General features: G+C 41.2%; 1 protein-coding gene and 1 long non-coding RNA gene across 2 annotated transcripts; one reads left to right on the top strand and one right to left on the bottom strand.

The window, feature by feature from the left end:
- The first annotated feature begins 35,287 nt into the window (after nucleotides 1–35,287).
- LOC149393304 (protein SIEVE ELEMENT OCCLUSION B-like) lies at nucleotides 35,288–41,217 on the top strand. The gene is made up of 7 exons (XM_089617024.1): nucleotides 35,288–35,589; nucleotides 35,782–35,877; nucleotides 36,152–36,588; nucleotides 36,698–36,792; nucleotides 37,001–37,131; nucleotides 37,290–37,778; nucleotides 40,318–41,217. Exons 1-7 carry the CDS (start codon nucleotides 35,377–35,379, stop codon nucleotides 41,002–41,004), a joined length of 2,148 nt encoding a protein of 715 aa, XP_089473150.1. The 5' UTR covers nucleotides 35,288–35,376; the 3' UTR covers nucleotides 41,005–41,217.
- Nucleotides 41,218–45,631: 4,414 nt separating this feature from the next.
- On the bottom strand, nucleotides 45,632–46,173 carry LOC149393305 (uncharacterized). Its single transcript, XR_016299733.1, has 3 exons — nucleotides 46,030–46,173; nucleotides 45,825–45,935; nucleotides 45,632–45,759 (listed from the first exon to the last, which is right to left on the bottom strand). It is a non-coding gene; the product is annotated as an uncharacterized LOC149393305 (long non-coding RNA).
- Nucleotides 46,174–72,089: the final 25,916 nt, after the last annotated feature.

Consider the following 72,089-nt stretch of genomic DNA (forward strand, 5'->3'; position numbering starts at 1 on the left):
TCCATGTTTCTGTATTGTTTAGGAGCATTTCAAGCTTTGATGTAGGTTGATTGGCCGTTACTTTGGGCGTCTTGGTGATCAAGATTGAAATCCATAAGAATCCTATAACACGCAAAACACAAGAAAATAAACATTATAATGACGAAAAATAGTTCAAAAAAATATCCGGAGTTGGAAAAAATGGTTACAAGAAGAGCACAACTGTGCGTTTCAGAAGTGGCTTGGAAAACGGTTGTTTCAAGAGTTGGGATATTCAGCAACATTGAGTAAAATATCCGGAGGTCCTTACTCATTGGTTACTAGGGAAAGAGACAATAGTCAGGATATTCAGCAACATTGAGTAAAACATTGGTTTGTTAATGATTTTACATTTTACACAAGAGAAAGAGACATAAGCATCCCGTTCAAAATAGTGGCGTGACATTATTTGCTGAAGCATTACATGTTTCGTCGACTAATGATAAAATCCAAAACAAAGTTTTATGAACTACTAAGGATACATTGAAGACATCTAGGAACTTGATTACTCCGGATTGCGAGTTGCCCTATTCAAGTGCAAATGAGCGGACAACAATCATGTTACGGGAATAATTCATTTATTTTGGTCTCTCAAGCCAGTCAAGTATTTTATGTCTCAAATCCAGTCAACCCAGAGTTATCATTAGTGGTTCATATGAAACCGATAAATTTTGACGAATTAGAAGATGAAGACATGTGCTGTATTCCGCCGTTCACATCCGGACTACCGCCTATTGATCAAGAGATCGATGACTTCGATGATGATGATGTTTCTCATTTACTTCATTTGGATAAATATCTAATTTTTGTATGAAAACAAGGATAATGTATTTTTTATGTACTCTTATGTTTTATTTTATTTTATTTAGTTTGAATGTTTATTTCCAGAAAATAAAGGATTTGTGTTCTCACCGCAGCAAGAAGAAATTCATTGCTCTCGGTAACTTCATCGCCGCGGCGAAAACTACTTCTCTCCGCAACGATATAGCCATGTCGCGGTGACAAACCTTAGACGCCGTGGCAAGATTATCTTCTCCAACAAGGGATGCTATTGCCGCGGCTATGTTATATACTCGCAGCGGCAAGAAATTCCAGAAAATAAAGGATCGTATCCTCGTCCTGGCGAGAAGAAATTCATTGCTCTCGGTATCTTTGTCGCCACGGCGAAGACGACTTCTCGCCGCGGTGAAAAACCATACCGGGGCGAGAAAACTAAGCCGTTGCGGTAAGATTATCTTCTCCAAAAAAGGGGTTCTCTCACCGCGACTATGTATTATACTCACCGCGGCGAGAAATTCTAGAAAACAAAGGATTGTATCCTCACCGCGATTATAAGTGGTAAATAGGCTAGGCATACATGTTTGTGTGGCCATCAACGCGATTAGACCATGTATTATCGTGCGCGATCTGTTCTGCCCGCAAAGATTTTAAAACAAGTTGTGAAACATGATGTGTGTTACAATAAAATCATCCAATATCAATGTAATGACATGGTCCTTGATCACTTCATCAAAGAAAGAGAGATGTTCTTAATGTTATGTTGTGAATGTTACAAAAACAGATCATAAAAGCTATGCATATATGAATATATTTTTAAAAACAAAAAATTAGTCAAATAAGCCTGTAAATTTTATGTAAATAGTCAGCTCAACTTATTTACAACACTCAGAAAGAAAAAAAAAATATTCCCGTCTATTTTGAGTTTTTTGTCTTTTTGAGTGTCGTAAATAAGTTGTGATGGTTATTTACAGAAAATTTATAAAATATTGACTACTATATAAAACGCTATAAGTCAAATGGATATATAGCTAAAAGTTCTTTTAAAAAAATCTGCAATCTAACTTTGTTAAATATTCGTAGTTACACATTTTCCTAAAAAAGATTATCTATGAAACCGTACGATATAGACTTATGAAGAATACGGTATATTTTATAGGGTTATTAAGCTATATAGCCACACGGATATAGTGGATTGAGATATAGCCCACATTTAGTTAATTTCTTGTAAATAGCCAAGTAAACTTATTAACAGATTAATAAAAGACTTATTTAACACAGCCAAACATATATTTTAGGTAGTTAATAGGCTGCCACATATGCAAGTTGGCTATTTACAAAGTATTTACCAAAGGTTGGCTAATTTACAATTCCTATAATTTAGGTGGCTTATGTAGCCAATTTTTTGTATTTTATATTTAAACTTTTAAAGTAACCCAATGGCAATACTTTCTCTTTACATTAGTCAAATTTCCACCTTGCAGAAATTCTGTCTGTTTATCCCATAATTGCTTCGTACCATAGTTATCAAAGTTTCGTGAAAAACGTTGAAGACTTTATATGCTTTATGTACATATACATATATATGTATATGCTTTATATGTTTGTACGTATATATACAAGGTCGGCTTAAAATATTACGGTGTCTTAGGCAAATTTGAGGGCCTTTATTTTAAAAACATATAAAATATAATATAAATAAATTAGGTTTTATACATAATAATTTATTTTTCATATCATTTTTTATTAAATTGGGGTTTTTTTAGATTTATTTTTCCATTAAAAATTTGAGGCCTTAGGTCATGGCTTAAATGGCGAAAAGGTATGATTGGTCTGTATATATACATAAATATAATAGTGGAAATTTTTTAGTTAATAGTTTAATTATACCTGTATAATTATGTGATCACTACAGTAAAAAAAATGCAAAATATGTATTGCTTCCAAACTATATCTTGTATATTATAATGCGCATCTCCAAATGATCTACTAACATTTCAAAGTAAAACATGTCTATAAAAAAAATGACTTTCGGCTTCTGTAGTTCCTAATTATATGGGGTAATAAGTTGACATTTTGTTTTATACTACAAAAACTAATAAATAATTTAGGGTCCATTAAGAAAATAGTCAATTTAAACGTTAACATTATTAAATAGTCAACGTTTGGTCAATTTTAAATAAATAGTCACTTTCATATATTTATAGACGTAAATCTTAAATAGATAATCACTTTCATATATTAAGTCACATCATCATTTATAGCTATTTAGCTAAAATTTACCAAATGTTGATTATTTAGCGAAGTCAAACGTGAAAAGGTAAACGCTGACGGTTTATATTTTTTTTCTTCTTAGTTGGCTTGAATGATACTTAGATGTTTACTGACATATGTACGGTGTGAACAACTTTAACAAAAGATTTACTAAGCTTGATTGATAATTATTGAGACATTCAGTCCTCTTTACCGTTGTCTTATCATCTTTATTTTTTTTATAATTAGTTTGGTACAATGTGAATCACATTAGTTCTCAAGTCTCAGATATGGCTATAGATAGCTCATACAGCTAAGGTTTATAAGGTACAATAACAGCCAATAACTAATTAAAAATATATAGCAATGTTGTCGATTATTGGAAATTGTGTGCAACAACTATAAACCTTGGTAGATATGGACAGGACATATGGTTTCTCAGAAGAAGCCTGACCCCTTCAAAAATGAGCGACGATGAGATCAAGAACATTATCCATGCATTATTCATGCTACACGTGGCACTCCTGGCATTTCATTCGACGCTGATTCTCTCTTCATCATCGTTGACAACATCTTTACGCGTTCAACCCAGATTGATGAAGATCTTATACATGTATTATAAATATATATAATATAATAAGCCATAATGATAAATTATTATTCATATATTATTCTTTTTCATTTTCATCCAATAAAATCACGACACGTCAGATTTCACATAGGCTCTGTTTTATTACACTCGCACGTAATTGATCTTGTTTTACACGCATTTAATAGGGTTTTCTTTATAGGATATTACATATTTGTTTTACCCGCATTTATGCCTAACGTATCAGAACAGATCTCTTCCTCGTCCTTTATCATACGGATTAGGGATTAATTTTGAATTGCTTGTTTGATATCTGTTTCATGTTCTCCATTTAGGCAGAATTTCATGTATGGAATTTAAGAATTTGGTTTGGATAAATCGGGGCTTTTACATGTGTTTAAGAGTTATGAGGTTGAAATATGAATTAAAACTCGTTTTATGTCGGTTCGATTTTGTGATTTGGGTTTGACAATTTTAAGTGTGGTAAACGATCGTGGTCTTTCGGAACTTGGTGGCGATTGGTGCCGCTTTATTCCACGCGAGGGGAATTGAGTTAACTCTAAATTTCATTGGATTCTGGAATTGCCTTCTTGTATGAAAGATAACTATATTTGTGGATTCCCCGCTTGAGTAATGAGAAGATCCATTCCTGTTGTAAATTTACTCCTTGTGTTAATGTTCATGTTAATGGTCGTTTTATTTTCTAGGTTTACATTTGGTGGTAATAATACATGACAGTTACGTGTTATTCAAAGATTCAAGCTCAACTACAATTGTATTTTCTAAATAAACCTTTATTGATTCGTGTAGCTATGGTGTAGCACATGTTGAACTTTGATTTTAAATCAATGGGGGGGATCATTTTATTGGCTATAGTGTAGCACGTGTTGAACTTCTATTTCAAATCAATGGGGATATAGTTCGGAGCTATACCATAATGACCATGAATTGTCATAAAAAATTTCCCACAAGGATTGCAAGCTTTTGTTTTAATTTATATTAATTTTTTGCTTTATCAAGTCTAAATTTTCGCTTAAATTTTGATTTCTTGTTTAATATAAAAATAAAAAAACAAGGTAGCTTATCTCATTCAAGCACTAAGCACATAATTGATTAAACAAAGCAATATAGAATGAATAAATACTTCAATATAATATAATCGAATCTATAACCATGTTCAAGACTTGCTACAACATAGTCTTTAATGGGGTTTAATTCATGGCATAGTGAAAAAACAACGAAAGAGAAGAAAAACTAGAATTCAATCAAACAAAAGCCATAATAATAATCATAAACAAAACGGAAGTTCAAGAGATTAAAAACTGTGATTGTTTATGATGGCGTCGATGAGGATGTATGGCTCTCAATAATCTCTATCTCTCACAAGCTTTCTCAAACAAAAAGTAAACTGGAACTAAAAAGAAACTAAAGTATGTTTTTACATTACAAGGGCTCTATTTATAGTTTGGGTGATTTTCGGAGTCATCTGAGCCTTTAAATAAAATTCAATGGCTCAGATCTGTCCAAAAAATGGAAATTAACAAGTCTGGAAAACGTATCAACGCATCGCGCCAGGTTCCACCGCGTCGCGCTCAAAATCCATCGCGCCGAGCTCCAACAATGTCCCGACACTCGATTATGCACTCAAAACCTAAAATTCTCATTAAAACCTCGAAATAACCATCAAATACACTTAAGCGCAAGCTAGATTCAAGCCGAAAGAGAGCAGATTCTTATGTAAGAAACACACTCATTAGTGTAGGAGTGGCCAAGATGGCAGTCAGAGGCTGGTTCATGCTGTCTGTGGCCGCAGATGAGCTCACGATGAAGGTCAAGTGGGGCGAGAGTAATAAGGCGCTCTACGCAACTTTTGTGAAGACTCACGAGAGGGTTTCGTGCGAACACGTGCTGCAGATGCAGTTCAGCCAGATTTTTTTGTAGTAGAAAGGCTTCCGGAGATCATCGGTTGCTCGGTTAGCCAGGCCCACATGGAGGTCGTCAGTAGCTACATCAGTTGCCACGCTTCAGGTGATCATCATCACTAAGGCCTCGGGTCTTAACATATATATATACTATATATATATATACACTTGGTATGGCTTGGCTTTGTTTGGTTTGGTTTGTGTGTGTTTTGTGATCTTGTTTGTTTATATTTTGTTTCCATGAAAACTAAAGGCGTTCTAGTGTTTCGTGTGACGCTTATTGTCTCTATGTTTGATTGTGTTGTTTGCTGTGTGGATCGTACTTTTAATAAAACTAGTTTTTTGGGTCATGTCCATGCAATGGCCCATGTGTACTTGATTAAGCCACTACTACAAAACGGGGATCCTACAACACTTAAAAACAGTTTTAGAATGATTCTACAATGCTTAATAATATGAGTTTTGTATGAGTTTTGCATGATGCACTTCCTAGTCTCTCGCGAAATCTAGTAACTCGGATTCAAAAAGACATATGATCTTATTTATCCATGAAGATCGGAACTAAATAGAATATTTAGTTTCTTTTTCGTGCGGGAGAAAAATGACTTAAATCACTACTATAAAACTGGGATCCTACAACGCATAAAAAAAGTTGTAGAATCCAGCGTTGTAGAAGTTTCTACAACGCTTAGATAACCGTTGTAGAAGCTTGGCTTCTAAAATGCTTATGCATCCGTTATAGAAGCTTCTACAACACTTATGGATCCGTTATAGAAGCTTCTACAACGCTTATGGATCCGTTATAGAAGCTTCTACAATGGTATGGTTCCATTAATGTACAATTTTCAAAAATTTCAAAATTTATCGCCGCGGCAAAAAATATACATAGCCGCGGCAAATTATTTATGTTTTATGGGTTAATTCTCGCCACGGCGATGTATATATCTCGCCGCAGGGAGGTATTTTACAATGAATATTTTATCCATTGTAAAACGTGCTCGCTGCGGTGAGAAATATACATTGCCGCGGTGAATTTTTGGGTTAAATCCTGTCGCAGCGATGCATATTTCTCGCCACGGCGAGAGGGTTCTACAATGGATCAAAATCCGTTGTAGGAAGTTTCAAAGATTTTTTTTATAATCCCACCGCGGCGATAATTAAAAGTCGCTGCGGCGAGAATCACCTAAATTTAGAACTTGAATTTTGTTTTAAATGGTACTAAAACCTGTTGTAAAAATTGGTACCTCAAAATAAACTTCAAATCCAAAAGCAAATTTCTACATCTTCCAAAAACAGTCAAAAGCAAATATCTACATCCAAAACCTATCCAAAATTCAAAAAAATAAATAATTATCGCATTCATTAAACGTTTGTATGTAAGTTATCCATTCTTCTCTTACTCTCTCTATATATTTCGGTGTATAGGATTTCTTAGTTTCTAATTTTCATAAACCTCCTACAACTATATTGCACATATAAGATAGCAAAAAAATACTCGTATTCCATGTTTCCAGATTGTCTCGGAGCGTTGCAAGTCTTGATGTAGGTTGATTGACCGTTACTTTGGGCGTCTTGGTGCTCGAGCTTGAAATCCACAAAGACCCTGTAACACGAAAACCATAAGAGAAAAAACATTAGAATGATGAATAATAAAGATAGTTCAAAAAAACAAAACATTATCTTTTTATCAATCGAGTTAAAATCGGATGGGATTTTATTTCTCAACGGGTCGAAGGACATAGCGCTATCTCTCTAAAGGTCGAGGACAACGAGCATCCAATGCTCATTTTTATTGTATAGCATCAAAGTTAGTTGACCAACTTTGCATTGTCGTACCATGTTTCCAACGTCCTTACTCGTTTGGACAAATAACCATCGTTGAAGTTGTTTATGATGTGAGAACTTAAGTCCGGATCTACAAAACAATAGTCTTGACGCTTCTTTCCCTTTTCTAGCCTTGAGTGTAGACAACTATGACAAACAAGTATTAAATTGATCACAACACTAAATATTGAATGTTGATATTAAAAAAAGCATATATAGGAAAAACGTACTCCATATAAACCGTTATCCACCCTATGCCAATTTCCTCGTATTGCAAAAAATCGGAAACATCATCAAATGTCACTAGAATCGGGATAGCTGTGAGACTTGCACTAACCTTGACCGTAATTACATCCCCTTATGGTAACATTACTTTGTTGGCATGTTGAGCGAGCAATTGAAACTTGGCATTAATCATCTTGTATGGAATCTTCTTACCACGATCGATGCTAGCTTCACTCTCAAAATCGAGCTTTGAGAGTTGTTTGACAACCGGACCTCGACTCTCTTTTGCCGTGTCGAATTCTATCAATCTCTTTTGCCACGAGAAAAACCCCCATATGGCATCTTCAATGGCATTAGCTTCTTCGGTGGGGATTGGAAATTTGATTTTTATAATAAAAACCCCCCAAAAACGGTCATGCGTATATTTCCTTCCTCCAAATGTGAGAAGTGAACTACACCCCAATTCATGTACTCTCGCCCATTTGCAACATGAATCGTGCCTCATTTCACAACATCATCAATGAAAAGAAGACATTCGGTGCATTCATCTGAAATCAGTTACACCAGCATAGTTGGATTCAATAAGCAACTAGCACGAACACTATTGGGTTTTTCAACAATTATAGGACCGATTTTCAGACGATCACCAACAAAGACATTCATGTCAACATTGTCGTGTTCTAAATAAATCACGAACAATATCAATAACTCAATAACAAAATATTTAGCTTTATTACTAGATTAGATAAAAAAAAATGAAGATACCTAAAGAGACCGCTTCATTGACATGGTATTCAACATTAGCCATCTTAATCATTACCAACATTCTCATTGAGATTCTCTTCCACATGCTCGACACTAGACGACTCGACATTAGCATCTCCGACATTCATATTACGGTTTCCACTAAATTCTTTCATATACCAAAGATTTCAACTCATTCATTTGCGACGCATCTTAATTACTTCTTTGTTCGGGGTTTGGAGGTACATAGTACTTGAAACGCGAAGTATGCTTGGATTGACCGAAAACTCACGACGTTCTCAAAGCTTCTTGCAAGATGCATTTTCCCATTTCCGGCACCCATGTCACGTCCGTTGCTTGTTGAGATATTCCTACACATAAAATTATTTGCAAATAAAATTACAAGATTAGATGTTATAACAAAGGTAAAGAACTTACGATTTTTCTCTCATTGGTTTGTCTTTGTCATCTTTGTAGTTATTTGCGTCTTTCATTCGCAAGTCAATCCATAATTCCTCTTTTGTAGGTCATTCCCTGGTTTCGTTGTGCTAGTAAGAAGTAATTATACAATATATTAAAAAAATAATTGCGAAATATGGAGTAACTAAAAAAATAAATAAATCTAACGTTTTCTTTATCAAGTTTTCGATATCCATTGGTATCTCGCTGCGGCGATTCAATAATGGGTTCAGCTCTCAGAAAGCTGCTCTCGGAAACTTTCTTCGCCGCGGTGAGATTATTTTCTCCAAAAAAAAAATTGCTCTTGGTAACTTTCTCGCTGCGGCGAAGGCTATTTCTCACCGCGGCGAAAGAAACATGCCGCGGCGAGTAAAACAATTTCGCCGCTGCGATATTATCTTCTCCAAAAAGGGTGCTCTTAGTAACTTTTCCGCCGCGGCGAAGGCGGCAAAAGGACCGCTAATTATTATCGGTACTCTTTTTAAATAGTACTCTGATAATAGAACATCGCCAGACGGTAAGACCGTCCTATAAACTTTCCTAGTTTTGTCTACACTATTGTCTAATTTCTTAGCCAGCACTAACTAAATAAAGTAAAGTGTAGATGCAACCTACTATACAAAAGCATCAACACGAGCTATATGAAGCCGACCTCCACTACATTCGAGGTGTTGGCAAAGGCATCGACATTGGAATAGGCGTAGATGCTTTGAGGTGGCAATGTGGTCTGAGTTGTTGGTGGTGCTACTAGTCATTAGCATATCCTCTACGGTCTGAATAGTCCTTTCAGATTGGCCATCCATTTAGGGGTGAATGCGGTGCTAAACTTCAGTTGTGATCCTATCAAATTTTGCACGTACCTCCAAAAGATAGAAGTGAAACGACCGTCGCTATCTGAGATGACGGACAGAGGAACGTCATGTAGTCTCACCACATTATTAACTTATAACTCAACCAACTTCTCCACGGAGTATGTGACCTTCATCGGGATGAACCTAGCAGACTTGGTCGAATCATCCACCATTACCCACGTAGCATCATAACCCTCAACCGTCTTAGGTAACCCAAACATAAAATCCATTGTGATTTGTTCCCACTTCCATTCAGGAACTTGGATTGGATGTCATTCTCCAGCTGATCGTTGATGTTTGGCTTTCACTTTCTGGCAGATAAGACATTTATTGACGAACTTACGTGTCCTTTCATTTCGTTCCACCAGAAATGTTCTCGGATGCCTTGATACATCTTCATGGAATCTGGGTGAACTGAATACGATGTCTCATGTGCTTCGGTATGAATATGCTTTCGTAACTCATCTTCGTTGGGTACACAAATCTTTTCATCGAAAAAGAGTACATCATTATCCGAAAGGGAAAATTTTGACTCCTGACCTTCAAGTGCATCTTCTTTCAGTCTCGACATCTCAGGATCACTTCCTTGCGCTTCTTTGATTCTTTCAAAAAGATCTGACTGCAAGGTCATATTGGCTAATCCTCGTGTGACAATTTCAACTCCCAATTTTTTTTTATTTCATAAGTGAGTTGAGGAGATAATGTTTGCATCATCGATAGTCTAGCCTCATCCTTCCTACTTAATGCATCTACTACCCCGTTTACCTTTCCATGGTGGTAATGGATACCACAATCGTAGTCCTTAACGAATTCTAGACACCTTACTTGCCTCATGTTCAACTCTTTTTTAGTGAAAATGTACTTTATGCTCTTATGATCGCTAAATATCTCACACCAAACACCATACAAGTAGTGTCTCCAAATCTTGAGGGCAAAACCACTGCAGCTAACTCCAAATCATGAGTACAATAATTCCTCTTGTGATTTTTGAGTTGTCGTGATGCATAGGCTACTACTTTGCTGTTTTGCATTAACACAACACCAAGACATGTCTTTGATGCATCGCCGTAGATAGACAAAGGTGTTGGAATTGATCTAGGGTTAAGAAAAAGTTTAACGCTTCGAGCAAGCGGCGGAATTTAAAAATTTTCTTTTAAACGAGTAAAACGATTTTACTAACCTAGACAAAGAGCAAGTACATGTAAATAAAAACTATTATGAGCATTAAAAATTTACTAACCTTTTTAGAAGCTTGAACGTCGATGAGCCTTCGGAAGGTTGAAAACGTTCGTCTCCCCTCGCAGCACGTCTCTCTTCTTTCCTCGGCAACTCGAGCAACCACGAAAGTTTCTATCACTAAAATCACTCGAGAGAAAATGAATTAGTGAGTGGGCACTTTTAAACACGATGACTCGAGAACAAGTCTCAAAGTCGAAAAGCTAAAATTACTAGGTCAAATGAGGACCTAGATGCCAAAACAAAAACGAAAGAAAACTTAGAGAGAGAGAGGGATGGGGCGGCCAAGCTAGAGAGAGAAGCTCTCAATCTCTAAAACTTGGGATGAATGAAATGTGAAGAATGAGGGCTCTATTTATAGGAGAGGTTTTACCTTCAATAAGGTAGTTTCCTCTTCTATAGAATATAACATATTCGTGAGCAAAATTTTCTCTATTTCCCTTTATTCCACACAGCCAAGAGGGGGCTTCTAGAAGCCTTGAATTTGTTTCCTCTTTTGTTTAGCTTCTCTCTTGACTCACCTTGGCCGAAATTCACCTTCCTCATAGAGGAAATTTGATTCGATTTTTCTTTTGGCAAGTATCTTGATACATTTATGCACAAAATAATCTCCCTTTTTCTCCTTTGGGTTGTGTAGCCAAGAAGGCCTTCTAGAAGGCATTTCTAGATTTTCTTTACTTGTTCATGATAACATAAGAAAAACCCATTAAGAATTTTCAAGTAAAATTCTTTGAAATGAAATTAATCCACAAGGCCCATTGAACCATAATGGCCAAGTGATTTAGGTCATCATATGACCATGTCAAAAAATTTATTGACATTCATTTCATGCTATGTCCAAAAAGACAAAATTACCCTTTTGACAATTTTTGTAAAACTTGTCTCGTTCTTGTTTTGACTTAGCTTCTAGTTTAAATATTCCTACTCGATATGATTTGTGACGGTGACCTCATGGATCCAAATGAACAAAGCTTGTGCTAAATACTTGGACTCAAAAGTTCACAAACCTTTTCCAATTTTTTAGCTTAATGTCAACTGACTCCACTAAAGAGTTGACACTGAAAATCTCTCGGTTCAAATGAATTTATTTTCTACTCACGAATTCAACCTAATTGTAATGAGTGGATCCATTGAATATTATCTATGTTTACCCTTCATATCATCAGCTAGTCGAGATTTACAAAATTACCATTTTACCCTTCTAGCTGTTATTTCCTCAACTCCTTTGTCGCTTGTGAACATGTTAGAAACAATTAATGTATTGAAGAGGAGCTAACAAGTCACATTGTTTCATCCAAAAGAGTCAAGTTCAATTTGGACACTGGCCAGTTCATTTATTTACATTCCAAGGAACAAAGCATGAGGTGATATATATTGCATTTCAGCAATCTTGTATATGAATTCCATATAGAACTTCACAAAGTTACTCATGACAACTTCACAACTTAGTACTTCACCAATACGTCTCGTCTAGAATCACATAGTGAGTCTGAACTCTGACTTTCTCGAATGAGAATACGTAAGCTGTGAAATGGCATGTCTCATTTCAGGATTAAGGTAAGCATGATGCAATTCATATGTAGTGACTTCGAGACATAAGGGGTTAAATGGTTTGTTCTTATCTTGTCTCTAGAAGTGCACTGGTCAATTCAGTACCTTCGGAAGATACCTAGAAGAACCATAAAGTCTCCAACTCTCAATGTCCCATAACCAGACATCACAGATTCTCCTAACAATCGTACTAAGGTCAATAGTCCTTTGACCCTTAGAGTGCGAATATATCGTTTTAAGCAAACTACGAAGAGTTTGTTCATGCAAATATACATTTGTCACTTCGTAAGTTGTTAAGTTTGTTAACAACTTACGAAGAGACAAATGTAGATTTGCATGAACAAACTCTTCGTAGTTTGCTTAAAACGATATATTCGCAATCTAAGGGTCAAAGGGCTATTGACCTCAGTATGATTGTTAGGAGAATCTATGATGTCGGGTCATGGGGCATTGAGAGTTGGAGACTCTATAGATCTTCTAGGTATCTTCCGAAGGTAATGAATTGACCAGTGCACTTCTAGAGACAAGATAAGAACAAACCATTTAACTTCTTATGTCTCGAAGTCACTACGTATGAATTGCATCATGCTTACCTTAATCCTGAAATGAGACATGTCATTTCATAGCTTACGATTCTCATTTGAGAAAGTCAGAGTTCGAACTCACTATGTGATTCCGAACAGGACCTATTGGTGAAGTACTAAGTTATGAAGATGTCATGAGTAACTTTGTGAAGATCTCATAGATATGGAATTCATGTACAAGATTGCTGAAATGCAATGTATATCACCTCATGCTTTGTTCCTTAGAGTGTGAATAAATGAACTGGCCAGTGTCCAAATTGAGTCTTGACTCTTTTGGATGAAACAATGTGACTTGTTAGCTCCTCCTCAATACATTGTTTCTAACTTACTCACAAGCGACAAGGGGGTTGAGGAAATAACAGCTAGAAGGGTAAAATGGTAATTTTGTAAATCCTGACTAGCTGATGATATTCATGAAGGGTAAACATAGATAATATTCAGTGGATCCACTCATCGTAATTAGGTTGAATTCTTGATTAGAAAATAAATTCTTTTGAACCGAGAGATTTTCAGTGGCAACTCTTTAGTGGAGTTAGTTGACATTAAGCTAAACTTGGAAAAGGTTTGTGAACTTTTGAGTCCAAGTGTTTAGCTCAAGCTTTGTTCATTTGGATCCATGAGGTCACTATCACAAATCACATCGAGTAGGAATAGTTAAACTAGAAGCTAAGTCAAAACAAGAACGAGACAAGTTTTACGAAAATTATCAAAACGGTATTTTTGTCTTTTGAGACATAGGATGAAATGAATGTCAATAAATTTTTTGACATGGTCATTTGATGATATGTATCACTCAGCCAATATTAGTTTTATGGGGCCTTGTGGATTAATTTCATTTCATAAGAAATATATTGAAAATTCTTAATGGGCATTTTTCATGTTGTCATGAACAAATGGAAAAGTTTCTAGAAGGCCTTTCTAGAATTGTTTTAGGCGCCCACTACCTAAAGGAAAAGAAAGAATATTTTGTGCATGAATGTATCAAGATACTTGCCAAAAGAAAAATAGGAAACAAATTTCCTCTAAGAGGAATAAGGAGAAATCGGCCAAGTAGGTAAAGGGAGAAACAAATAAAAGAGGAAACAAATCCATGGCTATGCATGGAACCTCTTGGCCGCCCAAATGAAAGAAGAAATAAGGCAATATTTGCTCATGAGGTCGACCATGGCATCATGAGCTCGACCTCGGCCTCATGAGCACGACCTCGCCCACCCGAGCTCGACCTCCACTCGGCCAATAGCCGAGTGAACCTTCCAGCAGTTCACTCGGCCATTGGCCGGGTGAACCTTCAACCGGCCATGCAGCTCACTCGACCAATGGCCGAGTGAACCTCCAAAGTAGTTCACTCGGCCATTGGCCGAGTGAACCTCAGCCGGCCCCAAGCTTTTCACTCGGCCAATGGCCAGTGAACCTCACCGCCATGTTCACTCGACCATTGGCCGACCCAACCATTCAGGGGGTCAATGGCCGACTCAAGCTTGCTCACTCGGCCAAGGGGTCCTCAAACCACCCCTTGGCCGCCTATAAATACAAGGGTCCCTCCCTTGACCCAGGTAATCCAATTTTGAGTCCCGAAACGCTGTCGAATTCATAACTCACTCGTTTCACTCATCTTTGGCCTCTAAACACTCAAACCCTCTATATTCCACCTCAATCCTACTAATGTTGGGCGTCGGAGAGGTAAGCAGAGGCACCCCATCTGTTTCCCCTTTGTAGTTCACACCTCTTTTCTTACTTTTTCAGGTGCTTGGACGAGATTGACACCACCTACAGCTAAGGGACAGCTTGGGATACCAAGCCCGACACGCTCGAGTCAAGACGAGACCACTTGGTTCGGCCTTGGGTCTAACCGTCTTTGATTCCTAAATAGTTGTCCGAAAAACAGCGACAACATTTTGGCGCTAGAAGGAGGGGACCACCGACCTTAGCGCGCTCTCCCTTCCATTCCACATTTTCGCTACTTCTACAACTCTCGAGAGATGAGTCGTGTCCCCGCCACCTCCGTGGGTGCCCGAGCGACTAGCTCGAGGAACGACCTCCAAAGCTCCGCGCACCGTCTCGAAGGGCAACCTCATGATAATGAGAGCCATCCCCGAGACCCGATGAATGACCCCGAGGCCGCAGTCCGAGAGGACACGGCTCGAAGGCTTGCCGAGCTCCTAGACCGCCCCGGCGTCACCGGCACGCTCATCGCCGACCTCCTCGACTCCAACAACGTCGACGACGTCAACCACGACGAGAAAGACCCCGATTACGTGGCAGAATCGGGAACCAACGAGACCGACATCCATCACGCTTTTCACGAAAGGGGACGCACGCGCACGCTTCCAAGGGGACACCCTCGGGCGACCGCGTCTAGACGTCAACTTTCTAATGAGCACATGCACGCGCCCTCGAGGGGACACCCTCGGGCGACCACGCCAAGACGTCAAGTGTCGAGTAATACTCGGGAACGCTCGGCCTCTAGGTCCCGAAAGGGACGCTCCAAGCTCACCATCCGCGTCCAAAACCCGCGGGGAGGTGACGACGTCAATGGCCATGGCGTCTGTCGAGGACGTCACTCGAATGATGTCCCCTCGCCTAAAGTGATAGGGACGGCCAACGGAGACTTGAGAGATCGCCTCAATTCCCGAAGGGAATCTCATGGGAGCGACTTGAGAGAAAAACTCAACGCCCAACGCGGGATCGAGAGAGAAGTCGTCTTGGGACATCAACCACCCAACGTTGCCGACCGCGCATCCAACAAGAAACGCGCCGCCACACTCATGGCACCGGCCACCGGTCTCGGCTCGCGAAGGAAGAGGCGTAGAAATGGTCGAGTCCCCAATGACCATCCTTCTCCAGCCCCGAAGCAATCCTTCGTCCCACTCAACGCGACGCCCGACCGGATCCTGAGCTTACACATGGAGAAGCTAGGCTCGCCGGCCCCATTAAAGACGGACCCCGCGACGAGGGACAGAAGCAAGCAATGCGAGTATCATCGAGACCACGGGCACGCAACGACAGAATGCTACCAGCTTAGGAAGCAAATTGATTCCCTAATTCGAAGTGGGGACTTCAAGGAATTTGTCGCATACGCTAGCAAGCCGTGATTGTCGCAGCTTACGCCCTTAAACTCATGCCCGGACTCACTCGACTTTGTAATCGCTTCATTTCAATTATGTAATTTTCCTTTTCCAAAGAAGGCCAAGTGCCATGAAAACTTGTAACGACCTCCTTACTGCAATAAAGGATTATTCTACACATGTCAACACACTCTATTGTACACCTCCAACACGAGAGTTTCTTGACATTCGTCTCACAAACGCAAGAAACTCGGGGGGTTAACAGGGATCAATGCCCAATCAACTAAACAACTCAAAAAGAAAAAAAACAAAATAAAAATAGAAGCATAACAAAGTCTCAAGGGGCCGATGGTTAGGCCGGAGGTCCCAGAGAGAGGCGGTCTACACATTACTCCTCGAGTTGAGTTCACTCCTCGAGTTGAGTTTCGAGCCCACGAGTCGATCGACAACTCCTCGTGCCGACTCTACACTTCTCCTCGAGTTGAGTTCACTCCTCGAGTCAAGTACCGAGTCCACGAGTCGACAAGTTACTCCTCGTGTCGACTCTACATTACTCCTCGAGTTGAGTTCACTCCTCGAATTGAGTTTCGAGTCCACGAGTCGATCGACAACTCCTCGTGCCGACTCTAAGTTTCTCCTCGAGTTGAGTTCACTCATCGAGTCGAGTACCGAGTCCACGAGTCGACAAGCTACTCCTCGTGCCGACTCTACATGTCATCTCGAGTTGAGTCCAATCCTCGAGTCAAGTACCGAATCCGCGAGTCGACTAGCTACTCCTCGTGTCGACTCTACATGTATCCTCGGGTCGAGTTCACTCCTCGAGTCGAGTACCGGGTAAGAATGGGAGACCTGAGTACCCAAACGCGAAACGCGCACCAGGGCACCGCGCTCACAAAGGCACATGGCTCGACCCAAGAGACCCAACTCGGAAATGCGACCAGCGCACTAAGGTGCCACACTCGCCAGGGGATCAAGTCTGCACCTAACCTTGCCTGTCGCGTGATGCACGCGCCCAATGGTGCCATGTTCATGAGATGGTATGGCCACACAAATGTGACACCGCGCTCTCCGCCCAGCTCGTGAGCCGAAAGGCAGCGAGTTACAAATGGGTTTCAAAGGCTTGCGTCCGCCGGACGTATCTGGTCTAGCCAGCGTCCACGGGAAACCTGGCCACACAAATGTGGCACCGCGCTCGCCGCCCAGCTCGTGAGCCGAAAGGCGGCGAGTTACAAATGGGTTTCAAAGGCTTGCGTCCGCCGGACGTATTTGGTCTAGCCAGCGTCCACGGGAAACCTGACCACACGAATGTGGCACCGCGCTCGCCGCCCAGCTCGTGAGCCGAAACGCAGTGAGTTACAAATGGGTTTCAAAGGCTTGCGTCCGCCGGACGTATCTGGTCTAGCCAGCATCCACGGGAAACCTGACCACACGAATGTGGCACCGCGCTCACCGCCCAGCTCGTGAGCCGAAAGGCAGCGAGTTACAAATGGGTTTCAAAGGCTTGCGTCCGCCGGACGTATCTGGTCTAGCCAGCGTCCACGGGAAACCTGGCCACACAAATGTGGCACCGCGCTCGCTGCCCAGCTCGTGAGCCGAAAGGCAACGAGTTACAAATGGGTTTCTAAAGGCTTGCGTCCGCCGGACGTATCTGGTCTAGCCAGCATCCACGGGAAACCCGGCCACACAAATGTGGCACCTCGCCCGCCGCCCAGCTCGTGAGCCAAAAGGCATCGAGTCACAAATGGGTTTCAAAGGCTTGCGTCCGCAGGACGTATCTGGTCTAGCCAGCGTCTGCGGGAAACCCGGTCACACGAACGTGACACCGGGGCCCCTCGAGGCCCGAGTCGCGCAAATCGATTACGCCTCCGCTGGTAAGTCGAGAAAATAAGATGCGCATCGACAAAACCGTGCGAGTCGACTACGATAGTATGTCGAGAACATAAGACACGCATAAAGCCGTCCCTCATGACGCACAAAGGTCGTCCCCCGCGATGCATCGGAAGCCCTTCTACGACATGCTCGCGAACTCGAGAGCGTTCATCCCGCATCCGCATGAAAGCGTAGATTTTGAGTTTCCACTCGACCTACGCTCGACCGGAAACTCGGGGGGCTAATGTTGTCGGCCCGTCTAGGGCCGACGAGGACAAGGCAGCTTTTCGACCCGCGTGACTGGTGCGAGGTCTTGAACGGCGAAACCCTGACCCGACCAGGGGGCCAGCCCAAACCAATGGCCGAGCCTGGCTATCCTCGGCCCTCGGCCCAAAAGCCTCGGCCAACGGCCGAGCTTGGCTATCCTCGAGTTCGACCTCGGCCTCATGAGCCCGACCTCGGCCTCACGAGCTCGACCTCCACTCGGGCTCACGAGCTCGACCTCCACTCGGGCTCACGAGCTCGACCTCGGCCTCATGAGCTCGACCTCGGCCTCATGAGGTCGACCTCGGGCCTCATCAGCTCGACCTCGGCCTCACGAGCTCGACCTCGGCCTCACGAGCTCGACCTCTACTCGGGCTCACGAGCTTGACCTCGGCCTCATGAGCTCGACCTCGGCCTCATGAGCTCGACCTCGGCCTCATGAGCACGACCTCGCCCGCCCGAGCTCGACCTCCACTCGAGCTCACGAGCTCGACCTCGGCCTCACGAGCTCGGCCTCGGCCTCATGAGCTCGACCTCGGCCTCATGAGCACGACCTCGCCCGCCCGAGCTCGACCTCCACTCGGCCAATAGCCGAGTGAACCTTCCAGCAGTTCACTCGGCCATTGGCCGGGTGAACCTTCAACCGGCCATGCAGTTCACTCGGCCAATGGCCGAGTGAACCTCCAAAGTAGTTCACTCGGCCATTGGCCGAGTGAACCTCAGCCGGCCCCAAGCTTTTCACTCGGCCAATGGCCGAGTGAACCTCACCACCATGTTCACTCGGCCATTGGCCGACCCAACCATTCAGGGGGTCAATGGCCGACTCAAGCTTGCTCACTCGGCCAAGGGGTCCTCAAACCACCCCTTGGCCGCCTATAAATACAAGGGTCCCTCCCTTGACCCAGGTAATCCAATTTTGAGTCCCGAAACGCTGTCGAATTCATAACTCACTCGTTTCACTCATCTTTGGCCTCTAAACACTCAAACCCTCTATATTCCACCTCAATCCTACTAATGTTGAGCGTCGGAGAGGTAAGCAGAGGCACCCCATCTGTTTCCCCTTTGTAGTTCACACCTCTTTTCTTACTTTTTCAGGTGCTTGGACGAGATTGACACCACCTACAGCTAAGGGACAGCTTAGGATACCAAGCCCGACACGCTCGAGTCAAGACGAGACCACTTGGTCCGGCCTTGGGTCTAACCGTCTTTGATTCCTAAATAGTTGTCCGAAAAACAGCGACAATATTTTGGCGCTAGAAGGAGGGGACCACCGACCTTAGCGCGCTCTCCCTTCCATTCCACATTTTCGCTACTTCTACAACTCTCGAGAGATGAGTCGTGTCCCCGCCACCTCCGTGGGTGCCCGAGCGACTAGCTCGAGGAACGACCTCCAAAGCTCCGCGCACCGTCTCGAAGGGCAACCTCATGATAATGAGAGCCAGCCCCGAGACCCGACGAATGACCCCGAGGCCGCAGTCCGAGAGGACACGGCTCGAAGGCTTGCCGAGCTCCTAGACCGCCCCGGCGTCACCGGTACGCTCATCGCCGACCTCCTCGACTCCAACAACGTCGACGACGTCAACCACGACGAGAAAGACCCCGATTACGTGGCAGAATCGGGAACCAACGAGACCGACATCCATCACGCTTTTCACGAAAGGGGACGCACGCGCACGCTTCCAAGGGGACACCTTCGGGCGACCGCGTCTAGACGTCAACTTTCTAATGAGCACATGCACGCGCCCTCGAGGGGACACCCTCGGGCAACCACGCCAAGGCGTCAAGTGTCGAGTAATACTCGGGAACGCTCAGCCTCTAGGTCCCGAAAGGGATGCTCCAAGCTCACCATCCGCGTCCAAAACCCCCGGGGAGGTGACGACGTCAATGGCCATGGCGTCTGTCGAGGACGTCACTCGAATGATGTCCCCTCGCCTAAAGTGATAGGGACGGCCAACGGAGACTTGAGAGATCGCCTCAATTCCCGAAGGGAATCTCATGGGAGCGACTTGAGAGAAAAACTCAATGCCCAATGCGGGATCGAGAGAGAAGTCGTCTTGGGACATCAACCACCCAACGTTGCCGACCGCGCATCCAACAAGAAACGCGCCGCCACACTCATGGCACCGGCCATCGGTCTCAGCTCGCGAAGGAAGAGGCGTAGAAATGGTCGAGTCCCCAATGACCATCCTTCTCCAGCCCCGAAGCAATCCTTCGTCCCACTCAACGCGACGCCCGACCGGATCCTGAGCTTACACAGGGAGAAGCTAGGCTCGCCGGCCCCATTAAAGATGGACCCCGCGACGAGGGACAGAAGCAAGCAATGCGAGTATCATCGAGACCACGGGCACGCAACGACAGAATACTACCAGCTTAGGAAGCAAATTGATTCCCTAATTCGAAGTGGGGACTTCAAGGAATTTGTCGCATACGCTAGCAAGCCGTGATTGTCGCAGCTTCCGCCCTTAAACTCATTCCCGGACTCACTCGACTTTGTAATCGCTTCATTTCAATTATGTAATTTTCCTTTTCCAAAGAAGGCCAAGTGCCATGAAAACTTGTAACGACCTCCTTACTGCAATAAAGGATTATTCTACACATGTCAACACACTCTATTGTACACCTCCAACACGAGAGTTTCTTGACCTTCGTCTCACAAACGCAAGAAACTCAGGGGGGTTAACAGGGATCAATGCCCAATCAACTAAACAACTCAAAAAGAAAAAAAACAAAATAAAAATAGAAGCATAACAAAGTCTCAAGGGGCCGATGGTTAGGCCGGAGGTCCCAGAGAGAGGCGGTCTACACATTACTCCTCGAGTTGAGTTCACTCCTCGAGTTGAGTTTCGAGCCCACGAGTCGATCGACAACTCCTCGTGCCGACTCTACACTTCTCCTCGAGTTGAGTTCACTCCTCGAGTCAAGTACCGAGTCCACGAGTCGACAAGCTACTCCTCGTGCCGACTCTACATTACTCCTCGAGTTGAGTTCACTCCTCGAGTTGAGTTTCGAGTCCACGAGTCGATCGACAACTCCTCGTGCCGACTCTAAGTTTCTCCTCGAGTTGAGTTCACTCATCGAGTCGAGTACCGAGTCCACGAGTCGACAAGCTACTCCTCGTGCCGACTCTACATGTCACCTCGAGTTGAGTCCAATCCTCGAGTCAAGTACCGAATCCGCGAGTCGACTAGCTACTCCTCGTGTCGACTCTACATGTCTCCTCGGGTCGAGTTCACTCCTCGAGTCGAGTACCGGGTAAGAATGGGAGACCTGAGTACCCAAACGCGAAACGTGCACCAGGGCGCCGCGCTCACAAAGGCACAGGGCTCGACCCAAGAGACCCAACCCGGAAATGCGACCAGCGCACTAAGGTGCCACACTCTCCAGGGGATCAAGTCTGCACCTAACCTTGCCTGTCGCGTGACGCACGCGCCCAATGGTGCCATGTTCATGAGATGGTATGGCCACACAAATGTGACACCGCGCTCTCCGCCCAGCTCGTGAGCCGAAAGGCAGCGAGTTACAAATGGGTTTCAAAGGCTTGCGTCCGCCGGACGTATCTGGTCTAGCCAGCGTCCACGGGAAACCTAACCACACGAATGTGGCACCGCGCTCGCCGCCCAGCTCGTGAGCCGAAAGGCAGTGAGTTACAAATGGGTTTCAAAGGCTTGCGTCCGCCGTACGTATCTGGTCTAGCCAGCATCCACGGGAAACCTGACCACACGAATGTGGCACCGCGCTCACCGCCCAGCTCCTGAGCCGAAAGGCAGCGAGTTACAAATGGGTTTCAAAGGCTTGCGTCCGCCGGACGTATCTGGTCTAGCCAGCGTCCACGGGAAACCTGGCCACACAAATGTGGCACCGCGCTCGCCGCCCAGCTCGTGAGCCGAAAGGCAGCAAGTTACAAATGGGTTTCAAAGGCTTGCGTCCGCCGGACGTATCTGGTCTAGCCAGCGTCCACGGGAAACCTGGCCACACAAATGTGGCACCGCGCTCGCCGCCCAGCTCGTGAGCCGAAAGGCAGCGAGTTACAAATGGGTTTCAAAGGCTTGCGTCCGCTGGACGTATCTGGTCTAGCCAGCGTCCACGGGAAACCTGACCACACGAATGTGGCACCGCGCTCGCCGCCCAGCTCGTGAGCCGAAAGGCAGCGAGTTACAAATGGGTTCCAAAGGCTTGCGTCCGCCGGACGTATCTGGTCTAGCCAGCGTCCACGGAAAACCTGGCCACACAAATGTGGCACCGCGCTCGCCGCCCAGATCGCGAGCCGAAAGGCAGCGAGTTACAAATGGGTTCTAAAGGCTTGCGTCCGCCGGACGTATCTGGTCTAGCCAGCATCCACGGGAAACCCGGCCACACAAATGTGGCACCTCGCCCGCCGCCCAGCTCGTGAGCCAAAAGGCAGCGAGTCACAAATGGGTTTCAAAGGCTTGCGTCCGCCGGACGTATCTGGTCTAGCCAGCGTCCGCGGGAAACCCGGTCACACGAACGTAACACCGGGGCCCCCCGAGGCCCGAGTCGCGCAAATCGATTACGCCTCCGCTGGTAAGTCGAGAAAATAAGACGCGCATCGACAAAACCGTGCGAGTCGACTACGATAGTATGTCGAGAACATAAGACACGCATAAAGCCGTCCCTCATGACACACAAAGGCCGTCCCCCGCGATGCATCGGAAGCCCTTCTACGACATGCTCGCGAACCCGAGAGCGTTCATCCCGCATCCGCATGAAAGCGTAGATTTTGAGTTTCCACTCCACCTACGCTCGACCGGAAACTCGGGGGGCTAATGTTGTCGGCCCGTCTAGGGCCGACGAGGACAAGGCATCTCTTCGACCCGCGTGACTGGTGCGAGGTCTTGAACGGCGAAACCCTGATCCGACCAGGGGGCCAGCCCAAACCAATGGCCGAGCCTGGCTATCCTCGGCCCTCGGCCCAAAAGCCTCGGCCAACGGCCGAACTTGGCTATCCTCGGCCATCAGCCCGATAGCCTCGGCCAAAGGCCCGAGCTTGGCTATCCTCGAGTTCGACCTCGGCCTCATGAGCCCGACCTCGGGCTCACGAGCTCGACCTCCACTCGGCCAATAGCCGAGTGAACCTTCCAGCAGTTCACTCGGCCATTGGCCGGGTGAACCTTCAACCGGCCATGCAGTTCACTCGGCCAATGGCCGAGTGAACCTCCAAAGTAGTTCACTCGGCCATTGGCCGAGTGAACCTCAGCCGGCCCCAAGCTTTTCACTCGGCCAATGGCCGAGTGAACCTCACCACCATGTTCACTCGGCCATTGGCCGACCCAACCATTCAGGGGGTCAATGGCCGACTCAAGCTTGCTCACTCGGCCAAGGGGTCCTCAAACCACCCCTTGGCCGCCTATAAATACAAGGGTCCCTCCCTTGACCCAGGTAATCCAATTTTGAGTCACGAAACGCTGTCGAATTCATAACTCACTCGTTTCACTCATCTTTGGCCTCTAAACACTCAAACCCTCTATACTCCACCTCAATCCTACTAATGTTGAGCGTCGGAGAGGTAAGCAAAGGCACCCCCTCTGTTTCCCCTTTGTAGTTCACACCTCTTTTCTTACTTTTTCAGGTGGTTGGACGAGATTGACACCACCTACAGCTAAGGGACGGCTTGGGATACCAAGCCCGACACGCTCGAGTCAAGACGAGACCACTTGGTCCGGCCTTGGGTCTAACCGTCTTTGATTCCTAAATAGTTGTCCGAAAAACTGCGACAACATTCTTAAACCCTAGATCATTTCCAACAAATGGTATCAGAGCTATGGTCAAAGATATGCATGTACATGTATTTAAAGTTATGAGCTTGAAAATCGTTAGAATTGTACAAGTTAGAATTGTTTTCTTATATTTTTTTTAATTTTTTGCTCTTGCCTTTAAATTAAAAATCATGTTGATTTTCTATGAGTTTGGGATGTTATTAAAACACATTAGAATCAGTTCTAAAATATTTTTAATTTTTATATTGAAAAACGTGTTTTAAAAGTTTGAGAAAATTTCGAGTAAATTTTGTGACTAGTTGTATTGTCTTGCTAGTTTCTTTTATTTACTTGAATCATTTTATGCTTGTTGTTATTTCTTTTATACCATGTTATTACCTTGCTGATAAAACACAAATAAAAGCTTTAACAACTTCCTAAAACGTTCTGTTACACTCGATTCTTTTTACGCACTAAAAGACCAAACTTTAATTATTTCTTTTTTCTTCGAGTCGGAGTAAAACCCGCAGTAAAACTGGCATAACTCTCTGCTCAGATATCAACATTTAATCATTCTTGAATCAAATTAAAGGTCTGTCTGTCCTCTTTCCAATGCCACCGGTTTTGGGTCAAAAGGACATCGGAGCCGCCGGTTATGGCGATTTTACTCCGAGGTGCGCGGTTGTTCCGAAAGTCAAGTTTTTTAGAAATCCGGATTTTCAGCCCCACTACCATGAGTTATAGAACTCTAATGAGAAAACTTTCTTGAGCAAAAATGTTTTTTTTATAAGATTATAAACATAATGTGAAAGATTAAAATGTTTTGATTTTTTAAAGTTTAATTGAAATTGAATTTTTACAAAACTAGTTTGAATTTTGAAAAACCGTTTTCGCTTTCAAACTTGAAAAATATTTTGTCATCCAAATCAAATACGTTTTCAAAATGTTTTCAAAACTATATCTTTATCACATATGTTCAAAATCTTCATGCTCTTGAAAATTATTTACTTGAATCATTTTATGCTTGTTGTTATTTCTTTTATACCATGTTATTACCTTGCTGATAAAACACAAATAAAAGCTTTAACAACTTCCTAAAACGTTCCGTTACACTCGATTCTTTTTACGCACTAAAAGACCAAACTTTAATTATTTCTTTTTTCTTCGAGTCGGAGTAAAACCCGCAGTAAAACTGGCTTAACTCTCTGCTCAGATATCAACATTTAATCATTCTTGAATCAAATTAAAGGTCTGTCTGTCCTCTTTCCAATGCCACCGGTTTTGGGTCAAAAGGACATCGGAGCCGCCAGTTATGCCAATTTTACTCCGAGGTGCGCGGCTGTTCCGAAAGTCAAGTTTTTTAGAAATCCGGATTTTCAGCCCCACTACCATGAGTTATAGAACTCTAATGAGAAAACTTTCTTGAGCAAATATGTTTTTTTTATAAGATTATAAACATAATGTGAAAGATTAAAATGTTTTGATTTTTTAAAGTTTAATTGAAATTGAATTTTTACAAAACTAGTTTGAATTTTGAAAAACCGTTTTCGCTTTCAAACTTGAAAATATTTTGTCATCCAAATCAAATAAGTTTTCAAAATGTTTTCAAAACTATATCTTTATCACATATGTTCAAAATCTTCATGCTCTTGAAAATTTGAGTGGGAGGTCTCCTTGTAGACAAGCCGAAAAATAAAAAGATGTGTAATCTCAAACTTTCAAGTGTTCGAGTGAGTTGAAGTTCACACTTCCCTCATGCACTTTTCCGAATAGAAAATAGGAAAATATCCGAGTATGTACCTTGTGCCTTTATGCACTAACACTGCTCTGAACATGAAGATCTAGGATTCTTTTGTTGTTGTCCGCTCTATCGCTCTATAACTAGGAAAACCGTTTCCGAACTTATAAGAGTCGATGTACCAACTCCAAAAACTAAGTGGGAGGGTTATACTTGTTGTTTGTAACCCACGATCCCCAACACTAATGAAAGAAGCAATTAACGTGAGACTAAGAGCCGCTCTTGCGACCCTCTCTTAAATGGGAGTACTCTAAGGCGTTTTTTCTTTGATCATTGCTCAATGAGCTACGTCCGAGAGTGATACGATGAAGGCAAGGCCTCCCCTTGGGGGATTGTTTTTCAAAGTTGACCTTTTGGACTAAGTAGTTGGTTGCACACTTAGGCTCAATCCCTAGTAATCCTCCCTTGAAGCTCTGCGAAAGGATGTGAGTGATCAAACCAATTTAAAAGGTGGCTAGTCAAAATTGGTGTATTGACATCTTGGCTAAGCATTAATGATGTGTCATTTACTTATAAATGGAGATTTTTTGCGGCCTTCTCTTGATGGAGTAAATTATCGTTTGGTTTATAACACCTTTGGATTTTATCAAGTCTTAAACAAACTTAAATCCTAAACCAAAGACTAATCATAAACTTGTTTCAACTTATATAGGCAACATGTCTCTCAACCCTCTCTCGATCATCTTTTCCTCAAACAAACTCGAAACCAAAAACTACGTTAATTTGAAACATAACCTCGACATTGTCCTTACCATTAACAAGCACAAATTGGTACTCACCACCCCCTGTCCTTAAACGAATGATGATTCGACTCGAGAGGACAAAGATACCTTGGCGGCCTGGCTCTGCTCCGATGAGATTGTGAGGTGCTATATCTTAGCATCAATGAACAATGTGTTGCAACAACAACATCGTGACATCGAGACTGCCGCCGACATGCTCAACAATCTCCATGAGATGTTTGGAGGGCAAAGGCATCAAACAAGGCAACAAGCAGTCCGACAGTTTATGAACTGTCGCATGAAGGCTAGGACTCCTGTCAGGGACCATACGATGCTGATAGTTAGTTACCTGAATGAGATGGCAATCCTAGAATCTAAGATTAACGAGGAGATCAAAATAGATATGATCTTGGAAACTCTCCCCGAATCTTTTGATACCTTCAAGTGGAACTACTCCATGAATAAGCTAGAGTACATTGTTACCGAGCTTGTAAAGGAGCTTCACACTGCTAAAGGTCTCACTAAGAGAAAGAGGAATCAAGGAGACACACATGCTACTGAGCACAAAGCCTCCGCCTCTGGATCTAAGAAGAGACCTCATAAGGCCGATAAAAAGAACTGTCTTGTCTATCTCAAAGGAAAGGAACATAGTATTGTACTAGTTACCGAAGCATGCTTAGTAGCTGATCATAATGTATCAACGTGGATTCTTGACTCCGCTGCTACAAACCATATTTGTTGTTCCTTGAATGGTTTCAAGAAAACCAAAAGCTTAGAGGAAGGCGAGTTCTGTTTCAAATGGGGTGATGTGAGCCTGGTGTCTGCGAAGGCTGTGGGATCCGTGACGCTGTCTTTTGAAGACCGCACTTTAAACTTGAATAATGTTTATTTTGTTCCTACCTTTGGGAAGAACTTAATATCCGTTGCTCGTCTCCTTGAGCAAGATTATTGTTTAAAGTTCATTAAGAATGGAATTCGTATTTCGTTTCCTGATAATTCTTTTGTCACTGATGCATGTATGAAGAAAGCTCTTTTCTACATCTATCCCACTCAACCTTCTCTTTTAGACACCGAAATAGATATTGATCTAATTAGGGAGCCAAAGAGGATCAAACTTTCTGAATCCTCCGATCTAACAAAATCAACATACCTATGGCACTTAAGACTTGGTCATATCAGTCTAGATAGGATTAAGAGACTTGTGAGGGACGGTCCACTCCAAGCCTCTGCAATAGGTCCACTACCTACTTGTGAATCCTGCATAGAAGGAAAAATGACTAAGCGACCTTTCTCCGATAAAGGTCGAAGAGCCACTGAGTTGCTGGAGCTACTACATTCTGATGTATGTGGTCCGCACAGTCAACAGGCACGTGGAGGATACGAATACTTCGTTACCTTCACAGATGATTACTCGCGATATGGTTTTGTCTATTTGCTCAAACACAAATCCGAGACCTTTAACATATTTAAGGTCTTTAGGGCTTTAGTGGAAAAGCAAACTGGCAAAGTGATCAAAATCCTTCGATCTGATCGAGGTGGTGAGTATATGTCTGGAGAGTTTCAATGACTTTCTTAAAGAAGAAGGTATCGCTTCTCAGCTTACCGCACCTGGCACACCTCAACAAAACGGAGTGTCAGAGAGAAGAAACCGAACTCTCATGGAGATGGTTAGATCAATGATGAGTTACTCATCACTCCCTCTTTCCTTTTGGGGATATGCCCTCGAAACAGCCGCTTACATTTTGAACCAAGTTTCGTCCAAAACGGTTCCTGGTACTCCTTATGAACGATGGACTGGCCGTAAAGTAAATCTTGGCCGCATCAAAGTTTGGGGTTGCCCCGCACACGTGCTGAGGCAAAAGACTAGCAAGTTGGCTAGTAGGTCAAAATTGTGCCTGTTTGTGGGATATCCAAAGGAAACCAAAGGTTTCATTTTCTATAGTCCCGAGGACGATAAGACTTTCGTTAGCACGAATGCTCGTTTCCTTGAGGAGGACTTTATGAAAGACGTGAAACCTAGAAGCAAAATTGTGCTTGAAGAAAAGTTGGGTGAGGAAGCTTCTACCTCATCTGTAAGAATTGTTCTTACCCCAAGTGAAACACAACCTAACTCATCAGAATCTCGTCAAGTAGTACTTCGACGTAGTGGGAGGGCTACTCAAAAGCCTGACAGGTACATGTCTTATGGAGACTCTCTTGTAGCCGTCTCTGACATGGATGATCCTGTTTCCTATAGACAAGCGATGGCTTGTTCTGAATCAAACCTTTGGCTTGACGCCATGAAAGTTGAAATGCACTCGATGTATGTCAACAAACTCTGGAAACTTGTAGACCTTCCTGAAGGGATTAAACCCGTAGGGTGTAAGTGGATATACAAGAAGAAAATGGGTCCGGATGGGAACGTCGAGACGTTCAAAGCACGACTTGTGGCCAAGGGTTATACCCAACAAGAAGGGATTGACTATGAAGAAACCTTCTTGCCAGTCGCGATGCTTAAATCCATACGCATACTCCTATCCATAGCTGCAGCTCTCGACTATGAGATCAGGCAAATGGATGCAAAGACAGCCTTCCTGAATGGCAATCTTGACGAGCGCATTTACATGGCTCAACCAGACGGTTTCGTGGAAAAGGGTCAAGAGACCAAGGTTTGTGAGTTACTTAAGTCCATTTATGGACTCAAGCAAGCATCTAGGTCATGGAATATTAGATTCGATGAAACTGTGAAAAGCTTCGGCTTTGAACAGTCAATAGATGAGCCTTATGTTTACAAGTTAATACACGAAGGCAAAGTTGTGTTTCTGGTGCTATATGTCGATGATATACTACTCATTAGTAATAATGTGGGTAGGTTATCTGAGGTTAAGGTCTGACTGGCAAAGCAATTCGACATGAAGGATCTAGGAGAAGCCGCGTACATTCTGGGGATCCAAATCTTTCGAGATAGGAAAAACCGGACCCTGTCGCTCTCTCAAGCATCTTATATTGATAAGGTGATGGATCGCTTCTCGATGCAAGACTCCAAGAAGGGCCAAACACCCTTTAGGCGTGGAGTTTCACTCTCTAAGGACCAGTCTCCCAAGACTGCACAAGAGATTGAAGACATGAGGAAAATTCCTTACGCCTCTACCGTAGGAAGCCTCATGTATGCTATGCTTTGCACTAGACCTGACATCTATTTCGCTGTTGGCGTAGTTAGCCGTTTCCAATCCAACCCTGGACCCGAGCACTGGATTGCTGTTAAGCATGTTCTTAAGTTTCTTCGAAGAACTAGGAACTTGATGCTTACATACTCAGGTACTGACCTGACTATGACGGGATATACCGACTCCGATTTTCAAGCGGATAAGGATTCCAGGAAATCCACTTCGGGATCTGTGTTCATCCTTAATGGTGGAGCTGTTGTGTGGAGGAGTATTAAGCATATTGAGAGGAAATGTCATTTGATTCGAGAGATCGTGCAGCGCGGAGACGTGGAAGTGAAGAAAATCTCAACGGTGGACAACCTGGAAGATCCATTCACCAAGGCCCTAGCGAACAAGGTCTTTGACCAACATCGAGAAGGATTAGGCATGAAGGACTACACACATCTTCTTTGAGTCAAGTGGGAGTTTGTTGTCAATGGTGCCCACAAGAAGAGTTGTAGTCTTTATTTTGTACATTTGATGTAATAAAGTCTCACGAAGACTCTTGCTTGTAATTGCTTATTCATTAATAAAAAGTTGAAATGTTCATTCATTCTTCCTTGTCTGTTTGAAGCTTTATGATAAAACCTTAGTCTTTAGTCCATAAACAAACTTAACAACTTACGAAGAGACAAATGTAGATTTGCATGAACAAACTCTTCGTAGTTTGCCTAAAACGATATATTCGCAATCTAAGGGTCAAAGGGCTATTGACCTCAGTACGATTGTTAGGAGAATCTATGATGTCGGGTCATGGGGCATTGAGAGTTGGAGACTCTATAGTTCTTCTAGGTATCTTCCGAAGGTAATGAATTGACCAGTGCACTTCTAGAGACAAGATAAGAACAAACCATTTAACCTCTTATGTCTCGAAGTCACTACGCTTGAATTGCATCATGCTTACCTTAATCCTGAAATGAGACATGTCATTTAATAGCTTACGTATTCTCATTTGAGAAAGTCAGAGTTCGGACTCACTATGTGATTCCGAACAGGACCTATTGGTGAAGTACTAAGTTATGAAGATGTCATGAGTAACTTTGTGAAGATCTCATAGATATGGAATTCATGTACAAGATTGCTGAAATGCAATATATATCACCTCATGCTTTGTTCCTTGGAGTGTGAATAAATGAACTGGCCAGTGTCCAAATCAAGTCTTGACTCTTTTGGATGAAACTGTGTGACTTGTTAGCTCCTCGTCAATACATTGTTTCTAACTTATTCACAAGCGACAAATGAGTTGAGGAAATAACAGCTAGAAGGGTAAAATGGTAATTTTGTAAATCCTGACTAGCTGATGATATTCATGAAGGGTAAACATAGATAATATTCAGTGGATCCACTCATCATAATTAGGTTGAATTCTTGAGTAGAAAATAAATTCATTTGAACCGAGAGATTTTCAGTGTCAACTCTTTAGTGGAGTCAGTTGACATTAAGCTAAACTTGGAAAAGGTTTGTGAACTTTTGAGTCCAAGTGTTCAGCTCAAGCTTTGTTCATTTGGATCCATAAAGGTCACTGTCACAAATCACATCGAGTAGGAATAGTTAAACTAGAAGCTAAGTCAAAACAAGAACGAGACAAGTTTTACGAAAATTGTCAAAAGGGTATTTTTGTATTTTGAGACATAGGATGAAATGAATGTCAATAAATTTTTTGACATGGTCATTTGACGACATGTATCACTCGGCCAATATTAGTTTTATTGGGCCTTGTGGATTAATTTCATTTCATAAGAATTATATTGAAAATTCTTAATGGGCATTTTTCATGTTGTCGTGAACAAATGGAAAAGCTTCTAGAAGGCCTTTCTAGAATTGTTTTAGGCGCCCATTACCCAAACGAAAAGAGAGAATATTTTGTGCATGAATGTATCAAGATACTTGCCAAAAGAAAAAGAGGAAACAAATTTCCTCTAAGAGGAATAAGGGGAAATCGGCCATGTAGGTAAATGGAGAAGCAAATAAAAGAGGAAACAAATCCATGGCTATGCATGGAACCTCTTGGCCGCCCAAATGAAAGAAGAAATAAGGCAATATTTGCTCATGAATATGTGATATTCTATAGAAGAGGAAACTACCTTATTGAAGGTAAAGCCTCTCCTATAAATAGGAGCCTTATTCTCCTCATTTCATTCATCCAAGTTTTAGAGATTTGAGAGCTTCTCTCTCTAGCTTGGCCGACTCCTCTCTCTCTCTCTCTATTCAATTTCGTTTTTGGTTTTGGCACCTAGGTCCTCATTTGACCTAGTGTTTTAGCTCTTCGACTTCAAGACTTGTTCTTAAGTCGTAGTGTTTAAAAGTGCCCACACACTAATTCCTTTTTCTCTCGAGTGATTTAGTGATAGAAACTTTCGTGGTTGCTCGAGTTGGCGAGGAAAGAAGAGAGACGTGCTGCGAAGGGGGAGACGAACGTTGCAACTTTCCAAAAGCTTCTCAACGTTCAAGCTTCTAAAAGGTTAGTAATCTTTTATGCTCATAATAGTTTTTATTTACATGTGCTTGCTCTTTGTCTAGGTTAGTAAAAACGTTTTACTGGTTAAAAGAAATTTTTTAAAATTCCGCCGCTTACCGAAGCGTTAAACTTTTTCTTAAACCCTAGATCATTTCCAACATGAATCACATCACCATCAAAGAAGGATACTCAGAAGTTCTTCATCACCAAAGCCATCATTTTCCAACATTCTTTGGGGGTTGTGACTTTTATTGGGCTTGTCCCCATAGTCATAATATGCTTGCAACCAAGGAAAATGGTCTCTTTCACCACCATCATCTCGATTGACCTTTTCTAAGGGATCGTTTGACTCGTTACCATTATCGGGTCTTGACTCATAACGATGTTTCTATTGACACTGAAGGAAGACAATCCCCTCTCTCATGATGCGTAACCGGACTCCTCCGCGATACGTACGTCACAAATGTGATGCAAAAAAATCACATCAGCACAAAGTCTGTGGAAAACTATTTAGCACAAAATATTTTTAATACAAATTAAGTGAATGAGATTAGAGTCTCTTACATAAGTATGCCAACAACATATCTCCTTTATATTTGAGCATTTTATTAAAGTCAATTTTATAAATGAGTGGTTACCTTATCTTCTCGTATTCCTAGTTCCTACGATGAAAATGCTAGTTTTGTCTACTGAACATTCAATTCATTGTCTACGATAAAAACATAGTGAACAGAAACAAAATGTTCAAGTCATCTTAAACTATCATTATCTTGGGCCGAAAAGGTGATATAGAAAGTGGATCTTAATTAATGGGTGTCGTAGCTATCAATTTCAAACTTAATTTTAAAGAACTAGTCAACGTTTCAATTATTCTTGTGAATCATCCATTTACCAAAATTAACCGAAGTTTATACACGGAAATGCTAGAGACAATCATGTAAACTACTATCTGATTAATGAGGCAACGTCATTAAATGTGGCCAGATTTTAAACATAGTTGAAATGTTGGCTAGATTGTAAATCTAACGTTTTAAGTGATCTAGTCCGTGAGATTTTTCCTTAATCAATATCAATCATGAGAACATTAAATAGATGCAATATTAACAAAGTATAACAAATCTTTAACATCAATCCAATGTGACCCAGCAAATCCAACTAGATATAACAATATACATACCGATAATGAACGATTAAAAAAGACACCAAATATTTGGGTGTCTTCTCTTCAGTGGATGCTACGAAAACATATGAAGAACATAGCTATGAAGAACAAAAATATGAAATTATTTTATTTTATTTTTTTACTACACCTATGCCGAAAAAGCATTATAGAAATTAATCTTAACTAATGTCAATGATCACAAAATTAAATAATTGTAATATATACATATATAACATATAATTAATAATAAGATAAATCAATTAGATGAGGAATATCAATGATGATATACTGATAGTATAAGATTAAATAACAACAAATTTTCCCGGATGAACAATTGTGTGGAAAACTATTTAGCAATAATATTTTTTTGTTAAGAAAAATAAGCGACTGAGATAAGGCTTTCTTACGTAAACATCCCAACGACCTATCTCATTTATATAAGTGTTTTATTGAGCGGTTATCTTTTCTTATATAAAATTTTATAGATGAGCGGTTATATTTTATTCTTGTGTTTCCGTTGTGACAAGGTTAGTTTTGTCTACTCAACATTCTAAAAATGTTAATTAAAAATATAGTGAACAATTTTTTTAAGCTATCTTAAACTATCATTATATTTGGCTGAAAAGTCGATATAAAAAAGGTTCATGAAGTATAAAGCCATATTTACATTTTCACATTGCTATATAGCCAAAGCTTCGTAAATCTTACGTAAATAGTTACGTACATGTATTTACACGCGTAAATTGACGTAAATATCTTACCATTTTATTTCAATAAAAAGGCAAACTGTGAAATTGATGTAAATACCTCACCTTTTAATTTCAATAAAAGGACAAATCAAGAATGTCACGTCATCTTTATGGCTATTTATACGCGTAAATTAACGTAAATATCCTACGATTTTATTTCAATGAAAAGGTAAACTGTGAAATTGATGTAAATACCCCACATTTTTATTCAATAAAGGGACAAATCAGGAATATCACGTCATCTTTATAGCTATTCATCTAAGATTTATAATACTTTGGCTATATAACAACATCCAATATTTTAATTGGCCAGTTATCTAATTTTTTTAATTTGAAAATATAGTGAAAAAAAACAAATTAAAACTATGCATATGTATATCTTTAAAAATAAATATGCAATCTATGTTCGTTAAAAATTCCCTAGTTACACGTTTTCCTAAAACAAGATTATCCATGAAAATGTACGATATAGCCTTATGAAGAGTAAGAATAAGGTATGTAATATTTAAAGTACTGACCCAATGGCCAATACTTTCTCTTTATATCTGTCAGGTTTCCAGCTTGCAGAAATTCTGTCTGTTTCTTCATAATTGCATCGTACTAAAAATCAGAGAAACAATGTTTCGTGAAAATCGTGGAAGACTTTATCTGCTTTACATATATATATATATATATATATATATATATCTATATATGTATATATACATATGTATATATACACATAAATATGTATGTATTAATGTATATAAAAGTTTAATTTAGAGTTTAATTATACCTTGTATAATTATTTGACTAGAGTAAAACAAATTAAATGTAAAATATGTGTTGCTTCCAAACTATCTTGTATATTATAATGCATATTTTCAAATAATCTACTAACATTTCATACCAAAACATATGCTATGAATAAGTTGACGTTCTTTTAGTCTAAACTCAATAAATAATTTATGTCCCTTCACTATTCTTCACACACGCATACGGTTTATATATTTTTGTTCTTCTTACTGAGATATTTGATAATATATGTACCATATGAACAACTTTAACAAAAGATTTACAAAGCTTGAATAATACTTATTTAAATATATATTTAATGAGATATGTACCATGTGAATAACTTTAACAAAGATACTAATTAAGCTTGAATGATACTTATTGAGATATTCAGTCCTCTCCCGCTGCCTTATCAGCGTTATTTTTTTATAATTAGTTTGGTACAATAGTGTGTGAATCACATTACTTCTCAAGTCTCAGATATGGCTATAAAAAGCTGGTTAAGGTTTGTAAGGTACAATACATAACTCCAGAGCCAATAACTATTAGAAATATATAGCGACATTCTCGGTTATTGGAAATTATGTATAACAGCTATAAGCCCTTAGTAGATATGGGCACTACATATGGTTCTCAGAAAAAGCCTGACCCCTTCAAAATGAGTGATTATGAGATCAAGAAGATTATCCATGCTACATGTGGCACTCCTGACATTTCATTCGACGCTGATTCTCTCTTCATCGTCGTTGACAACATCCTTACGCGTTCAACCCAAATTATTGAGGATATTAAACAGGTATCATATATATATATATATATATATATATATACACACACACACACATATACCATAATTATGGAAATGAATATATATTACTCAACTGTTAACCCATATGACATATTCTGATTTTAATCCAATATTTATAAGATACTATATGTACAGCAATATGATATTTGCAATATTTGACAGAATAATTTTTTATGGCAGACTGGCAAGGCAGCTTCTGAAGCAATTATAGATGAAAAGAGTCCCAAACCCAACTTCAGTGTGCCTTTGTGCATCCTCAAGCAGATCACCTCCGAGGTCAATGTTATATTACCAAATTTATTATACCTGGACCTACCTGTTTATATTTATATGGGCACATCTATTAACGACATCATCTTCATATTATACCTACCTGCATGGCAGTTTTCAATTATTAACTAACTTTCAACTGGTTCATAATTATAACATTTATGTTCCTTTAGTAGCTTGTGCGCATCATTCAAAAGACTACTAACTAGTAGTGTTATTTCAATATCTTCCAGTTAGAATTTGCTGATAGTTTATTGACCAAAAAACCTTGAATCTACAGATATCATGCTGTCAAGATGTAACGGTGGAAATATCACACGATGTGACCGTGGCAATACTCACAAAGCTGGCAAACTACTCTTGGAAAGCAAAGGCTGCGCTGGCGATGGCGGCTCTGGCAATGGAATTCGGAGACTTCTTACTCTTTGTGGAGCTTGACCAGATGACCTACGAGCCAATCAAATCGCTGTCGATCCTGAAAGGAGTTGGTCGAGCCAAGAACCGGCCCGACCTTCTTCAGAAGCGCCGGGCCGTGCTGGTCGAGCTCAATGGCCTCGTCAAGGCCTCGCTTTGTCTTCTGAGAGTTATATATGAGTTGGACAAGGTGTCTGATTTTGACTTGAAAGCCTTGCCCGTCGATGTGGCTGTCTATTGGATTGTTATCACCGTCGTCGCATGTGCCAACAAAGTCTCTGTTCTGACGTGCGATGATGATTGGTGAGTATCTTCTAATAATTATTGTAGTCTCAAAATTCATTGGCGATGATGTTATACTTATTAATTAAATTTATTATAATGTAATTATTCGTAAATGTTGTTTTTTCAGGAATAAATCACTGAATATATCCCTCTACGAGAAGAAAGTCAACTTCATTCTGAATAACCTAACGAATCACTTAAACGACTTACGAGAACGGAATGGTTGGTCCCATATGTTACAATTTAATGAATAATCACCAGTAGAATGATATGAAATACGACTATTCTCAAATAAAATTTATTGTCAAATTATTCAAATATTTAAAATCTAGTATAAATGAGCTATATCTAACATTTTCGAATAACAAAATGAAAATACTAAAGTTTTGTGTGTTCTTAAAAGTTACGAATCATAAGTTCGATCCTGCAGAGTACGATGCTTATTGTCAGCTCTTGAGACTACGAAAAATTCCTCAGGAAGCCATCAAGTTTCTTTCGTGCTTGTTTTCTTTGAAGGAGAGTGATGCGCAAATAATTGATGGCTCTAACAGTTTTATGAAGGTTTTATCTCAAACTTGATTACATTTCTTTCAATAATTGAGGGTCAACACTAGTCTAATTTGAGCCTATATATATCCAGCTAGCCAATAGAATACCTTTCTTGTTTTTGCATATATGTAGTAGAATTATTTTAATTTTCTCACAAATGATTTTTACAGGTTAGGATCAACGTATTCGAAAACAAGAAAATTATTTTCTTCGTTTCGCGGAAGAAAATCTCGTCTGACGACGTATACACAATGAACCTAATCCAGACCAATAAAGTAATGAAAAAAAACAACCAATACAAGTACGCGGTCGTGTGGGTCCCGGTTCTGGAGGAGGGCGAGAAATTCGAGGACTTTGAGAGTGTGGCTCGTGCGAACCACATGTCGTGGTACGTTATGAAGCCGGTTTCTCACTCTTTAGGGCGGCGCTTTTTGAAGGAGGAGTGGCATTTCAAGAGTGAAACCACAGCCGTGTCGTACAGCGTGGTGGAAGGGAGAGAAACCAACATCAATGCCTACCACACTATCAAGACTTTGGGTTTGGACGCATTTCCTTTCGACGCGGAGTTTTGGAAGTTAACACCCGATGCTGCAGATTGGATCGTCCCTTTGTTCAGCAGCTTCACCGACCAGTCCGCCATCATCAAAATAAACAAATGGGTAAAATGGCTACTTTGTTTTATCATGCATAAAGAATTAATCTCCCTACGTGTCCCTCTGATAAAGGTAAGTCATGCTCAGTGACGGATCTAGAAAAACTTATCAGCGGGGGCAAATTTGAAAAAAAAATCAAGGGGGGGCCAATTTGAAAAAAAAAATGTCAAGTGGGGCTAATTTGTTAATTTTTAGGGCAATTTTTTAAATTTTTTTTAAACAATGGACTAAAAATGTAAAAAAAAAAAATTGAGGGGGTCATGTGACCCCCCTGAGCCCTATGTAGATCCGTCGCTGGTCATGCTATCATTTTTTTTATGAAATTTTAAACAAAAAATTACAATTATAATAAAAGTATAATAATGTGTTTTTTTATTTTTATTTTATTTTATTTTATTTTTTTAATTTTTTTTTTAATTTTTTTTTATGGGAGAGCTAGGCATAAGTTCAAGAGACATGCCCATAGGCTATAGGCTATGGGCATGAGCTGAATTATTATGTTTTTAAAATATAAATCGTTCAACTATAGTTTTAATTGACTATTTCAAACTGTTTTCTTATTATTTTTGTTTATTGTAGGGACACTAGCTAGTAGTTAAACCATTATAAATCAATTAGTTTTGTGCTTAAATATTACCAAAAATTGTTGTCAACTTCTTTTTAAGATTTTGAAGCTTGTTAAAATCGAAATCGAACTGTTATAAAGTTAGCATGTTTATATCAAGTTAAGATTGAAATTTTCAACGCAGTTAGATTCTTTGAATTTGGAAAAAAAATGTAAAAGATTTTAACCAAATAGTTTTCATTGGATAGTCTATTATGGTTTTTTATTTTATGGGTATAGATTAATACTAAAGTTATTGACGACAAAAAACTCAATGTTTTCGATTGATGCACTTAAATACTCAATCTTAAAGTTTCGAAAAAATATAAAATTTTAAAACTTTGTATCACCGTTACTACTTAGTGTTAAAATTAGATTTAGTGAAACTTGTTATAATTTGGTAATTTTGATAATAAAAAAATAATAATAAAATTTATATTTTATTCTGTTTAAATATTTTTAACTCTCTCTCTCTCTCTCTCTCTCTCTCTCTCTCTCTCTCTCTGTCACTCTCTCTCTCTCTCTCTCTAACACTTCCAAAGCTCTCAAGTCATAGGCTCAACTCACAACCCTCAGATAGAGTGCAAAATGTTTCAACTTCCAAGTACAAATTTCTATACTTCCAATTCAGATATCCCATGAGGTTATTCCTTAAACAAGGAAGCCCACATCTTCACCATCCAGTCACTCTCCGCGTCTCATATACACACAAGTTCTCTGCTTGAAATTTTCAGAAACACACGTATAGCTTCTCTCGCCGGAATTTTCATAAACATTTGGTGCACAATGGTGGTGGTGAATCGGAGAAGAAGAGCAGATTGTGATTAGGAGTGTTGGTGATGGCGACTCTGGCGACGTTGATGGTGGTCCTTCCGTTGGTTTAGCCACCATTTCCTCCACGGCCATTGATGCTTCTCTTCTTCCCCGTCGGAATCATGCCGGCTGCATGTGCCTGGCCTTCTCGTCCTCCTCTGACGTCAATCACACAGTGGCCCTCTGATTTGACTCGATCCATAGAACAATACCCTCGTCGCGATCTCCGCAATCCAACACCAGCCAACGCTGACGAAAAGCTACGAAGAACTCCCTATCAAGATTGCGAGCGAAGAAGAAATGACTTTAATCGATACCGTCATGGTCACGCTCGGGCTCTGTTCCCACCATCGTTCCAAGAGAAGAGAGAGAGAGGGAGAGAGAGAGAGAGAAAGATTTTAATTGCTTTTTATATTTAAAAAATAATAAAAATATTTTTTTTTTCAAAATTATGATTCTTACACGTATCATTGCATTTAATTTTAACAGTTAAAGTAGTAACGGCGACATAATTTTTTAACATTTAATATTTTTTGCCGCCAATAACCTTTAATACAATAACGTTTCATATTTTTTATGCAAAATGATACTCACTTTTTTATTGCTTTAAATGGTGATTTAACTTAAATAGCTAATTTAAAGTAATAGATTTATAAAATAGTCAAAGTTTTTCTAAAATTAGAGAAATAGCTTAAATAAAAATTAAACAGATTGCAAAAAAGAATTTTTTCACTATTTAGTTAATTAATATTAAATTCAATGTTTATTTTTTTATAAGTTTTCCTACTTAAAATTATATCCGAATATAATGTTACTACATCACGACTTATAGTCAGTTAATCCAAGTAGTTATAATTTTAAATTTTACAAAATAATAATTATTATACAGTAAAGTGATAAAAAAAAAAAAGTAAATATATTATACTATGTTACAAAGATTGAAAAATGAGGGTATCATATTGCATAATTTGCAAAATTTGAAATTGCTTGTTTAGAATGATCTAGTGCGGTTTGAGATTATAACCGAACTTAATGGAAAATAGTATACGCTATTGTGTAACCTAACGTTTTTTTTTTTTTTTTGCCACGAAATTCTTACTCACAGCACTTGAAACCCTAACAATACAGGTGAAAAAGGAGACCTACATATTTTATCACGGCGGGAGAGACAAGCAGTGGGCCACTCAAATCACAGGAATAATAAACACGTTCCTGAAAACTACCACCGCCGTATCCAGTGGCAGAGCAATCACGATCAAGCGGTTCGACGTCGAAGATCAGAGCACGGAACTGAAACACGAGTTCTGGCGCGGCGTTCAAGACCTTTTCCTGAGCAAGGTCAACAAAGAAGAAAATTCTGGGTTGAAGAGGCAGATCGGGAGGCTGTTCTCTTACCGGACCGAGGACGCGTGGTTCGTGTTCGGTGCGGGCGCGGCCACGATGGCGGTGGGAGACCGGTTCACGCTGTCTGCGGCCGCGGAGGAGCTCGCGAGGAAGGTCAAGTGGGGCGAGAGTAGTAAGGCGTTCCACGCGGCATTTGTGGAGACTCACGAGAGGGTTTCGCGCGAACACGTGGCGGAGATGCGGTGCAGCCGGATCGAGATTCCGTCTACCGTTGGGAGGCTTCCGGAGACCATCGGCTGCCCAGTCTGCCGGGCCCGCATGGATGTCGTCACGAGCTACGTCTGTTGCCACGCTTCGGCTGGAGGAGATGCGGCGCAGCCGTATCGAGATTCCGTCTACCGTTGGGAGGCTTCCGGAGACCATCAGCTGCCCTGTCCGCCGGCTTCGGCTGACTGGGCACGCTTCGGCTGATCATCACTGAGCTCTCGTGTGTCAACAAACATTTGGTGCGGTTTGGTTTGTGTGTTTGTGTTTTGTGATATTGTTTGTTTGTATTTTGTTTCCATGAAAACTAATAAGGCGTCTTGGTGTGCCGTGTGACGCCGTATTGTCTCTACGTTTGTTTGTATTGTTTTGTTGTGTGAACCTTATTTATAATAAAACGATGACATGTTTGTTTCAATATTATCGGTTCCTATTGATCTTTGTGCATGGATCCCCGGAACCCTTAAGGAAAGGTAGTTCAACCACTCTTTTACTATTTCCAAGTTTATACAGGGTTGCTTCACTCACAAGCTATATAGTCTTGTATCTTCTGGAATCCTAATTAGAAACTCCCCTACTGAGATCTTCCTTCAGAGAATGCCTCTCTCTCGATAGTCCCATCACTACACACGGCCGGTCACCCGGCAGGCCCGAGCAACACACCCAATCACCCAATCGGCCCACGAGACATGGACGGCCCGGGAGCTCACAAACGGTCACCTGGTAGGCCTTATTGCACACGGCCGGGCCGTCTTTAGCCCCCCGGCCGGCCTCATTGCCATAAGGTAGGGCGGGCCCTTAGCCACCCGGACGGCCTCCTTGCCACACGGCTAGGCCGGCTCCTTGTCGCTGGACTGGCCTATTTGCCACACGGCCAGGGGGGCTCTAGACACTCGACCGGCCTTTTTGCCACGCGGCCTATGCCTCCTTGTCGCCCAAGCCAAGCAAAAGGGGTCTCCATGGCCTCTCATACTCTATAAATACCCCTCTCCGCGAGGGAAAGGTAACAAAATTCTTCATACTCAAAAGCTCTACTAAATTCACATCTCGCAGAGATCCATCTCTCAATATTTCTTACACCTCAACACAGTCACACTAATGTTGAGCGTCAAAGCGCGCGCCAGAAGCACAGCCTCCGTTCCTATTTACCTCAAGTTTTCTCTTTTCCCCAGGAACATATAAGCACAGTATGAGCCAACTCAGTAGCACAAGCTATCATCCTTCAAACAGAGCTTAAATTACAGATTCTCGTACCAATTTGGAAATAGTGCGGTCACATGGTTCGGTCCTAGATCGAACCACCCAGGTTTTAAGTGCTGATCCATTTTCGAGCATTAACTTTTTTGCGTAGGAATGAAGAGGTCTCGAGTAACAATCACGAGATTCCCATGATAGGTGCGTTTCAGACGTATTAAACTCCTATTTTCCGACTTGAATCTCACGTGTTCTCTAGTGACTTTTAATGTGTTTGATGTGTTTTTAAGTGATTTACATGTTTGAGATGCCAATTGGGTGTTAAGGACGATATTAGAGCATCACGTGACAATACGGAGCAATTTTAAAGTGATTCGAAGACTTTTCGAATAAATTATAGCGAAACAAGAAGCACAAAGTCCTCTTCTTCATGATTTTGAGATTTTATATCAAACATTCTGGAATAAATCTTTCAATCATTGGATAGAGTTTTCTCTTAGCTTTCCAATGCATATTTATTTGCAAGAAGCGGACATTGGAGCAAGAAGTTATGACAATTTTAAGTATCATTGCGCGCCGCAGAGACCCAGTAGAGTCATATGCGCGGTCCGCGCGCCCACCGCGCGCTGCGTACTCCAACTGAGCGTTTGTCATCGATTTTATCTATTTTTAGCATCAAAGATGCTATTTTTTATTTTGACGAGTTTTGGACTTTTTGATCAAATCTAAGGACCCAAATAGCTCCGAAAATCACCCAAAACCCTATATAGACTAGTTAAAACTCCTAAAAACACATTTTAGACTTTATTTTAGGTTTTTATTAATTGTTTGGCTAGTTGGGAGAGAAGAGGAAATCGGAGAAGAAGACCATCGTTCGTTGCGATTGACAACCGCGAATTCAACGTTTTTCCTTGTATCTCTATTCCTTGGAACTCCCGTTTATGTTTTATTATTTTGATTTAGTTTTCATGGTTTGTTTTTATTTATTTTGTGTTTCTGTTACTCTCATCGCCATGAACTGAACCCCTTAAGGGTGATGGCCTAGCTTTGCTTGAATATGGTTATGGATTCATTATTTATAGATTGAAGTATTTTTCATGTTCTTCTTCTATATCGCTTGAATTACTTCTGTGCTTATTGCTTGTTTGAGATTCATGACATCATTCATGAATTTTAGGATTGGCTTGATGCTTGAGAAAGATAAGGTTGATGATGCATTAGAATTAGTTCACCGTAGTACATTCCTAAGCTAGAGATATTTAGGCTGCTATGGAGTCGTGTCACTACTACAAACTGGGGATTCCACAACGGTACAGAACCGTTGTGGAAAGCTTCCACAACGGTTCTGTACCGTTGTGGAATCCTCCGCTGTGGAATGATTCCACAACGGTACTCGTCCCGTTGTGGAAAAGTAATGATTCCACAACGGGACTCGTCCCGTTGTGGAAATTTCCATGATTTCACAACGGGACTATCCCGTTGTGGAAAAATTCCACAAATTTATTTCAGTCGCCGCGGCAACGTGTATCGTTCGCCGCGACGAACTATTACACAACGGGACGGCGAACACGTAACGTGGCCGCGGCGAGTTAATGTTGATTTTTTAAAAAAAAAATCGCCGCGGCAAGGTACATGTTTCACCGCGGCGAATTGTATTCCCAGGAAAATTTGCCGCGGCACGACATATCACACGCCGCGGCCAAATTGTACCTGAGAGCTATTTTTATAGTTTTCCAATTAAAAAACCTGAAAATGAAATAATATATCCAAAACCAAATATCCAAACATCCAAAACATATCAATTACATCCAAAACAAAGTATATATCCAAAAACATCCAAAAGATAAAAAAAAATATCTACATCATCCAAAATCAAACTAATATTCACATTCTATAAAAGTTTGTACGTAAAATACCCATTCTTCTCTAACTTTTTCTAAGTTATCCGGTGTATATGACTTCTTCAATTGTAGTTTATCTAGACCAACTCCAACAATATCACGCATATAACTTAAGACATAATACCCGCATTCCATGTTTCCGATTTGTCTAGGAGCCGAAGCACAAGTGATTAAAGTTGATTGGCCGTTGTCTCGAGCTCCTTGGTTCTCAAGCTTGAAATCCGAAAAAAAATCCTTATACGCACAACAATAAAAAATTAGAAAACAAATATTGGTGTAAATGAAATATGTCAAATAACATGTTATTAATTTACCTTTTTATCAAGTTTCTTAAATCGGTTGGGATTTTATTCTTCAACGGGTCGAAGAACATCGCTTGATCTTTCCAAAGATCGAAGACAACAAGCATCCAATGACCATTTAAATTGTACGGCATCAAAACTAGTTGTCTTGGTTTTACATTTCTAACCATTTTGCCGATTTGCTTGACTCGTTCGGACAAATGGGCCTCATCGTTGTTGGTTTGGAGGTAGCAACTCAAACCCGCTTCTACAAAACACATTACTTCACTCCGCTTATTTTTGCGTAATATGGATTGTAGATAACTACGAAAAAAAATATTGAATTAGTTAATAAAATGAAATATTATATATTGATAGAAGATAAAACATATAAAAGAAATATTTACCCCATGTAAACTGTGATGCACGACGCGCCAATTTCCTCGTATCTAAGGAATTCTCTAACATCTTCAAACGTCACTGGAATAGGCACTACGGCGATACTTGCACAAACTTTGACATTGATTGAATCCCCTTTCGGTAACATTATTCGGTTGGCATGTTGTGCTAGCAATCGAAACTTTGGATTAATCAATTTGTATGAAATCTTCTTATCGTCTTCGGGGCTAGGTTCACTATCACCACCGACCTTCAACGCTTGTGTGACCACCGGGCCGCGACTCTCTTTTGCAATTTCGATTTCTACTAATCTCTTTGACCACTTAACGAACCCCCCTACGGCTTCTTCAATAGTCTTGGCTTCATCGGTGGGGATCGGCAAAAAAGCTTTCTAAATCAAAGCCGCCGCAACGCTCCCTCGTACGTTTACATCCTCCAAAGATGAGAAATGAACGGATTCGGCCTTCATGTACGCTCGCCCATTTGCTACATGAACCGTGCCTCCATTCGCAAAATCATCAAGGAGGAGAAGGAATTCGATGCTGTCATCCGAAGAAGGTGTCACCGGCGTGGTTGGATTCATTGAGCAACTTGCTCGAACACTATCGGGTTTGTCGATAATTAGAGGATCGACACGCGAACGCTCTACGACACCAACATTGAGATCCACGGCAACGTCATGTTGAGATTGTTTATCTAATAAATTCACTAATGTTATTAAAAAAAGTACAAAAATATTTAACTTTATTCCTTGTATTAAAAAATTTAAAATTACCTAAAGACGTCGCTTTTTTACCCATGTCATCATCACCATCTTTAGGCATGTCTTCATCACCACCTTTAGCCATCTCTTCATCATCACCTTTAGCGATCTCTTCACCATCAACAATGTTTTCATACTCAACATCTTCATTTGTGGGACATAGAACACTCGGCAACTCGTCATTAGCATCTTTGAGGCTCAAACCATTTTGAGTTAAAGCTTTCATGATGAAAGTTTTTAACTCGCACATTTCTCGACGTAACTTAGTTACCTCATCGGTCGAGTTTGAAGGGCGAGATACGGAATTGCAACTTGACGAGTATTTAGATTGTCCACGAACACGACCGGAATGTTCCTTAGTTCCCAAAGCGTCTTGCAAGACACTTCCCATTGACTCATCCGTAACTTCTTGAGTTAACTTTCCCTTCACATATAATTCATAATAAGATTATAATATTTAATTGATGATTTCAAAATGAAAAAACTTACGATTTTTTCTCCCATTGACTTATATTTATCATCCTTGTAGTTGATTTTGTCCTTCATTCTCGACTCAACCCATAATACCTCCTTTGTAGGCCATTGACCCGTTTCCTCGTACTATATATTATATATCAAACAATCCACAAATTAATTAATTAAATGCTATATTACAAAACAAGGATAACAAAATGAAACATGTAATAAATCTAACCTTTTTTTGATCAAGTTTGCGATATCCATTACGACCGGTTCTAGATTTGTACACGTTCTTCCCGGCTAGTTCTTTCCCATTTTCCGATGATTTTTTGAACACTTCGGAACGTCTATACTCAACGAATTTTATCCAATCCTCTTCGGTGATATTTCCATAGCGTTTTAAAATATATTCCGGCCTCTTCAAGGCGCTTGGATCATTGAGGATATCTTTGACATGATCGTTGTATAGCTCGTGTCGAAATAATCTCGCCGCTTCTCCAACTCTCATAAGACAATTATGCTTATATATTATAGGAACCGTAAAAGCTTCACATATTTCATTCCAAATCATTTCTTTTAGTTGTTTATGCTCTTTTAGTCTCCAATCGAGCATCGTAATCGGAACGTGTTCTCTAGCTAAAACGCCGAAATAACTCGACAACTCATCTCCCTCCTTATTCATTGGTTGATTTTTTCATCAAATAATACATTTATTTTCCTACCAAGAGTTTTACACTTATTAACCTTGGGCATAAGAGTATTTCTTCTTTTCCCGGGACCATCGATATTGGTGGATCTCCGTTTACCGCTAACGGTACTAGTAGTAGACATAATCTATGAAAAAACAAATCAACACAAACTCAAACCGAAATTCAATCTAATATTCCAACACAAACTCAAACCGAAATTCAATTTCAATTCAAAACAAATCAACACAAACTCAAACCGAAATTCAATCTAATATTCTAACTCAATTCCAACTCATACTCAAGGTAATCAAATATTCTAACTCAAATCCAACATTAATTTAGACACAAATACACAATTCTAACCTAATTTCAACATAAAATTACAAATTAAATAAAAAAACACACTTACCCGGAGTGAAGACGACGAGCACGGGGCGTAGGAGTCAATGGAGTTTGTGTGTTGTGGTCGGAGACGTCGGCTTGTGTAGGTGGGAATGTTTGGCGTTTGTGAAGGATGGGTTTGTGAAGAGTGGGTTTGAAAGAAGAAGAAGGGAGGCGGAGAGTGGGTTTGTGAAGAGTGGCGGAGGAAGAAGAAGAGAGGGGGGAGAGAGTGATGGCGACGGAGGAATAAGAAGAGTGAGGGGAGAGTGAGGGCGGCGGAAGAAGAAGAGAGATGAGAGAGTGAGGGCAGCAAAGGAAGAAGAAGAGAGAGGAGAGAGTGATGTCGGCGACGGCGGCAGAGGAAGAAGAAGGGGGCGGCGACGGCGGCGGAGGAAGAAGGAGGGGGCGGCGGTAAGGGTTGGAGAGAGAGATAGTGGGTTTGGGTCGGAGAGAGAGAGAGAGAGAGAGAGAGAGAGAGAAAGAATTTCTGAAATTTTTGAAAAAAAATCGAGAGGGAAATGTATAAGTGTCCAGTCTGCGACATTTCGCCGCGGCGAACGTCAGACGTCGCCGCGGCATAGTATATCGTTGGCCGCGGCGACCTCATCTTGCCGCGGCGAACATAAGGCGTCGCCGCGGCAAGATTGCACCCCAGAAATACCGAGACTCTGTAACTATTTCGCCGCGGCAACGTATAGTATTGGCCGCGGCGAACTCATCTTGCCGCTGCCAACATCATACGTCGCCGCGGCGAGATTGTTTCCATAGTTTTACAACGGGACAGTTGTCCCGTTGTGTAATAGTTCGCCGCGGCCAGGTATATATTTGGCCGCGGCGAAAGTTCGCGAGCTGATCATATTAACTCATGTCGCCGCGGAGAATAGAATGCGTCGCCGCGGCAAGATTGATCACCAGAAATCCCGAGAGTCTGTAACTATTTCGCCGCGGCAACGTATATTGATGGCCGCGGCGAAAGTTTCGTGCCGCGGCCAAAGTAAGCCTTGGCCGCGGCGAGACTTTTTCCTTAGTTTTTACAACGGGCCGGTTATCCCGTTGTGTAATATTTCGCCGCGGCCAGGTATTACGTTGGCCGCGGCGAAAGTTCGCGAGCTGGTTATATTAATTATATTTTATCGTCCTTTTCACTTTTTTATCTCAAAACCTAACTCGGAAAATCACTCCAAACACAATTCCGACCCTTTCTGCGCTATCCTTGGTTACTACTCTCAACTACACATCCAAGTCTTGTAAGTAATTTTCTCCTACTTGCTTTGAATATGCTTCTTTAGTATAATATGATAATTAGAATGGGTTTTTGTTTTAAAATCTAGGGTTTTCTATCATTGAAGATGAAAAAATGGATGTGGGAGAATATATTAAATGAGATATATCGAGGAGGTGTAGATGAGTTTTGTAAATTCGTTAGAGAGAATATGGAGGACGTGAAATCTATTCGTTGTCCTTGTGTTCGATGTGGAAATCATAGGCATTTTTCGCTTGATGTTGTTCGAACTCATTTGTTTGTCTACGGAATAATGACCTCCTATCAAAGATGGTATTACCATGGTGAGGTTTTTCGTTCAACGATAAACAATAGTGACAATGATATTGAAGATGATGTTGATGATATGCCCGGGATGATGAATGATTTGGAAGACGATTTTGTTGACCGCCCGCAGTTGTTTGAGTCGATGATGATGGATGCGGAGACACCATTATATGAAGGGTGTACAAGCTTTTCGAAGTTGTCGTTTTTAGTCACATTGTTCCATTTGAAGGCGTCGGGTGGTTGGACAAACACTAGCTTTACAAAATTGTTGGAAACGCTTAAAGAAGCCTTTCCGAAAGGCAATAAAGTTTCTTTAAGTATGTATGAGGCAAAGAAAACTTTGGGAACATTAGGTATGAAGTACGAGAAGTTTCATGCATGCCCGAATGATTGTGTTCTATACAGACACGAGCATGAAAATCTAGATGAATGTCCGACCTGCAAAGAGTCGAGGTGGAAGAAGGGTAAAATGCCACGTGATGGGGTCAAAGGAGTTCCAGTTAAGGTATGTATTTACTACTCTATTATCAAATACATATATAGTCTATAATGATATGTTTTTTATTGTTTTTTAATGACTACAGTCGTTATGGTACATTCCTCCTATGCCACGCTTCCGAAGAATGTTTAATAGTACCAAACACGCCAAGAACATGGTTTGGCACTCCGAAACACGTGTCAATGATGGTGTTCTCAGACATCCTGCCGATGCTGCCCAATGGAAATCATTTGATTTAGAGTATAAGGATTTCAGTGTTAATCCCCGTAATCTTCGTCTTGGTTTAGCCACTGATGGTATGAACCCGTTTAGCATGATGAGTAGTAAATACAGTGTTTGGCCGGTTATATTCGTGAACTACAATCTCCCTCCAAAACTGTGTATGAAGAGAAAGTTCTTGATGTTAACGCTTCTAATATCAGGACCGAGTCAACCAGGTAATGATATAGATGTCTATTTGGCACCGCTTGTCGATGATTTGAAGATGTTATGGGAGACGGGTGTCAAGGTCAAAGACGCTTATCGTGAAGATTCTTTCAACTTACGGGCAATGTTAATGTGGACTATTAATGACTTTCCAGCCTATGGGAATTTGTCAGGATATTCTGTGAAATGCTCGATTGGTTGTCCTATTTGCATGAAAGACACATCTTCCCTCCGGTTGAAGCATGGGAAGAAGACTGTTTTTCTCGGGCATAGAAGATTTTTACCAAGAGACCACCCGTTTAGAAGGTTAAAACAAGCATTTGATGGCAACACAGAAGAACGGTTTCCTCCTCGAATTTTGTCTGGTGAAGATGTGTACGAGATGGTAAAAAACGTAAATGAAGTCCTTGGAAAGAGAAAGCGTCGTGCTAGTACTAAAGAGTCGTTTCAAGAGAATCCTTGGAAAAAGAAATCGATATTCTACGACCTTCCGTATTGGAAGACGCACTACGTTCGGAATTGTCTTGATGTTATGCATATCGAGAAAAATGTTTGCGAATCCCTTATAGGTACGCTTCTTGATGATCCACATAAATCGAAAGACGGAATAAAATCTAGAATGGATCTCAAGGAGCTGAACATAAGAAGTATTTTGCATGCCGACGAGGAGTGCGGAAAAAAAACAAAATTACCAGCGGCAAAGTACACTCTAGATCGGAAGGAGAAGAAGAAGTTGTGTAAATGGTTTGCGTCTATCAAAGTTCCCGATGGTCATTCTTCAAACTATACGAGATTTGTATCTATGAAAGATTTGAGACTTATTGGAATGAAGACTCACGATTGTCATGTGCTTCTACAACAAATGTTACCTCTCGCCTTGCGTGGGATTTTGTCACCCGATGTGAGATTTGCAATATCCAAGATATGTGTATTCTTCAACTCGATTTGCTCGAAGGTTATCGATCCTATTTGCTTGGATTCACTGCAATCGGAGTTGGTTAAAACCCTTTGCATGCTAGAAAAGATTTTCCCACCTTCGTTTTTTGACATCATGATTCACTTAACTGTTCACTTGGTTCGTGAAGTGAAATTATGTGGGCCTGTATTTTTACGTTGGATGTATCCAATCGAACGTTACATGAAAGTGTTGAAGAGTTATGTGAATAACTACAATAGGCCGGAAGGGAGCATAGCGGAAAACTATATAGCAGAGGAGTCCGTTGAATTTTGTTCGGAGTATTTAGCCAATGCAGACGCGATTGGGTTGCCAAACAACACAAGTCATGAATCAAAAGCTCTGTCTATAGGTATTTTTTGTGACACTTTCTTTTTTGTATTTAACTTATTAATGAAAGGACAACTATTTATATGAGTGGTTATTTGTAGGTACTTATTCTAGCGTCAATCGAAAAGAGTGGGAGCAAGCCAGTCTCCATGTTTTGCATAACGTTTCCGAAGTCACGCCGTTTGTGGATATTCATTTGGGTGAATTGAGAGCAAATGATCCAAAAAAGCTAAAAATGAAAAATGGTTACAAGAAGAGCACAATCGTTTGTTTCAGAAGTGGCTTGGAAAACGATTATTTCGAGAATCTGGACATTCGGAAACGTTGAGCAAAATATCTGGCGGGCCTTCCTCAATGGTTACAAGGTACACTGCTTGGTCTGTTAATGGTTTTACTTTTTACACCAAAGAAAGAGACAACAAACATCCCGTTCAAAATAGTGGTGTCACATTACTTGCTGAAGCATTACATGTTTCTTCGGCAAAGGATAAAAATCCAAAAAAAGCTTTCATGAACTATTATGGTTACATTGAAGACATTTGGGAACTTGATTATTGTGGATTGCGAATTGCTTTGTTTAAGTGTAAATGGGCCGACAACAATCATGTTAAAGTTGATAAAGACGGAGTTACAATTGTTGACTTTCGGCGTACAAGTTACGAGAATGATTCATTTATTTTGGCCTCACAAGCAATTCTACTATTTTACGTATCAGAACCCGTCAATCCAGACTTGTCATTGGTAGTTCACATGAAAGCGAGAAATATTGACGAAGATGAAGACGAAGACATGTCTAATATACCCCCATTCACATCCGGCTTACCACTTGTTGATGAAGAGATTGAAAATTTTGATGATGATGATGTTTCTCATTTACTTCGTTCGGATATCAATCCTATTTTTGTTTGAACACCAAAAAACTATATGTATTTTAAGATTCAGATTATGATACATTCATGTTTTCTTCTATGATACATATTTTGTAATGTTATTTATTTGTGTAGATGTTATTTCGCCACGACCAACACTGCACATAGCCGCGGCCAAGTATAATTTCGCCGCGGTTAAGTAGTATGGCCGCGGCCAACTTTAAACGACGCCGCGGCGAGTGTACTAGTTGGCCGCGGCGAACTGAGTTCCAGAGGTCATGCATTCTCTGGAATCCATCTTGCCGCGGCCAAGTATATATGTCGCCGCGGCGACGGGTATTCCACAACGGGACAAACCGTCCCGTTGTGAAATCTCGCCGCGGCACAGTATATCGTTGGCCGCGGCGACATCATCTTGCCGCGGCGAACATAAGGCGTCGCCGCGGCAAGATTGCACCCCAGAAATACCGAGACTCTGTAACTATTTCGCCGCGGCAACGTATAGTATATGCCGCGGCGAACTCATCTTGCCGCGGCCAACTTCATACGTCGCCGCGGCGAACTGAGTTCCAGAGGTCGTGTATTCCTGGGAATTCATCTCGCCGCGGCTACGTATTTCTTTCGCCTCGGCAAATTGTATTCCACAACGGGACAAACCGTCCCGTTGTGCATGTCTCGCCGCGGCAACGTCTTCCGGTCGCCGCGGCTAACTGAGTTCCAGAGACCTCGAATTCTTAGAAACTCATTTCGCCGCGCCCACGTATGTTGTTGACCGCGGCGAAAGGTTCACGCCGCGGCGAAATCTATATGTGGCCGCGGCGAAAGAGTTCCAAAGTCCACCGGGAAATGATTTCTGAGTTATATTACTTACAAATAACAGCAAACACAAATTCAAATAACCATAAAAACATAAATATTTAAGTCTCACATATAAAAAAAAAACTTGAAAACAAATAAAAACTGAACCGAGTATCAAACAATCTCATAAAACACATAAAAACATAAATATTTAAGTCTCACACATATAAAAAAAACTTGAAAACAAATATTAAACTAAGAAGAGTTCAAAAACCACATTAAATCAAATTTAGTCGTTGCCGTCGTTGTTATTCCCAGGTGGCTGTGGTGGTGGTGGTCCCCGGTTCTGAGGAGGTGCCATATGCGGAGGCCATTGCGGTGCTTGGGCCGGATAGTATGTGTATTGAGGATATGGAGGGAACTGAAATTGATTCTCCTGGTTGATGTCCCACCGACCTATGAGCTCGTTTAATCCCTCGAAAGCCGCGGCGCCATATTCTCCTTGTCGGTGCATGTAGTCTTGGGTGTGTTGATACCCGCCGACGAGATAGTGGTTACACCGAGCAATGTAGTCTTGGATGGCGGGATCATACCCCGGAGGTGGTTGTAAGCACAATAGTGGCTCGTTGAGTGACGGTTCGTCCTCCTCTTCTTCATCCTCTTCCTCCTCTTCCGGCTCTTTGACAATGTATCTCTCAATCGTCTTGTCATTAATAGGCGCCCCACACTTCTTGGTTGTGTCGTGTTTTGCGCCTCCAACACCGGCATTCAGACACAAGCCGTAGATGATTGACGGATACGGCAACCCATTTTTGATATTCTTGTAGTCGATTCTCTTCATCCAATTGTAGATGAATCGACCGACGTTGATGGTGTTACCACGAATGATACAAAACAAAAGATGGACATGTTCCTCGTCGAGACGGGTGAAGTGCTTTATCGGAAAGAGACACCGTTCTATTTAAAACATACAATAGATAAAATAATACACACAAAAAAGAAGAAAAGTCTAACCTCGTCAATGATTTACGGAAAAGCTTTCTAACTCCTTTGTCCATGACCCAATTCTCTCCTGGTGTAGTCAACAAACTCAATATTTCATCGAGATTAGGATTTCTCAACCATTGTCGGTAACCCTCATTCTCGAATTCGATGTCCGGGGTTCCTAGCAATGCGTTGATGGCTCCGACACTACAATCGACGTCTACACCACGAACCGTCACCACATCATCCTCGTGATCTGGTAAGTTCGCGTAGAATTCGTACATGAGAGTGACGTTTGCTTTGTGCTCGGGTGTGGCACAAAATTTTCTCCAAGAGAAACCTTCGATGGTGTTGTTGATTTGAGCCCCTATAGTCGTGCTTGAGCTCACCTTCAACCCTCGTTCAAAGATCGGAGTTCGTTGAACGAGGATGTCGTAGCGATCTTCTGCGGCCTTGCTAGTGAATACCCGACTATTATAATCCACTACGGGTTCGGGTTCGCCTTGACGAGACCTCTTATTTTTTTTTGTGGGGGGCCTAGAAGAGCTAGGGGCGGCTTCTTTGTGACCGGCGGGGGTCTTTGAACGGCCCATTTTCACCTAATTGAACAAATCATTTCAAACTCAAATTCAACAACATTTTCAAACAATAAATCATCTTCAACACAAAATTAAACTCAATTCAACACTAAATACATATAAAAACACATTATATTCAAATAAATAAAACATAAAACTCATCACAAACACAAATTCAAACTCAAATCCGAACTCAATTTAACTACAATATCAAAATACAACTCATTTTCAATCTAAAATAACATTATACCCAAAATCATAAATTAGAACAAAAAACCCAAAATAAAAAACCCTAATTTCAGCCAAATCTACACCCCCAATATCATAAATTACAACCAAAATCAACCAAAATCATAAATTAGTTTATAAATCACACAAAATATTCATGAAAATTAAGATTTTGATATGAAATTGAGATAAAAACATACCTTGATAAAAGAATTCGGTGGGAGAGAGAGCAAGGGAGGCGACACCGAGAGAAAGAAAGAAGAGACACGGCGAGATTTTGCTGCGGCGAGATTTGGCGGCGGCGAAATGGCGGCGGCGAAATGGCGGCGAAGTTTCAAGGTGGGTTTTGGAGGAGAAATTGCACAGAATCGGCCGAAATGAAGGTCTGAGACGAGTGAAAGTGTAAAAAATGAAACGGGTTATTGTCCCGTTGTGGAATCAACTCGCCACGGCGAAGCATTGACTTCGCCGCGGCGAGATTTCTGACTTTATACCCCTCCCACAACGGTACAGCGTACCGTTGTGGAAGAGTTTGGCCGCGGCGAGTTCTTGCCTTGGCCGCGGCGAGATCCAACAACGGGTCACCGTACCGTTGTGGAATCATAAAGATTCCACAACGGTACTGTGGTACCGTTGTGGAATCATATAGATTCCACAACGGAACTGTGGTACCGTTGTGGAATCCCGGACATTCCACAACGGTTCAACTGTACCGTTGTGGAAGCTTATAGATTCCACAACGGTACTGTGTTCCGTTGTGTAATCCACCATTTGTAGTAGTGTGTGTACACTCTTGTTTGTAATGTTTGTCGTATTTTTAGGGTTTGAGATCAAGAGATAAAAATCCGGTATTGACATAGGTTGTTAGATGCTCAAGGGAGATTTAGAGATAATATTACGTGAGTGTGATTAGTGAAGAGAGTTGAACCGAAAAATCGTGCTTAATTCTAGGAATCTCGACCATAAGAGAGTTTAGCGAAGCCGTTGCCTTTGTCTTCCTCATATTCTTCACCCATAGTTTAATTTGTGTTTTATTTATTTTTTGAAATTTAGTTAATAATCATCACCGTTGCTTTTGAGTTTAATTCATTGCTAGTTAGTTAAGTATCGGTTAAGCATAGTCCTTGTGGGATCGACTCATACTTACGATTTTATTACTTGAGCGACTATGTGCACTTGCGTACGAAAATATCGCAACATCCCACAACATCAATTTCCCTTCCTCTCAATTCAATCAACAACACAATATCAACTAACATTCCACACACTGCATATGGAGCGGTCATTAGTATTGGAGCCAGACTAACAACCAAAACCCTCAAACAACAAGCTCGAGGTACAACCGCTCTCGAGAGCAAAAGGATACGAACTTGCTCGCCCAAGGGAATTTATGTCAGCCCTAGGCTCAGGACTCGCCAAGGCATCCACGAGAACATAGTGGAGCAAGTGGACTAGAGAATTGCGGAGCTCCCCACTAAACCGGGAGTAGACCGAGCACTCATCGCGAACCTCATCACTTACACAATACAAAGGCATGGTCAGGCCCAAGGAGCAATCACCAGACATCCTAACAAGGAACTTGACCCCAATTACATGGGAGAATCCAAATTATAAGGAGCCATACTCCAAAACAGACCACGAGGACCTAGAAGACAACGAGGGAGCACCCCAGAACGTCCAAAATAAAATTGGCCCCTATAACCATCAAAACTGTAGAAGTGTAACGAGACAACCGCCTTCGACCTCGAGAGGAAGACGCTCATGACCCTCGGCCCTCAACAAGTTGGGCTTGAGGAAGGACGACGTTGATAGCCGAGAGGCCCACCAAAGTACACGCTTAAGGAATACCAATCAACCCCACCCCGTGAATAGCGACTTGAGAGAACACTTAAACGCACAACGAGGACCTCGATGGGGAGACCTAAGAGAAAGACTTATCTCACAAAGAAAAGCGGCATGGGCATTGATTAATGGGAACACCCCCACAATATATCTCACGGACCAAGCATCCAACGAAAGGAGTCAGGTGACTCCCCTAGGTCAGCCCACTCTCCAAGCCACTGGCATGGACGTGCCAACTATGATCCAAGAGCTGCAACACGAGGTCCAACAACTAAGCGAAGTTGGGATAGGAGAAGTTAGCATTTGTAGGGCCCTGGAGTTGGCATCTTTTCCATTCTCTACATCAATACTTGCCCAAGAGTGTGGATGAAACTTCAAACTACCTCACATTGCTCCCTGCAAAGAGAAAGGAGATCATGCCTACCACATCCGCCAATACGAGGCATGGATGCTCATGGAAAAGCAAAACAATGCGACCATTTGTCAAGCATTCTACCTCACGCTCACTGGACCTGGCTTTGAATGGTTTAATAGTTTGAGGCCTCTCAGGCTCTACTCATTCCGGAATCTCAATAAGTTTTTTTTGACCCGATTTGCAACATCTACGGTTCAAAACAAGACCAAGATATATCTATGGTCAATCAGGCAAGAAAAGACGAGAGCTTGTGAAAGTACCTCACTCGTTTTATCGAAGAGTCCAACAAGGTCGATAGATTCGACGATGGAGACGTAATAGCCGCTATCATTGAAGGGCTAATGACAAGCGACTTCTTGAAATCCCTAGTCGATTGCGTACCGGCGAGCATGGCTAAACTAATGGCACGAGCCAAAAGTTACATGAGAGTGGAAGATTACTTGGATAGCCAAAGGGATAATGAGCGACCTGTCTCTGAGTAACGAGAGAGAAATGAGGGCACCTCAAAGAAGAGGGGCCGAGGAGGCCAAGAGATAGACATTCGTTCCCTTATGCTTCAAAAGCCGCACCTAGTGAAAAATTTTATATGATACTCTAAGTTCACGCCTCTCAACACAACTCACGGGAGAATTCTCGCCGTAGCATGCGACCTCTTCAAGGACCCACCTCCTATAAAAAAGAACATTGCGCCTCGAGATAAGAGCAAGTATTGCAAGTTCCATCGTGACCATGGACATCTAACTTCATATGTTATAGCCTTTAGAAATAGACAAGGCCCTGATCAAAGATGGGGAGCTCAAAGAATTTGTTCTAAAATTGGTTGGCACGGCGCAAGCCTCAACTTATCAACTACCTTGACAAGAAAAAGGAATGGTGATGTTATTGTCACCATCACCGACAAGATGAACCTAGGCTTAGGAGCGACTCATGGGGCCCCAATGCAAATCGTTTATCACCATTTTTGGTGGCTCCGAGACTAGAGACATTGCACGCCAAAGACAAAAAATATGCGAGAGCTGGCTATAGAGGAGGCGCACCCCTGAATACGTCAACTTGATGCAACATTTTGAGGAGCTTCCTAAAACGCCATACGAGGTGATTCGATTCAAGAAAGAGGAGACATTGTGCATTGGGCACCCACACAATGATGTCATTGTTGTCGTGATCCAAGTGGCAACAGTGTGGTAAGGCGAATCCTCATAGACAATGGGAGCTCTACCGACATATTGTTCATGGCTGCATTGGATAAGATGAATCTGAAAGGAATAACACACACTAGTATGCACACCATTATACGGACTTACTGGAGAAAAGGTCTATACTGAAGGCATGTATAGTCTGCATGAGATGTTTGGAACCCCAAGATGAGCCGAGATGATGCGAATGGTCCACTTTATGTAGTAGACCAACCTTCGATCTACAATGCGATCAATGGAAGACTCGTGTTTAACAAGTTGTGACTAATCACTTCCCCTTATCACATTCTGGTGAAGTTCCCCACCGAGATCGGAGTCGAGTAATGGAAGGAGATTCAGCCCAAGCGGGGGTATGCTACATAAGAGGAACCGAGAACAAGGGGACTGGTAAGATGGTCAACATCATCTACCAAATCCAGGACAAACTTCCCTACAAAATCAAAGACGTGAAAGCGTTTGGAGAACTCGATCCCCGCAATGAAGAACACACTAAAAAGGTCAATACATCTAATGAACCCACTCTTGTCATCCTCAACGATAGTTAACTCGACCAAGTGGCCAAATTTGGAGCGCAACTACTGCTTATGATAAAACATCAACTAGCGGCATTCTTGAGGGAGTACAAGGGCGTCCTGGCATGGACTCACGCGGATATGTCTGGGATAGACCAAGAGACTACCGTTCATAGATTGAAAGATGAAAAACATATTCCCGCCAAAGTCCAAGCAAGACAAATATTCAACTCGGAGCGCTAGCAAATAATGAAAAAGTGGAGAAATTCCTAAAAGCCAACTTCATCAAAGAAGCAAAATACCTAAAGTGTGTAGCAAATGTTGTCATGGTGAAAAAAGCGAACGGAAAGTGGCGGATCTGTATAGACTACACAGATCTCAACAAAAGTATGTCGTAAGGACTGCTTCACCCTTCCTCGCATTGACCTACTAGTCAACGCCATTGCTGGTCATTTGCTCATGCGCAATTCATGGATGCGTACTCTGGCTACAATCAGATACGAATGCACGAGCCTGACCAAATCAAGACAAAGTTCGTCACGGACCGCAGCCTATATTGTTATAAGGTCATGTCGTTTGGGATGAAGAACGTAGGATCCACGTATCAATGCATGGTGAACCCATGTTCGCCGACCAAGTTGGTAGGAAGATGGAGATCTATGTTCATGACGTGATCACTAAGAGTGTCAAAGCTGGAGACCACGTTTAAAATCTGAGAGAGATACTAACCTTTCTGCCAAGATAAAAGATGAAGCTTAATCCCAACAAATGCGCATTTGGAGTCAAATCTAGAAAATTTCTTGAATACACCGACATTGGATTGAAACAAACCCGGAGAAAATCAAAGCATTGATGGAGATAAAGTCCCCGAGAAGGGTGAAGGAGGTATGTAGCTTGACTGGGTGAATCCCCCCCTAAGTCGCTTCATTTCTAAAGCGACTGAAAAATGTCAGCCATTCTTCAAAGCATTGAAGAATACAAAGGGGCGGGTTCGAATGGAGCGAAGAGTGTGAACAGGCCTTCCAAGATCTAAAGTCTTATTTTGGCTCGCCTCCGCTCCTATCACAGCCTAAGGACGGGGAGACACTTTATGTGTACCTCTCGGTGTCAAAGTGAGCTGGGAGTTTTGTCCTGGTGATGAAGGAAGATAGGGTTCAATGCCCCATCTACTACATGAGCAAAGCCCTCCTCGACGCAGAGACACGTTACTCCGAGATCGAGAAACTCTCTCTCGCATTGGTGACTGGAGCTAAGAATCTTCGCCCCTATTTTCAAGTTCAGCCAATCATTGTACGCAGCAAACATCCTATACGAAAAGGCCCCCCTAAAGGGAACCTCCTCGAGGATGGCGATATGGTCGCAAGAGTTTAGCAAGTATGAGATAGAGTTCCAACCGAAAGCCGTAATTAAGGGAAAACCTATCACAGACTTCGTGGCAGAATTAACATACAACATAAGTCTCAAGAATGATGAGACTGAATTAGAGAAGGAAAAACTACTGGCAAGAAAGAGCAAGGCAAGTCCTTACGGTCCCGTATGGAGTTTGCATGTGGATGGCACTTCAAACGCTAAGAGTGCAGCAGCTCACTACTACAAATTTGGTTTTATGATGCGCATGACTATTAGATGCGACTAGTCGGACCTAAATATCGCATCTAAATGACTTTCGAGTGCGACTAGTCACACCTGAATGTCACCAGAAGTCCAAAGAATTTCGCTAAAAATGTTTTTTCTTTTGAGTATCATGTGCGACTTGTCGCACCAGATAGTTAAAAACACTTTTAGGTGCGACTTTGATTGTTTAAAATTTTAAACGGGCCAATTCTCCCCCTTCTTTTTTCATTCAGTTATGACGTGGCTTTCTTATTTAATTTTTTTTTAATATCATCCGATGCGACTAATCGCACCTGAAAGATCCATCGGATGCGACAAAGTCGCTCCTGTAATTTAGGTTTTTCTATCAAATAAAATCTTCTGCACTTCGTCTTCTCTAGTCTGTTCGGCCGATTATTTTTTTTAAAAGAAAGAGCTCTCTCGCGATTCTACTATTCTCCGGCCTCTCCACCACCACAAACGACCTCCACAACCATTAGAGCCACCCCAAAACCTTTCCTACAGCTCTCTCTCTCTCTCTCTCTCTCTCTCTCTCTCTCTCTCTCTCTCTAAGACCAGGACCTCCGCACGACCTCTCCACCGGAATTTCTTCGCCGTCGGCCCTGCTGCGACCTCTCCACTGGTATTTCTTTCTCTCTCTCTCTCTCTCTCTCTCTCTCTCACTCACTGAAATTGTTGTTGCTTAAACTCAGAATGTCTCTCTCTCTCTCTCTCTCTCTCTCTCTCTCTGCCTCACAGCCACGTCCCGAGCCCCTCCGAACCTCGCCGTGCGCTCAGCCCATTGGCCTTGAGGCCCTTTGGAGGCTTGCCCTTGTAGAAGACGAGGGCTTTCTTGACTCCGACCATAGCTCCAGCGCTGACGATGCTCTTGTCCGTCCCCGTGGCCTTCCAATAGCCGGAGCCCGCTGCCCTGTTCGGCCAAGACCCATTCGGGTACTTCCTCTCCCGAGGGCTGAAGAAGTACCATTCCTGTCTCTGCAGTGCCGCTGTCCCGAGGAGTCCATGTCTCCGCCGTGACCTGCTCCCTCTCCGACGCAGGCAGATTAGTCCATTTTTTGCTGTTTAAGTATTTATATATTGTATATATATATATATATATATTTATATATTCTATAGAGTTTATTGTATATTGTATATTGTATATTTAGTTGTATGTGTTAGGAATTAATTTGTATATTGTGTTAAGTAATTTTAATTAGATTAAGTTTATATGTGTTAGGAAATAATTTATATATGTGTAACTTAATTCGTATTAATTTGATAATTTTACATGTTTAGTAATTTTGTTAAGTTTAATAAGTCTATTAGTTTAGGTTAAAAGTTTAAATTGATTGTAACTTAATTAGTATTAATATGATATCTTCAATTGTTTAATAATGTGATTAGTTTAGGTTAAAATTAAGTTTTCATTGTTTTTTTTTACATGTTTTGATATAGTTTGTGATATAGTAATATGTTTAGTTTAAAATTAGTAAATGAAATTAAAATTGTAATTGTAATATGCTACTTTGAAATTGATTAGTAATTGTAATTGATAATTGTCACATGTTTAATAATTTGATTAGTTTAGGTTAAAATTAAGTTTTGATTGTGTTTTGTGACATGTTTTGATAGTTTGTGACATGTTTAGTATAAAATTAAGTTTAGGTTAAAATTATGTTAATGAATTTGTGATTAGTTTTGTTTAGTTGATTTAACATGAAATGAAATTGTAACTTTAAATAAGAAAAATAGTTTCTGACATGTTTTGATAGTTTGTGATATTTTGTTTATTTCGGTTTTTCATTTATAAAATGTTGTGATCGAACCACGAGGTTCGGTTTAGGGCTGAGCTAATTTATAGGATAGTTCTGGATGGTTTGTATTTGTCTTTAAATAATTTTGCAGGTTTTTGGTTTGTCAGTATAAAGGGGAAACTCTGTCGAAATTTCGGTAGAGTTTCGAATCAATTCTTCTAAAAACTCCCAATTTATTCAATCCGACTTCAAAATAACATACAATTCATAATCTCTCTTTCATTTTGTTCTCCGTCCTTTATCAATAACTCTCCACAACTTTCATTTTTCGCTCTCATTCAGCAAAATGTCAAATCCAAGTAGAGATTGGATCACGGAAAATAATCGGGTGACATTGCAGTACAAAACCGGGGTTAATGAGTTTATTCTTGCCACAAGAAGATTCCCTAACGAAAATGACAAATATCGATGTCCTTGCAAGCCTTGCAACAACGTGAGATGGCACGACATCGGGGTTGTCAGGAATCATCTGCTGAACAAGGGGTTTACCCCAGGCTACAAAAAATGGTATCATCATGGCGAGCTCGAGCGTGTCGTCCTTCCTCAAGAAGAAGATTCCATCGGAGGAACAGATCAGAGAGGAATAAGAGGATTGCACGGTGCTGTGGAGGATATCAGGGATCACGAGGATTTTGACGATGCTACGGAGCCGACCCAGAGCGAGGTGCGTGTAGAGGAGCAAGTGGAAGACCTCTTCGCCAAGCTGGAAGCGGAATTGTACCCTGGATGCAAAGAGTTTTCTTCTTTGTCCTTCTTGGTTTCGTTGATGCACCTCAAAGTCACGAACCATTGGACGAACAAGTCGTTCACAGAACTTTTGCAACTCTTGAGGAAGTCTCATCCAGCTGGTAATCGAATTCCGAAGAAGCATTACGAGGAAAAGGCGAAGCTGAAGTGGTTTGGCATAGGATACGAGATGATCGATGCGTGCATTAACGACTGTGTCCTATTTCGAAAACATCTCGCGGAAGCCGACGTGTGCCCAGTATGCAACGAGAGCAGATGGAAGCCAACTGGGAAAATGATACCGCAAAAGATTTTGCGATATTTTCTCCTGAAAGATCGATTGAAGCGGTTGTACGCGTCTCAACACACGTCGCTTTTGATGCAGTGGCATGAAAGAGATCGCGTCAAGGAAGTTGGTGTTCTGCCACATCCTGCGGATGGTACGACCTTGAAAAACCTGGACGAGAGATACCCAGACTTTGTTGTAGAGCCTCGAAACGTGCGGCTTGGACTAGCTGCGGATGGATTCAATCCGTTCGGAGAAATGAGTCTATTGTACAAAATGTGGATATGGTACTAACTGCGTACAACTTGCCACCTTGGTTGTGCATGAAAAAAAGTACTTGATGCTGACGCTTTTGATCCCGGGGCCTCAGTCACCAGGAAAAGACATGGACGTGTTCTTGCAGCCAGTTGTTGAAGAGCTGAAAGAACTGTGGGAGACCGGATTTCGCGTTCGGGATGGCGCCAATGATGAAGTGTTTCGATTGCGTGCCGTGCTATTCTGGACGATAAACGATTTTCTGGTTCAATCATATTTATCGGGATGGAGTGGCCAGGGGTATCTCACTTGCCCTATGTGCAACCTTGACACGCAGTCTTTGAAAGTCAGAAACAGGATCGTGTACAACTACCATCGTCGATTCTTGCGTACGCGTTATCGATTGAGGAAAAGAACCGATCACTACAAGGATCGCCACGAGAAACAAAATAAACCCGAGAAGTTGACTCCGCAAGACATACTCGCTCAGTTGGCTAGTGTGTCTTGCACGACAACTGGCAAACACGCTGGCTCCGTGGGCAGAGAACGAAAGCGAGCCGAGTGCGAACTAAATTGGGCCAAGAAAAGCATCTTTTACGAGTTGCCGTACTGGTCAGATATGGAGTTGAACATGATATGGACTTCATGCACATAAAGAATAACGTGTGCGAGAATCTTCTCGGAACAATGCTCAGCTTAGAAAAGAAGAACTACGACAGCGATAAGGCGAGGTTTGATTTGATGGACTTGGGCATCAAGACCGCTCTCCACTTGAATAAACAAGGGGATTCGTGGTACAAACCATGAGCATCGTACACTCTAACCCTTGATCAGTGGCAGCGATTTACCGAGTTCATCCAATCTGTCAAATTCTCAGATGGGCTTGCTGGGAATTTAAAGAAAAATGTGACTGCTGACGGAAAGCTCACTGGTTTAAAGTCGCACGATTACCACGTGATCTTGCAGAGGTTGTTGAATGTTGGTATTCGCCCTTTTGTGCCAAAATAAATACAGCAGACGATCTCTGAGCTTTGCAACTTTTTCAAGTTGATAAGTTCGAGAACCTTGAGAGCGGAAGATCTTGCAAATGCGCAAGAGTCCATCATCGAGATCTTGTGTAAGCTTGAGATGATATTTCCACCTGCTTTTTTACATGGCGATTCATCTACTAGAGGAAGCATTGTATGGCGGCCCGGTGCATATGCGGTGGATGTACCCATTTGAGAGATACCTTGGAACGTTAAAACATTTTTTCAAAAATAGAGCTAGACCAGAAGGCTCTATTACGGAAGCTTATGTTGTAGAAGAAGCTCTAACGTTCGTTGCAAGGTATCTTGAATATAAAAAAAAGTGTCGATGAAGTTCAAATGCGAGAGCTCTCTGTTTTTCGATCCGAGATGTGTGTGCCTTATGGGATGATGAAGCCGATAGTATTAGACGATAAACAGAAAGAGAATGCGGAGTGGTACATCTATACCAATTGTCCTGAAGTGGATCCAAATTTGACGTAAGTTATCGTTGATAATGCGTTTCATTCTTGTATATATTGCTATTTGAGTAATGTTTTTAACAACAATGAGCATTTGGATCTCTTGAGCGAATCTGGAGTTCGCGATATTGAAGCGGAGCATAGAAAGAAATTCAAAATTTGGTTTGAGAAGAAGGTAATAAGACAATAGCAATGCAATTTTTTGATAAACGCACAAGTGCTAATCAATGCTTTCTTTTGTAACCAGATTTTTGATATGAAAGCTAGTGGCTCTGACGTGTCTGACGAGCTCTATTCGCTTTCTATCAGTTCCCTTCAAGTCGCCTATCAATATCTGAGGTGCTTTGTAAACGACGTGAAGTTCATCACCCGTCGTCGCGATAATAAACAAGTCACTCAAAATAGAGGTGTCTGTGTGCTTGTGGATGATTTCACTTACTATGGTCGAATGGAAGACGTCATCGTGGTGAACTATAGGCATAACTGTAGTATTGTATTGTTCAAATGCATTTGGTACGGTGATAAGTATCATGCAAACCGACTAGTGCACACCGATAAGACTACTGGAGAAACGAGTGCTTATATCACGAAACAGTGGTTTACAGAGGAGCCGTACGTACTCGCGACTCAAGTGAAAGAAGGTTTTTACATCGAAGATCTTGTTAAAGGCGGCGACTGGAAAATCGTCTAGGAATGCAATCATCGAGGGATTTGGGACATTCCTGAAGTTGACCCCTCCAACTCAACCTCGATCTCATTGACTATAGAGTTGTCAAACATCGAGCGTCTGAATCATCGACACGAAACCAATGAAGCTGAGTTAGGACTGTCGTTGACGATGATGAAGAAGACGATGAGGAAAATGAGAGACAGGTCGTTTTTTAGGGAGGAGATGTTGATGTCGATAGAGAAGAGGATATTAACATTATAGGCATAGATGACGATGAATGAGTAATATCTTTTTCGTATGTTCATATACTAGTATGTAACCACGGTTTTCCTCCGCCATATGTGAGGTTTGTTAATAATAAAATCTGTGGTGTCGTCCACGTGTTTTTTTTAAAACATAAAACTAATATTTATTTACTAATATTGTTTTCATCTCACAGGATGTCAGATGCAGGTGGAGCAGGTGGAGATGAGTCTCCGCTACACTGTTCAGGAGCAAGTAGAGATGAGTCTCCGCTAGAGACACCGAGTTCCCAAGGTCCTAAGAAAACAAGGGGACCAACGACCGACTCTACTTCAGCAAAAGCAGCACATGGGGTATGTTGTCAATGGTGCCCACAAGAAGAGTTGTAGTGTGTATTTATGTACATTTGATGTCATATAGTCTTACGAAGACTCTTGCTTGTAACTGCTTATTTATTAATAAAAGTTGAAACGTTCATTCAATCTTCCCTGTCTGAAGCTTTATGATAAAACATTAGTCTTTAGTCCATAAACAAACTAAACAACTTACGAAGAGATAAATGTAGATTTGCATGAACAAACTCTTCGTAGTTTGCTTAAAACGATATATTCGCAATCTAAGGGTCAAAGGACTATTGACCCCAGTATGATTGTTAGAAGAATCTATGATGTCTGGTTATGAGGCATTGAGAGTTGGAGACTCTATAGTTCTTCTAGGTATCTTCCGAAGGTACTGAATTGACCAGTGCACTTCTAGAGACAAGATAAGAACAAACCATTTAACCTCTTATGCCTCGAAGTCACTACGTATGAATTGCATCGTGCTTACCTTAATCCTGAAATGAGACATGTCATTTCACACCTTAGTATTCTCATTTGATAAAGTCAGAGTTCGGACTCACTATGTGATTACGAACAAGGCCTATTGGTGAAGTACTAAGTTGTGAGAATGTCATGAGTAACTTTGTGAAGTTATCATAGATACGGAATTCATGTACAAGATTGCTAAAATGCAATGTATATCACCTCATGCTTTGTTCCTTGGAGTGTGAATAAATGAACTGGCCAGTGTCCAAATTGAGTCTTGACTCTTTTGGATGAAACAATGTGACTTGTTAGCTCCTCGTCAATACATTGTTTCTAACTTATTCACAAGCGACAAATGAGTTGAGGAAATAACAGCTAGAAGGGTAAAATGGTAATTTTGTAAATCCCGACTAGCTGATGATATTCATGAAGGGTAAACACTGATAATATTATGTGGATCCACTCATTACAATTAGGTTGAATTCCTGAGTAGAAAATAAATTCATTTGAACCGAGAGATTTTCAGTGTCAACTCTTTAGTGGAGTCAGTTGACATTAAGCTAAACGTGGAAAAGGTTTGTGAACTTTTGAGTCCAAGTATTTTAGCTCAAGCTTTGTTCATTTGGATCCATGAGGTCACTGTCACGAATCACATTGAGTATGAATAGTTAAACTGGAAGCTAAGTCAAAACAAAGAACGAAACTTGTCAAAAGGGTATTTTTGTCTTTTGAGACATAGCATGAAATGAATGTCAATAAATTTTTTGACAAGGTCATTTGATGACTTAATGTCACTAGGCCAAATTAGTTTCATTGGGCCTTGTGGATTAATTTCATTTCATAAGAATTTTATTGAAAATTCTTAATGGGCCTTTCTCATGTTGTCATGAACAAATGAAGAAGCTTCTAGAAGCTCCTTCTAGAGACATGTTGGGCGCCTACTACCCAAGAGAAAGAGAGAATATTTTGTGCATAAATGTATCAAGATACTTGCCAAAAGAAAAAGAGGAAACAAATTTCCTATGCATGGCAATAGGAATTTCGGCCAAGTGACAAAAAGGCAAGACAAGGAACAAAAAAGGAAACAAATCCAAGCCTTCTAGAAGGCTGCCTTGGCCGTGTGGAATAAGAGGGAAATGGGCAATATTTGCTCATGAATATGTGATATTCTATAGAAGAGGAAACTACCTTATTGAAGGTGAGACCTCTCCTATAAATAGGAGCCTTATTCCACACATTTCATTCATCCGAAGTTCTAGAGATTTGAGAGCTTCTCTCTCTAGCTGGGCCGATCCTCTCTCTCTCTCTCTATTCAATTTTGTTTTATTGTTTTGGCACCTAGGTCCTCATTTGACCTAGAGTTTAGCTCTGCGACTTCAAGACTCGTTCTTAAGTCGTAGTGTTTAAAAGTGCCCACACACTAATTCCTTTTATCTTGAGTGATTTAGTGATAGAAACTTTCGTGGTTGCTCGAGTTAACGAGGAAAGGAAGAGAGACGTGCAACGAGGGAGACGAACGTTTTCAACCTTCCGAAGGCTCATCAACGTTCAAGTTTCTAAAGAGGTTAATAAATTTATTATGCTCATATTTAGTTTTTATTTACATGTACTTGCACTTTGTCTAGGTTAGTAAAAACTGTTTTACTTGAAAAAGAAACTTTTTAAAATTCCGCCGCTTAACGAAGCGTTAAACTTTTTCTTAAACCCTAGATCAATTCCAACAAATAGTATCAGAGCTATGGTCAAAGATAAGCATGTACATGTATTTAAAAATATGAGCTTGAAAATCGTTTTCTAAAATTTACTAATTTTGTGACAAGTTAGAATTGTTTTCTTAGATTTTTTTTCTAATTTATTGCTCATGCCTATAAATTAAAAATCATGTTGATTTTCTATGAGTTTGGGATGATATTAAAACACATTAGAATCAGTTCTAAAATTTTTTTATTTTTATATTTAAAAACGTGTTTTAAAGGTTTGAGAAATTTCGAGTAATTTTGTGACTAGTTATATTGTCTTGCTAGTTTCTTTTATTTACTTGAATCATTTTATGCATGTTGTTATTTCTTTTATATCATGTTATTACCTTGCTAATAAAACACAAATAAAAGCTTTAACAACATCCTAAAACGTTCCGTTACACTCGATTCTTTTTCGCACCTAAAAAGGACCAATCTTTAATTATTTCTTTTTCTTCGAGCTGGAGTAAAACCCGCAGTAAAAGTGGCATAACTCTCTGCTCAGAAATCAAAATTTAATGATTCTTTAATCAAATTAAAGCTCTGTCTATCCTCTGTCCAATTCCACCGGTTTCAGGTCAAAAGGACATCGGAGGCGCTAGTCATGGCGATTTTACTCTGAGGTGCGCGGCTGTTCCGAAAGTCCAGTTTTTTTTAGAATTCCGGATTTTCAGCCCCACTACCATGAGTTATAGAACTCTAATGAGAAAAATTTCTTGAGCAAATTTTTTTTTCATAAGATTATAAACATGATGTGTAAGAGTAAAATGTTTTGATTTTTCAAAGTTTAATTGAAATTGAATTTTTACAAAACTAGTTTGAATTTTGAAAAACCGTTTTCGCTTTCAAACTTGAAAAATATTTTGTCATCCAAATCAAATAAATTTTCAAAATGTTTTCAAAACTATATCTATATCACATATGTTCAAAATCTATATGCTCTTGAAAATTTGAGTGGGAGGTCTCCTTGTAGACAAGCCGAAAAATAAAAAGATGTGTAATCTCAAACTTTCAAGTGTTCGAGTGAGTTGAAGTTCACACTTCCCTCACGCACTTTCCCGAAATAGAAAATAGGAAAAGATCGAGTATGTACCTTGTACCTTTATGCACTAATACTGCTCTGAACATGAATATCTAGGATTCTCTTCTAGTTGTCCGCTCTATCGCTCTATAACTAGGAAAACCGTTTCCGAACTTATAAGAGTCGATGTACCAACTCCAAAAACTAAGTGGGAGGGTTATACTTGTTGTTTGTAACCCACGATCCCCAACACTAATGAAAAGTGCAATTGTCGCTAGACTAAGAGTCACCCTCGTGGCCCTCTCTTAAATGAGAGTACTCAAGGGTGCTTTGCACTGATCATTGCTCAATGAGCTAAATCCGAAAGTGAGACAATGAGACAAGACCTCCCCTCGGCGGATTGTTTTTCAAAGTCAATCTTTTGGACTAAGTGGTTGGTTACACACTTAGACTCTATCCCTAGTAATGCTCCCTCGAGGCCATGCGAAAGGATGTGAGTGATCAAACCAATTTAAAAGGTGGCTGGTCAAAATTGGTGTATTGACATCTTGGCTAAGCATTAATGATGTGTCATTTACTTATAAATGGAGATTTTTTGCGGCCTTCCCTCGAAGGAGTAAATTATCGTTTAGTTTATAACACCTTCGGATTTTATCAAGTCTTAAACAAACTTAAATCCTGAACCAAAGACTAATCATAAACTTGTTTCAACTTATATAGGCAATATGTCTCTCAACCTTCTCTCGTTCATCCTTTCCTCGAACAAACTCGAAAACAAAAACTACGTAGATTCGAAACATAACCTCGACATAATCCTTACCAAGCACAAATGGGTACTCACCACCCCGTGTCCTCCTCTGACGAATAATGATTCAACTCAAGAGGACAAAGACGCCTTGGCGGCCTGGCTCTGCTCCGATGAGATTATGAGGTGCTATATCTTAGCATCAATGAACAATGTGTTGCAACAACAACATCGTGACATCGAGACTGCCGCCGACATGCTCACCAATCTCCATGATATGTTTGGAGGGCAAAGGCGTCAAGCAAGGCAAAAAGCAGTCCGACAGTTTATGAACTGTCGCTGAAGGCTAGGACTCCTGTTGGAGACTTTATGATATTGATCATTAGTCATCTGAGTAAAATGGAAATCCTAGGATCTGAGATTGATGGGAAGAATGTCATAGATGTGATCTTAGAAACTCTCCCCGCATCTCTTGATACCTCCAAAATGAACTACTCCATTAACAAGCTAGAGTACACTGTTACCAAGCTTATGGAGGAACTTCACACTGTTGTAGGTCTCACTAAGAGAAAGAGGAATAAATGAGAGGCACATGCTACTGAGCACAAAGCCTCCACCTCTGGAACTGAGAAGAGACCTCATTAGGCTGATAAAAAGAACTGTTCTGCCTATCTCAAAGCAAAGAAACATAGTATTGTACTAGTTACTGAAGCATGCTTAGTAGCTGATAATGTATCAACGTGGATTCTTGACTCCGCTGCTACTAACCATATTTGTTGTTCCTTGAATGGTTTCAAGAAAACCAAAAGCTTAGAGGAAGGCAAGTTCTGTTTCAAATGGGGTGATCGGAGCCTGGTGTCTACGAAGGCTGTGGGATCCGTGACGCTGTCTTTTGAAGACCGCACTTTAAACTTGAATAATGTTTATTTTGTTCCTACCTTTGGGAAGAACTTAATATCCAATGCTCGTCTTCTTGAGCAAAATTATTGTTTAAAGTTCATTAAGAATGGAATTCGTATTTCGTTTCCTGATAATTTTTTGTCACTGATGCATGTATGAAGAATGCTCTTTTTTACATTTATCCCACTCAACCTTCACTTTTAGACACCGAAATAGATAATGATCTAATTAGGGAGCCAAAGAGGATTAAACTTTCTGAATCCTCCGATCTAACAAAATCAACACACATATGGCACTTAAGACTTGGTCACATCAGTCTAGATAGGATTAAGAGACTTGTGTGGGACGGTCCACTCCAAGCCTCTGCAATAGGTTCACTACCTACTTGTGAATCCTGCATAGAAGGAAAAATGACTAAGCGACCTTTTCTCCGATAAGGGTCGAAGAGCCACTGAGTTGCTGGAAGTAATACATTCTGATGTATGTGGTCCGCTCAGCCAACAGGCACGTGGGGGATACGAATACTTCATTACCTTCACTGATGATTACTCGCGATATGGTTTTTTCTATTTGCTTAAACACCAATCCGAGACCTTTAACGTATTTAAGGTCTTTAGGGCTTTAGTGGAAAAGCAAACTGGCAAAGTGATCAAAACACTTCGATCTGATTGAGGTGGTGAGTATATGTCTGGAGAGTTCGATGACTTTCTTAAAGAATAAGGTATCGCTTCTTAGCTTACCGCACCTGGCACACCTCAACAAAACGGAGTGTCAGAGAGAAGAAACCGAACTCTTATGGAGATCGTTAGATCAATGATGAGTTACTCATCACTCCCTCTTTCTTTTTGGGGATATGCCCTCGAAACAGCCGCTTACATTCTGAACCAAGTTCCGTCCAAAACGGTTCCTGGTACTCCTTATGAACGATGGACTGGCCGTAAAGTAAATCTGGGTCACATCCGAATTTGGGGTTGCCCGGCACACGTGCTAAGGCAAAAGACTAGCAAGTTGGCTAGTAGGTCAGAATTGTGCTTGTTTGTGGGATATCCAAAGGAAACCAAGTGTTTCATCTTCTATAGTCCCGAGGACGATAAGACTTTTGTTAGCGCGAATGCTCGTTTCCTTGAGGAAGACTTTATGAAAGATGCAAAACCTAGAAGCAAAATTGTGCTTGAAGAAAAGTTGGGTGAGGAAGCTTCTACCTCATCTGTAAGAACTGTTCTTACCCCAACTGAAACACAACCTAACTCATAAGAATCTCGTCAAGTAGTACTTCGACATAGTGGGAGGGCTACTCAAAAGCCTGACAGATACACGTCTTATGGAGACTCTCTCGTAGCCGTCTCTGAAATGGATGATCATGTTTCCTATAGCCAAGCGATGACTTGTTCTGAATCAAACCTTTGGCTTGACGCCATGAAAGTTGAAATGCACTCGATGTATGTCAACAAAGTCTGGAAACTTGTAGACCTTCCTGAAGGGATTAAACCCGTAGGGTGTAAGTGGATATACAAGAAGAAAATGGGTCCTGATGGGAACGCCGAGACGTTCAAAGCACGACTTGTGGCGAAGGGTTATACCCAACAAGAAGGGATTGACTATGAAGAAACCTTCTCGCCAGTCGCGATGCTTAAATCCATCCGCATACTCCTATTCATAGCTGCAGCTCTCGACTATGAGATCTGGCAAATGGATGTCAAGACAGCCTTCCTGAATGGCAATCTTGACGAGCGCATTTACATGGCTCAACCAGA

Source organism: Urtica dioica, chromosome 6 (assembly GCF_054948205.1).
Source record: "Urtica dioica subsp. dioica isolate 48M chromosome 6, U.dioica_male_clone48M_v1_H2, whole genome shotgun sequence".
Lineage (NCBI taxonomy): Eukaryota > Viridiplantae > Streptophyta > Magnoliopsida > Rosales > Urticaceae > Urtica > Urtica dioica.

What these genes read in the sequence shown, in the direction of transcription:
- LOC149393304 (XM_089617024.1), top strand. Translation starts at nt 35,377, where the DNA reads ATGTATAACAGCTATAAGCCCTTAGTAGATATGGGCACTACATATGGT. An exon ending in TTATTGAGGATATTAAACAG is followed by an intron (nt 35,590 to 35,781) that starts GTATCATATATA and finishes TTTTTATGGCAG; the next exon opens with ACTGGCAAGGCAGCTTCTGA. An exon ending in GCTCTAACAGTTTTATGAAG is followed by an intron (nt 37,132 to 37,289) that starts GTTTTATCTCAA and finishes TGATTTTTACAG; the next exon opens with GTTAGGATCAACGTATTCGA.